The 55947-nt window shown below is 42.4% G+C and overlaps 3 protein-coding genes across 5 annotated transcripts; all 3 read right to left on the reverse strand.

Annotated features, from left to right (window-relative positions):
• Positions 1-6788: 6788 nt before the first annotated feature.
• Positions 6789-8416, reverse strand: LOC118284859 (neuropeptide FF receptor 2-like). Its single transcript, XM_035607993.2, has 3 exons — positions 8089-8416; positions 7871-7970; positions 6789-7776 (listed from the first exon to the last, which is right to left on the reverse strand). The coding sequence occupies exons 1-3, from the start codon at positions 8414-8416 to the stop codon at positions 6882-6884; spliced, it is 1323 nt and encodes a 440-aa protein (XP_035463886.2). The 3' UTR covers positions 6789-6881.
• Positions 8417-15945: 7529 nt separating this feature from the next.
• Positions 15946-47316, reverse strand: LOC118284858 (electrogenic sodium bicarbonate cotransporter 1-like). Of its 3 annotated transcripts, none has more exons than XM_035607991.2 (27): positions 46962-47316; positions 42151-42224; positions 40899-41075; positions 35677-35809; positions 33374-33534; positions 33096-33275; positions 32773-32868; positions 32047-32123; positions 30915-31072; positions 30681-30768; positions 28940-29094; positions 27900-28016; positions 27378-27552; positions 25838-25971; positions 24658-24920; positions 24200-24252; positions 23865-24050; positions 23062-23175; positions 22341-22502; positions 21698-21876; positions 20733-20805; positions 19991-20059; positions 19262-19435; positions 19001-19165; positions 18726-18819; positions 18303-18376; positions 15946-18165 (listed from the first exon to the last, which is right to left on the reverse strand). In XM_035607991.2, the coding sequence occupies exons 1-26, from the start codon at positions 46979-46981 to the stop codon at positions 18333-18335; spliced, it is 3321 nt and encodes a 1106-aa protein (XP_035463884.1). In that variant the 5' UTR covers positions 46982-47316; the 3' UTR covers positions 15946-18165; positions 18303-18332. The 3 variants fall into 3 exon arrangements, with proteins under 3 accessions (XP_035463884.1, XP_035463883.1, XP_035463885.1); XM_035607990.2 differs by having other exon boundaries at positions 18299-18376; XM_035607992.2 differs by lacking the exon at positions 32773-32868 and having other exon boundaries at positions 18299-18376; positions 46962-47315.
• A 599-nt stretch (positions 47317-47915) lies between these two features.
• On the reverse strand, positions 47916-52718 carry dck (deoxycytidine kinase). The gene is made up of 7 exons (XM_035607994.2): positions 52430-52718; positions 52032-52147; positions 50671-50864; positions 49931-50078; positions 49638-49753; positions 49296-49395; positions 47916-48188 (listed from the first exon to the last, which is right to left on the reverse strand). Exons 1-7 carry the CDS (start codon positions 52542-52544, stop codon positions 48162-48164), a joined length of 816 nt encoding a protein of 271 aa, XP_035463887.2. The 5' UTR covers positions 52545-52718; the 3' UTR covers positions 47916-48161.
• Between the last annotated feature and the right edge of the window lie 3229 nt (positions 52719-55947).

A 55947-nucleotide genomic window follows, 5' to 3' on the forward strand; every position in this document is an offset into this window, starting at 1 on the left:
CAGCAATCTTTGAGCTCAAGCCATGAACTAAATGTTTATCTGAATAGCATAACAGAAAAGACCAATGGCAGCAGAAAAATGCTAACTGTATAAAGTTCTTTATTCATACAGCATATGTTGAAAACTAAATTGGGGACAAACCATCACATTTAACCCTAAGGGTTTTCTGTTATTTCCAAGTTCGGGGGATCCTTAAAGTACTTCTGTTGTGAACAGTGTAATCGGGGCACTTTTGTCTCTCTGAAGTTCACTGATGCAGGCAAGCTTACGTCATATGGACACAAAAACAGCCAGTGCAGTGTTATAGTCATCTGCCTGTTGACTTGATAAACATGGATGAATGGCAGCTGAGATTTCACAGATGATATTTTGCAACAAACTGATTATTGTGATGCTATCTGACAGGTGACTCATAAGTCTTGAGGTCAGAGCATCCTTGAGTTTACAACATGTGAAGTTTTACCTGCTTACAACAATCTAACTTGGTTCGACACATATTGGATATTGGATAAAATTGACGATCTGTTAGCTGTTGCTCTTGTGCCGTGCCATCCCATGGTTGGCATTTTTTTGGTTTTGTTAGACTTTGTAGTTTGCAGGACCCAAATTACAGACAATGGCCCGGGCAGAGATTTTGATCAAAAAAGAATCTCAGAAAACATGGAGAGGACACAAACAGGAATAGACAGAACTTATCAGAACTGAGCAGACGAACTGACAAAGACAACTGGAGCACAGAGACTAAATACAAAAGGGAAGGGATAATTAGGCACAGGGGAAACATATTAGGGTGAGGCAGACAATCACAAAGAGGTATGAATTATGGGTATAATAAGTACAGAGAGGTTTGTGTTAGCTGGCATTTTTACAGAGAGGTCAACGCTGTTTTGTGGGGTGTTTTTCAATGGCGCGGTTTGTGCATGTCGAAAGGCACGAGGCTAATCTGTGATTTGTGGCACTAAAATAATAAAATAACAGCAGAGCTGCACATCACAGCAAACTTAGGCAAATAAGTTAATTTCTACCTTGAAACAAGTCCATTCAAAGTGTTTACCTTAAAGTATTAAAGTGTAAAAGTATTACAATTAATTAAAATATATTAGTGGATTGTCCACCGGCCAGCGTTGTTGTTGTACATCATCCTGGCAGTCGGAAAAATACTTCTTAAATAATTAAGGTAACAAAACATAGACTTACAGTTATGAAGGAACAATAAAAATCCAGCTCTCTGAAACTCAAATCCAAATCTCAAAATCACGCCGCGGAAACTAGTCCAAAAATCCGGCAAAGTGGACAGGGAACAACAGCGAACAGAGCACAGACAGTGCTGAGCTGAAACATGAGTGAACAGATGAACCAAGGGAAACACAAAGACTCGAAACAGAGAGAGCAGAGACGATTGAACACAGGTGAGACACATTAGGGACAGGTGCAGACCAATCACAGGGAAGAAGAAGAACATGTCAAGTGACCAAATTAGACACAGGAGAACAGGAAGTGAATGCAAAATAAAACAGGAAATACTCAAGATGATCAAACCACAAGGAATGACAAGAAAGTAACTTCACATAAACAGAGACACGCACAAGGAAGGGCAATCGAAGAAATCATATGTTCATATGTTGGGCATTTTGTTAAAGCTGTGTTTAAAAGTCATTTTAAACTTGAGTAGACTTGATCTCAGTAAATGTGTTGTTCTTAGAATCAATGTACTCCTTAATTAAAGCTTTATATCTGTCCTTTTTAAAGGAAAAGGGCAACTAGCTTCCATAAAAAACAATGCATTTCTTAACACATGTATACAAATACAAAACCAATTCAAACAGGATTGTTGTGGAACTCAAAATGTTAACCGTACCAGTATCTGTCTACGCACATAATAATAATTAGTAACATTAACTGTAAAATAAGAACAAAAGTATATCAGTAAGCGATTCCTTGACTCTCATATTGACGTAAATTTCTACTAGTCTATATACTACAACGCCATAACAGTATTCCTGAAATCAGGGCTGGACTGGGACCAAAAATCGACCGGCATTTTTGGTGCAGGTGGGCCACCAGAATCGGTCAGACACCACCCACCAGTACACCATCCTTGTGGTCCCCTTAAATACGCCCATCTACTGTAGTATACCCCCAAACTACTACAAAGCTGAGTAGTAAGTGCCGTGGACAAGTGTAGCACTGTGCTCACTCACTTGTGACTGAGGTGGCTGTGGGGAACAAAATCTCCATACTCTAGTAATGGTACAAGTAATTGAAAAAGAAAATGCTCTGCTAGAAGTCAAAGGTTCATTTAAAATGATCTAATAAAATATAAGTATACAAATGTGTTTATATTCTTGAAGAGTAAGACTTCTAGATGGATATTGTGCTCTTCAAATTGTTAGTTTTTCACCATAACTCAAAATACAAGCCTCTTGTGCCATAATTATTTTTACAAACAATGCAAATGTAAATGGACCTCATTTAGTTTTACAAACTGATATTCCTTTTATCAAGCGCTCGGAATGATTGTACATTCAGGTCCAGAATTGTTGGAATTCCCTGACAAAGATGTGCAAAAAAGCTGAACAATTTAGACTAAACCATACTGGTAATGAGCAAATGTTTTTCATTCAATGAATGCATGGAGCTGTTCCAACTTATTTCATTCGATACTTACTCTAAATATTGATGAAGAGTATCGTATAAGGTTCACTCATGTTTTTATTTCATGTTTATGTTCAGGAGTAGTAATAGATCTTTGCATGTGATTGAGCAATTTAATCAATGGTGTGCTTGTTTGTTTTGGGAGTTTGACATACAGTTCATGTGTCTACAGCTCAATGGGCAGAATCTCCAAACAATCTGAACTTAATGTAAGTGAAGAGCTACTCACAGATAGGAATAATAATAATCCACACCATATCTTAATAGTTAGCACCTTACCTGGCTGAAAATAAACAGGACATTCTTTCTTTTTGTATTTATTAAATTTGATTATATTGGCTCCAAAAGAGCGTCGTCCCACCGGGACAATGCCAGATTACCAGTCCAGCAAAGCCTGAAATTCAGTTATGGCTTTTGGATTTGGTGTGCCACCCTGAGAATTTCAGTGGCCCGATCTGAACACCCCTGCGAAAAAATTTCTGGGTGCGTCATTGAGTTGAGGCCCTACAACTCGGCCGCAACCATAGCTCAGAGTGGTGGTTGCGAAGGCAACAACAAGTAGCCAAACAAACAATAGATCTAGATCTAGAATAGTTTTAGAGTCGTTGTTTTCCTCAGTGATAATTTGTATCTGAAATTTGTTATATCCTCGTTCAAATCCCATATCAATCAGCAGAAAGCTCATGAGAATATTACTCACGGGCACAACTTAATATTCCCAATCAAATATAACGTGTCTATCATCTTGTCCAGTTGAAGTGTATTTTCTGTAGTTCCCCAGGTAGAATAAGATAATGAAAACTATATCTAATCAATTTACAGTATTGAGATATGCTCCTCAACACTTAATGAAGTGCCGAGTGTCAGAAGTAAAACATCCTCACAGATGTTAGAGATTAACAATGTCCTTTGCGTGGGGTGGATAAAAGGCACAGGCTCTCACCTTAAATAGCTTGGGGAAACAAAGTGGCACCTGTGTGTTCTTGATGAAAATCCCACGTTAAATGGCACGTAGACCTAATGGAAGACCACAGATAGAGATATTGCTGAAGGTAGATGCACTAATGGCTTTTGGAGATTAGTGGGTCCAGGAGGTAACTTTAATCTGTTCACAAAACAAGAAAATCCATTTTCTTTTTACCCACAGGACGCTGATTTAATAGATATTTAGTGTCGTCCACATTTATTATGGCCTTCACTAATCCAGTTGATCACATTTGATCTCCTTGCTCTGTCAACATCAATGTTTGATTTTATATTTCATTTGCTAGACAAGTTGGGTCATTTTGAATTTCTTATCATTCATCACATTTTACATTTTGTAAATGACAGGTCTGAAAGTACCTAATTTTCTCAATACATTTAAGGTCGGATACACAATAATAACTGTGTTATTAACTGGCATCTTAATATTCATCAAAGTCATTGTTATGCATTCATTTAAAGACTCTCAACACTACCCAATCTATAACTCTTCTGGTGTTGGCTGTGCTACTTGCAGCACGCTTCTGCACTTGGTTGTGTTGTGTGTATTTGCAGTGTTTGTCTATGACAAAACATCATTCAGGTTGGAGGACGACTCGAAGCTGAATGCCCCACTCTGCCACAGAGCTTTATTGTTCAAAAACACAATGATGAGCCCCGCTTGTGTCCTGTGTGATAATGTTCTTCACTGTGATGTTAATGGTCACTGTATTTTGAGTCAGTCTTTTGCTGCTAAAAAATAGTCCCTGAGAAATTTTCTATTTCCTCCTGTCTGAAAAATATTTGCTGAAAAAAACAGTGTCCAGCTTTGTTTTCTGAAATCACCGAACTGACATTATTTTTCAGAGCGATAGTGGACAGAGACAGGAAACATAGGTAGAGAGGAGGGGAATGACATGCAGCAAATTGTCCAGCCAGTCGGGAGGTACGCACCTTAAACCTTCAGCTAACAAGTCACCCTATTGAAAAAGAAAGGATAAAACAAAATAGGCCTACACACCTATCTGTCGATATCAGAATAATAATGTAAATGAGATTGTCACAAAATTCTGTCATGGAGCAATTCGTGTTTATTTTCCAGTAGCACACTGTCTGAAAATCCCTATTTCTATTTCACAAACAAGCAGCAAAATCACACTGACAAATACAAGTAGTAGTCTGTATTAAGCAGCAAAAAATGGTTGTTTGGAAAATATCTATATATATATATCACATGTTACAAACATCTATCTGTGCACAAATACAAATCTTAAAAGCTACAATGTGACCCTATTCATACACCCTGATAATTTCATCATCTTTGGAATGTTCTTCTTATATGAACACACAGATCTTGTGGTGATTGATTAACAAGTCTATTCAGTGCAGATTAATCTCAAACACCGCCAACATCATCAAAATCAAAATACATCACGTATGCACTGTACACTGCATACACTGAGGCTGGTTATTTTCTGTTTTTCACTGTGGGATCATTAGGAGTGCTTTCAAAACTGTTGCACGTGTAGAGCTCCACAATACGTTGTCCTGTTTAGGGAATGAGTTTCTTGGAGAAACACGGTGAGGCTAGCTAACACACCTTAATCAAAGGAGGCATGCACAAGTACCACTGTATTGTACAAAAATGAGACTACCAATTAAATGACTTGCACCTTCATTGTGACACTTCAGAACATGATACTAAACAACCAACAGCAAACTTGTTGAATGCCTATCCTTCCTCTTAAAATCACCAATCGTCGACCAGCAGAATTGCATGAAAACAAAAGTTGGGAATGTGTATCGCATTAGTGTATGTGCATGTGCATCCTCGTACACCAGGATACAAAACACTGCAGCTTCACAAATATTGACCACAAAAAAATTATGTGATGAATAATAATACCAATACAAGATAATAATCATACTAAATTAAAACATAGTAACAAACGTCTCAAGCATTTCAAAACAATTTAGTTACAATCATAATATATCTATCCAATAGAGGCATTTTTTTATTAATGTTATCCTGCTTCTGTATCAGCAACAACACTGTTCAATAACACAACAAATATTTAGGTAATTGTTGCAATGTACATGTGGAAACAGGGCACAAAACATATGGTTTCAAGAAAATAAAATAAAAATTTAAAATTGCTGTATACTCATTGCAAGGCTATTACCTTTGTGCAACTGCTGTAGCTTGTATAATGTATGTTTATTTTTTAGACCTGCAGATTGTCTAACAGTGATTTAAACACCTCATGTAATAGTTAATGGTCCTAGTCATGTTCGTATTGTTCTGGAAAAATAAACAACTTGCGTTGGTTCGTTAGTTGTGTTTGATTCAGTCTTCAGTCTCTGGTGGTTTTCTCCCATGGTTTCATACTGATCACACCCTTTTCATATACATTACCACATTACGGACATGTGCTCATGTATTATCTTGTCATGGAAAGCCTCTCTAACCTCTCATCTTCTCTGCCTTCTGAAGCGGAAATCCCAAAACCCACCGCTAATAATACAACTTTCTTCACTTTTGACATTGTTTTAAGTGTTCAAATCTCCAAGCGCCTTGCAAAGAGCAGATAACTGGAGGGCACATAGACGCTTTCCAAATCCGCCTGTGATCTTTTTCCAATGCCACACTGCACATCGCAGCCATCAGCGCAGCGCCAAATGCCTTGAAGCACTACAACATGCACTTTGACTGGAGGACGCTGACACAATTCTCATTACACCGCCTTGCACTTCACTCTTGAAAGGCGTCCTATTCTCATCTGGATGTCTTCAACTGTCACCCTCACTGAAACATCGAAATCTTGCAACAGCAAGAGTAATATTCAGTGCCCCTGTGAAGCAAAGTCTGATCAAACTTTTCCACTGTGGCATTCATTGAATCTCACAGGTTTTACATCACCTGCAAAGGGAATTTGTAATGGAGTTAACACAGTTTTTACCTTTTGCACCAACATTTTATGAGCAGTTTTCTCAAGTTTCTGTCTTATCTTTTTGTATCTTTTACATCAGTCTTTTCAAACTGACTGAACAATGTCTGACCTATGCTTGAACGGAGATTGATGGCATTTGTGGCTGGGATGGTGAAGAGTCACAGAAGTTGCAGAGGTTGAAAGTACATTCACTTGGAATAAATATACATATTTCTGAGGTCTCTTTTCCTTTGTCCTTCAAATACGATAATGATTCTCCGAAAGCATCAAAAACCACTTAAAGTGTCCATGTGCTTTGCACTCTCAGTCCGTCTAAATATGGGACACCTTTTCCAGATCTTCCACTATCAGGTCCTGTTCTTGGATATCATTTCTTCCTGCTAAACACCCCTCTTCCTGATACGAGCACCTCCCATTCCCCACCACCACCGATCCAACTCTTGAGCCGGATCTGCTGAGTATGGCAGGCTGGACCGGGAGCACAGCGTTCCCTCGGATCCGATTGGAGTAGGTCTTCTGGTGCTCAATGTCAGCAGAGCAAAGCTGGAATTTGAAAGCCGCCTGAAAGCCTCTGCGAAAGTTCTCATTGAAGAACCCATAGATGATGGGGTTGACGCTGCTGTTGAAGAAGGCCAACCAGTGAGCTAAGGGATACACATAGATATTAATGACGCGATACTGGTGCTCTGTCAGGCTGGCATAGTCACTCAGCATCATGAGTGTCCACAAAGGCAACCAGGACAGGACAAAGAGCAGAGCCACAACCAGCAGCATCATTATCACCTTCTTCTTTTTCCTTGAAATTGTGTGACGACTTTCCATGCTCAGTTTGTTGGTTCCACTCCCTTCTCCAGACACAATCCCCCCGACCCTCATTGGAGGAATAGTGGTCTTGAAGAGGGTGAAGCCGATGCGGGCATACATGACGACTATAAGGCTGAGAGGGGCAAGGTAGATGTTAGCAAAGAGGACGGTGGTGTAGATTTTCCGCATCTCCTGATTGGGCCAATTTTCCCGGCACCAGTAGAAGGGGCGGCTATCATTGTTGCGGCGGAGGACAATCCGCACCCTCTGCTCCTTTGTAACCTGGAGCATTACCCCTGAGGGACACATGATGGACACCGCCAGGACCCATATGATGACGATAATTAACTTTGAGGTGGCGATGGTCAGCTTCTGCTTAAAGGGGTAGACAATGCAGCGGAACCTGAGACAAAGGGGATTGAAGGATATGCATGAAGGAAAAGAAGTCTAGTGGGATAAAAAACACAACCAATAACCAATGGAATTACAACCCTCACCTGTCAACAGCTATTGCCACTAGGGTGAACACAGATGCTGACACAGATATCCCTTGAACCATCCCACTCAGCTTACACACCACACTACCAAAGGGCCATCCTGCAGAAAAGAGCGATACAGTTAAAATTGTTGAGTGTTAAAACATAGAGACAAACAGAGTGCACAAACAATTTGATTGTTACAATTAATCCTACATTTAAAAATTTCATTAACAAACCTGTTATGATGTTGTCCACCAGAGTGGTTGGCATGCAAAAGATGCCAACTAGCAGGTCACTGATGGCAAGGTTGAGGATAAACAGGTTGGTGACCGTGCGCATGTTCTTACTGCGTAGCACAATGAAACACACCACCCCGTTGCCCACCATGCACACCGCAAAGATGAGAAGGTAGGAGATGGTGAAGACTGCAGCCACAGAAGGCTTGTGGAGGTAGAAATCAACATAGGTGATGTTCTGGTGGGTCAAAGCGTTTTCCTGCAATCCTGGGGAATTGGAAGGGTTCAGGCTCTGCCAGGTAGTGTTAAGTACTGGATTCTGGGTCATGGTGGTATCTGGTTGATAGACATAGATATACAGGCATTACTCTAACACTCAGATATCATATTCTGTGCTCGGCACATTGGTGCATGTGTTCTGGAATAAAAATCTCCCCTTAACAAATCAACCAATTATAAAACACGCCCCCCCACCCCACCCCACACCCCTGTGGAGTGCAATCCTGCAGACCAGGAGAAGAATCAGTTGGTAATTGCATAAAACAATTGAACCTCTCCAGAAATCAATAGTTCAATTGTTGTGTCTTTTCATTATTGTAATTGGGTAGATTCAGTGAAGGGCATGCTCTCTCACAGCTTGTAAAAAAAACACCATGCTGACCGAAATGACCAATCTGTTCTAAGAGCGAGCTTGATAGTCTGCAAAATTGGTAACAGCAATCATGTGAAACTGGCGTTCTGGGACCGAATGAGGTATTGAATCCAAACTCTTTTTGACGATTATGTGCTTGATCATCTTTTTGACCAAATTTCTTTCTAAAATATTTTTATTTCTTTAAGGTTATAGGCTCCTGTCTTCTGCAGGATTAATAGTTCGAATTTCCTCAACTGGCAGCTATACCTGTGTTACTATTATTTGCTATGGGCTGTCAAATGTAAAAGAAAAAACTACTGTCACTGTGGCAGTTTGACTTTGAGACGCTTGTGTTTATTCGTCTTCAAAAGTATAATACAAGTAAAGGAGAATATTTCTCCACAGCTGCACTGACAGTTATTGTTTTTCACTCACTCACTCACACAATCACATTCAGCACATACTGCTCATTCAATTATAGCATGCTGAATAACAATTAATCTCAGAATAAACCTGGATATCAAGGGGAGATCAGGTTTTGTTTGACTTTCAATCAGCAGGGATTTGGATCAAATGATAGATTGTTTTCCTTGAAACAATACAACTCAAAATGATCATTCCTGCTGGGTGTCTTGTTCATATCCGCCTTTATAGTGCATCAGTGATAATTTCTACTGTCAAAAGTAAATCACAGAGTGCTGCGTTTGTGTTTAATTAATTCAGCCGGGTGGTGGGGAAGGAAAGTCACATTTTCTTCCAGAGGTGTAACTTATTTTTTTTATATAAGTGAAAAAATCAAAAAATTTCACACATCATTTTAAAATAGAAACCATTTCTCTTACCTCACAGGAATCTGGATTGGACTCCTCTCTTTTTCTGCTTCCAGGTGCTAATTATCTGTTTCGTAGAAATTCCCCTCGTTCAGAGCAAAAAGCAGCCCGCTCTCATCCCCTGTGCATCCGTGCAAAGTGTCTACCAGGCAGAGACTGCCGTAGCTGTTCTAGATGACAGAGAGGAGATGAGAGTCACCCATGAGAGATGTGCTGGGCAGTGCAGGTGCTGGCAGTAATACGGGTCTGGAGGCGTTGTGTGAATTGACTATATATATATATATATATATATATATATATATATATATATATATATATATATATACACACACATATATTGCTGTTACACCATGCACCATGCATTTACTCTGTGCAGGCTGGGCATATGAAACGACTTTGTGTTGAGGGATTTAATTGCTCGTCTTTGATCAACCAATCAGTTATCAAGGATCAGTCCTCCTCCGAGGTGCTGACTCCCCCACTCATCAAGTCCTGTGTAAATCATATCTCACCTTTTACCTTCTCACCCCTCTCACACTTTTGCTAAGTGAATGAAATGTGAAGTTGCACGGCCTCTGTAACTGAATGGGATTTCATTACCGTGCAGTGCATTCATTCAGTTTATTACACATGTTGGCTAAAAATACTTATATTAGTGCAGGCTGCATTGCAAATTTAAGGGGGAGAAATTTGCAAACGCCAAACACAATATTGAAGCTGAATTTGTGATTAACGGTATGTTTGGGAGAAAATTGTCTCAGACAGTTAAAACAGAGATGATGGGTTGAGAAGCAGAGGTGAGATTTGATAACAGATCAATGTGGGATCGATGCAGGAGCAAGAGGTGAGAGGAAAGATGAAGTGAGGACTGATTGTGCAGGGACCTGACTAATATGCAGCAGGTTGAGGTGGAGGGTAAACGCTTTGTAAGTGAATAGTTGACATTTGACTTGAGGGGATATGAAGGGAGAAAGCAACAAGCAACTATTTTTGTATGTGGTTGTCACAGAAAACCTTTCTTTTCTGTCAGAGTTTGCCGGAGTCGGAGTTGCTGTAAAATGTAAACTGCTAGATTAACACATAAAAAAATCCCTTTAGCATAAAAACTGTCAAAAATGTTACCTTAAGGAGAAAAGGAGAGGAATGTAACATAGAGTCAGCTAGAGTTTATGTGAACTTTGGCATTTTGAAATATATTTGTACTAATTTGTTGATGGCAGAGACTTCTGTGTGACGATTGTTTGAGGCTATGCCTGTTGTTTTTTTTTTTAAGTTATGGACATGTGGAGGATCAATCTTTGAATTTTTCAGCCCATTGTGTGTGCAACTTACTGGGCTCAGCAATTATCAGCAATTATCATTGATTAGACTAATTAGAAGAGTTAGAAGAGCTATCATGGTGATGTTTACCATGTTCACCATCTTGGTTTAGCATGTAAAAACACTCATGCTGCTTGCTGTGGTGAGTCAGGTCTATCGTTCCAGTATAATCTCGGAACTCGGAATTGCGGCCTCCAAGTCGGAAATTGCAACTGGCACAAGGTCGGAAAAAAATCTCTCCCCCCCCGGACCTCTGGGCTCCGAGTTCCGAGGTATAATGGTAAGCAGCATAACATGTCAGCATAACATGTTGGCATGTTAGCATACTATCATAGCATAACATGTTGGCAAATAGTATATCTATGGTTGGCATGTTGGCATACTAACATGATAGCATAATATGTTGGAATGCTAGCATACTATGATAGCATAACATGTTGGCATGTAAGCATACTAACATGATGGCATAATATGTTGGAATGCTAGCATACTATGATAGCATAACATGTTGGCAAATAGTATATCTATGGTTGGCATGTTGGCATACTAACATGATAGCATAATATGTTGGAATGCTAGCATACTATGATAGCATAACATGTTGGCATGTTAGCATACTAACATGATGGCTGATGGCATGATAGCATACTAACCCAGGTCCAGGCTAAAAACCAGGGGGGACAGAGCCTTTGCAGTAGCGGCCCCCAGACTCTGGAACTGCCTCCCCCTGCACATCCGTGCAGCCCAGTCTCTGAATATTTATAAGTCCCATTTAAAGACCCACCTTTTTTCACTAGCCTTCGATTAGTGTCTCCTTTTTTTAAGTGCCAGTGCATTGTGTTCCCTGGTTACCTTTTAAATTTTCTTTTTTCTTTTCTGCTGTACTTTACCTATTGTATTATTCTTTGTTTATTGCACTTAAGCACTTTCTTGTGAAGCACTTTGGTGCGGCTCAGCCGTCTGTGAATGCGCTATAGAAATAAAATTGACTTGACTTGACTTGACTTGTGGCACAAATATAACAATGTGCCATGTTGGGGGAGCTTGAAGGCAAACTTGAGCGAGCACAGAGTGTTGGGGTTGAGAGGAAGAGAGAGACACTGTGAGTGAGCGAACTGCGGTCTGAGTGCACAGAGCCAGAGTTTGTGTGAGTGTAGATGAATGAAACTGCGTGAGAGGGGTTATTATTGCACGTTAATATGGATAATGGTAAAAAACAAAAAAACACAGCATAGATTTTTATTAGCTCAAAGGAAATTATTTTTTGTTTGCATATCATTTCTCTTAATATATTTTCCTGTGCTCCATTTCTCAACTTGCTCGCGAGGGAAAGAGACACAAAAATAACACCATATCAAAGGACATACACTGATCAATATGACACCGGAAACACTGCCAGCCTGGTCAGATTAGTGGTGGAACTTCCATATAACAAATGTTAAAAACTAAAAACCAATTGAGCCTAGCATTCACGATCCAGCACATCTGCTCTCACTGCCTCCCATGAAGGCTGGCGGGAGGTTTATAAGAGTGCTGTTCCTACCTCGGGCTTAGCACGGATGCGCGTGGAGGGGCAGGAAGGTCCCAGAACAGAGTCATGCCAACAAATGTAATGACTGTATGTGTATGAATTATTGAAATGAATTAAGTTTGGATATGCTGGTCCTGACTGAATATTGTTAATGTCTGATTTGGAGATGTGAGAAAAACAATTGACTCCTGTCACGGATGAAGATAGGTGTTCTGCTCTGTAGCTTCTTCCGCTCCCAGCTTTAACACCCTTGATAACCTGTCAGTGAACCCTGTTCGCTCTTGACACCCACTGTACCTCCCTCCCATCCATGACGTGGTCTCCGAGGGTCATAACAATGTCCTGTGGTGTCTGTCCAGACTCTGCTCACTGTGTAATTTCTCAGTCCAGAGGAGCCATTAATGTGCTTTCCTTCTGGGTCTTCGTCTGACAGTCATTGACTGTCATTATCTTCCCCAAATAGATTGTCTTCCACGATGCCAACTGAGACAATTATATATTTGTTATTAGCAGCGTCACAGTTTGATTGAATCACTATTTATGATTTCATTTGAGTACATTGCAGTGGTGTGTGTCTGCTAATTGTATATTCAGTGCAAGGAACATCATGCTAAAAGAAAAGTGTGGTGGGACAGAAGTTTGCAGGCGCAAGAATTTGGTCCACAGATTAGGTTCCCTTCGGTGACCTTTCTTTGTCACACCTTGTGATCTGACGACAACATAAATGCTATGTAATTATACTATCATTGCCATGTGTCAAAGAAAACACAAGCTTTGCCAAATGTATACATGCATGTGCAATCTAAATAAAGGAAAGAATACAGTGTTGAAATTGTGGCACAGTTAGCTTGCAGGGAAAGCTGATAAGACAATTTAATAATGAGGTAAACGGAGCAGAAAATTGCGCTGCAACCCATTTTCCTTTTGAATCACGAAGCCTGTTATTATTATTCTATTTAAACTCTGAGCCAAATCATTAACCAGGATTTTCATAGTGATTATTACTCTTGGGTTTTTCCCTCCTTTGATGAGACTATTTCTCGGGAGAAATAATGTAAGGTCATTATTTTGTAACACTTTTTTCTGGTGCGTAAACCCAACAGTGATTGTTACTAAGACAATTTAAGAGTTTAACTGTAACTGTAACAGTTAGATGCACACACATGAGCTGAAGAGTTAAAGATTGATCCATAACTTAAAAAAACAACAACACTCGTCACACAGAGGTCTCTGCCATCAACTGCCATCAGCCGCTTTCAGTGTTACATTTGCAGTTGTAAATTCTGTATTCAAGAGGTATTTCCTTGAGTAATTGCGTTTAATTTATTTCATTTCACCTCTATTCAACATTAAAAATTAAACATATTGTAGCTCACTTTTTTAAACTCCGTCATCACTTTGACAGCTATAGTTACAAGTTATTTCATGTTGAAGTTGTTTTTTTTTTAAACCCACATGATTGACTTAATTATTATACTTACAATAAGATTATTGTGTAGCGCTCTAAAAGGACATATTCTTAATAATGACTCTCTTTGATTCTTTAAGTATATTTAAAAAGATTAAATGCAAGATTAAAATGAAAGAAAATACTGACTGCCATGTTTCCACCACTGTTTATTACAATTGTTTATTTATAGGCAATAGCTGAATTATTGTAAGTCATGGCCTTGTCACCTGCAGGAGCCATTAGTTTCATTGCTTACCTCATTCCATTAGGGGTACTGCTCCCTCTTGTGCACCAGTTTCAAAGTATAATGCAGCGTATATGTTTTGGTCTACAGAGACAAACAGTAGCACTATTAAGAACATAACCAGAGCTGTATGTTTTAGAAATGTAGCAGTAAAGCCCCCGCAGACACAGAGACAGACAGTCCACACAGACAGAACCAAGCTGGACGTCTGGTGCAGACTAATGATGTTCCTGCTGTGGGGCAACAGTGACCGTGTCAGAGTAGTTAATTGGGTCATACAGCACGTTCAAATGCATCCCCTTACGAAATATATTCTGTTTGCTTATAGTTTATGCCTTTTTCATTTTAGCAGGCTTTGACATTAACTTTGGAAATCTAATCAACTTAGCATAAACCCTTGGTATTGTTGCTGTTGTTCACCTCAGAAATATACATATACATGTACCCACTCTTTTATACAGTATATGGTGCTCGTATTTGATCTATAGGCAAGAGCAATTGATTTTCTAAGAAATTGGATTACACAGGGTGACTGATTGGAGTGGTGAGTGGTACTATAATCTTTAAATCCGTGTAGACATGCAGAAGTCCTGGCACATTAACATTTAATTTGTTCAACTTAGGCTGCCGCTGTGATTTCCTGAAAGAGAGATTTTCCTCAACCTTTCATAGTGGATAACTCAAACATACATACAAAGCCTCTGTCTCGTAATATTTTGGCAGTATTATTTGTTGTTGTCGTGGTGGGTAGCATTATTTTCATGGTATTTTTTCTCCTCGTCTTCACAAAGGTATAAGTTATTGCAAAACTCTTACTATGGTCATTTGTTTTTATATTGTGGACAATCCAACATATGAAAAAAGGACTTTCAGTATAACACAATTCACGTACAGGAGTGCCACAAAGAACTGCCTGAAAAAAAACATGACAAAAAAGTTGAATCAATATCTCTCAGAGTCAAAGCTCGAGTTTCAAAGACTCAGACCTATTGTATTGGATTGCATCACTTTGCAAAGTTTTTCCAATTTTTTCTGTCTTTTCAAATCACTCCTAAAAGTGATTTTTTCTTTTTTTCTTCATTTTTTAAGAGTTACTACTGCCCCTGTGAGCCTATGTATAATGCAGTGTGAGATGTAAAGGATCAGCCATAACATTTAGAATGTGATATTTCTAATATGTTGAGGGTATTACACTCAGATACAGCAGTTTTTCAATTCCTTCCCGAGCTTTCATCGACACATTACTCATACTCAGACACCACCTGTAATATCCAATATCATTACCCTTAGTGGATGTGAAGTTAAAAAAAACGTCAATTATTACACATATTTTTCATCTTGGCAATAACAAGAACACGGTGACTCAGCCATGAGCCAATTAGTGTCATTACAGGCGACTCCAAAGTCCTGTGATCACAGCAACTATGTGGTTTTCCTTTTTCATCTCTGCCGGGAGACGGAGCACCTGCAGCAGGATGTGAGGACGGTGCCTGCAGTCCAACTAATAAATCAACTCAAAAACAACTATGCACTCCACGTGTTTGAATCAACCGAACCAGATGGTTTGTATCCTGATCATGTATCATTTATTAATACATTTTCATCAAGTCTGCAGCAGTTAATTATTATTGTTGTGCCTATGAGCACCGGCAGATGTGATAAAAACACTTTGTGGCCTGATAAATGATGCATGTTTGCATGAAATGTATATTCAGAAGGGTAGACCTGCTTTACTGCTGATCACCAAGTCACTAACACTGATAACACTTCATACAATATTATTTCAAACACTTTCAAAAAGCATTCAAACTCTTATCAAAATGTTAGAAAAAAACACAGAACTCTGCATTTAAGAATCATCTGGATTGTTTTATTGCTCTCATTCAAAACACTGCTCCATAAAAAATTGAATCCCTCTGACCTTGTTTCCATCTGAGTAGACAATTCTGTTATCGAGCATTTAAGACGCTTGTATAAAACTGTTTTTCAGAGTAAGAGTATTTTTAAAAAAAAGTATTGCATTGTTTGTGGAATCAGAACCAGCAGGTCTAAAAATCAGTTTTACGCAGATCACAGATCAGTGTGGAAGACGATGTGGTTTTTAATTTTTGGTTCAAAGTGACTTAACCAGTCTTGTGCTTCACATACTGATGTGATTTGGAAAACATTACTTAAAGCCTTAAAGACTCATTTGCATTAAAAAATGATTTTCTTCTAAGATAAATGTTTCAAATGATTGAGATGTTACGTTCAAGTGCAAGAATATCTTAAATCTACTGAATTAGTTACAGTGTACACTTCAATCAGCAAGAAGAGCATGATAAAGACATTTACACAATATTGCAAGATTAAAGACGGATGCGTTTCACTGCTCGTCAAACTGTCCCTAAATAGAATTTAGATTATGATGCAATAAAGATCATCTCAGCTGTTTTATAGTGAAGCACTTTTACACTATAGAGCAGTAGTTCTTCACAGTGATTGTTGATTTTCATTAAAAATATAACAATAACATAAAAAAAAATAAGATACAAATTTACTCAAAGATTGAACTTTTATCACATTCACAGATTTTAAATATAATCACGTGTGTGTGTGTGTGTGTGTGTGTGTGTGTGTGTGTGTGTGTGTGTACACACATTGACTTCATGCATTCAGATGGATTAGACAGGGACGGCCATCACTTCACTGCCCCCATAACATCAGTACACCAACCGTTGAATGATGATGTTTCATTATCATAATGCCATTTTATATTCTCTGCATCTATAGTTGAAACAAAAGGTTTCAAATGTTTCGGTGGAAAAACCTAAGAAGTAACTTTGTTGGAATTAACCGTTAAAATACTAAAACCATACATAATTATTCAATGTTGCAAAAAGAAAGTCAGAGAACAAAAAAAAGGAATTCTATGTAAAGATTCAAAGATCCTATGCAGTGACAGCTGGAGAAAAAAATCAGAGTTGGATCACAAAAAATTGCATGACAGAGATGTTTGTAATATATAATGCCTGGCACCTACAGAAAACAAGAGGTAGAACTACATACAGATGTAATATATCTACAGCATTATCTCCCTACAACAGGAAAATAATAGCCGAGTGAATATTTACCACAAAGAATTTGCTCAGATGGGGATGTTAAAAAGTAAAGCAATACTTGAGATTAATACAACCGAGAGTTTAAATATAATAAATATATATATATATATATATATAAAAAGGGGCGGTTGGAAAACAAAAATAGAATTTGCAGCATGTACTGTACTGAAAACAAACATTGTATTCTTATATTACCTTCGAAATGTGTTGTTGCGTTTGAATATGCAGCCTTAGACGGATGCTTGATAAATAATTTATGCATATTATATGCCCCATATATACAAAACTGAATGTCTGCTCACAGATGACCTTTCGTAGACTTTTGCTCACTACAAGAAAAGGAGGATTTCTTGTGTGTATCAACAGTACTCGCCATTAATTGCAACACCTCCACTATGTTTTAAAAAATTCCAGTAGTTATGACGCAAAACATACAAGAAACATTAGAAGAGGCTGGTGATGTTTCATGTTCTTTGGGGGGAAAAAATATACATAAAGTGAAGAAAAGGAAAAGTGTATGAAGCCATCTGTATTCTGCAAATCTACTGTATTCTGCACCTCTTTGATGATTATACATATTGTGCTGGATGCTTGATAAATTATAGCATACACATTAATAAGATATTGATGTCCCATAAAAACTGCTTACAAAAAGGACTTTGAGTAGCCCCTTTTGTTTTCTGCAGGGAATCACATGGCTGAAGAACAATCACGTCGCTCTGGTGTCAGCCCTCATTAAAATTCAGTACCACCAAAGAGTTTAAATTTGAATTTCAAATGCCTCCATCCTGTCCGAATTCGGTACAACTTGTACTAAAGAGGAGGTTGTGCTGGTTCTGCTTGGTTCTTTGGGTGATTGAGTCACAGATCAGTTTCAGAGCCCCTCTTCCAGAGGAAACCATTATCCTCAGAGCCCCGGCCAATTCGAATCTGAGGCAAACCCAGTTCGTATGAACCTCTTTCGAGACTGGAAGGAAGAGAAGATGTAGTTTAACATAAACGTGACGTATCATGACCTCAATCACAATCACAAAGTACGAATCACTAGTGCACCGCCTTGCAGAGAAAACGTGATGATGAGGATGCCAGCTGGTACTCACTTACTCGGCCACTGTGGGAGACTCCAAGTAGTGTTCAGCACGGCGAATGTGGGTTAAGGAGAGTCTGCGATTGAGCTCCTGGGGGAGGGGGGGGGGGGGGGGGGGGTGTAGGAAAAACAACATTTTGAAGACATATTTCACATACACCAGAAGGAAATAAAAGAAAATCTAAAAGGAAGTCAAGCACCAACAGAGTTACATATAGGGTTGGAATTTTTGAGAACCAACCAACTCGTTAACAGTTCAAGCTGGGTGGTCAGAGCAGCGTCACGTCGGAAAGGCATATTGGTCCGTGGTAAGATTTTGAATTAAGTTAAGTGCATGCAGGAAAGTGTAGTGCGACAGAGGAAACTGCGAGCATGAAGCCTTTAGAAGCAAAGTTTGAGCCTCGGCGCTATAGAAGAAGCAAACTCTGGCTTGTACTCACTATCCAGAGATTTATCCCCCAACATGGGCTCCTTTTCCATCATATCCATAGAGATTTTTATACTGGGGATATTTTCATGGTATGGGTAGTCAGACTGTGGGAGCAGGGAGGGAGGAACATTAACACTTGTGGTTTTTTAATCAAACATGAGGATCTACAGGAGACTGTTACAATCACATAACAACACTGGACGCATGAGAATGCGTCATGTATTCAAAATGCATCTACATGTATGCATATTGAAAATATTTAGGCTAAAACTATGGTTTACTTACAAATTCAGTTTCACTGTCGATGCTCCCCTTCTTCTTGTTTTTCTTCTTCTTCTCATCCTCTTTTTTCTTCTTGTCTTTCTCTGGAATGACGTCGTCCAGGTAGCTGAGGTCGTGCTGGGAGAACACGTAGTCCATGGCCTTGCGCACTGCAACCAAGGCCAAGATCTGTGAACCGGAGGGGGGATAAGTTTGGTTAGCTTTCACGCCCAGATATCCGCGGGTTCGTGCTCGGCTCCATCAGAGACCGTGGCCGTCTCTCACCATGACAGGGAAGACGATGGCCGCCACGGTGGACTTGAGGATCCAGAGCAGGGCCAAACAAAGGCCCTGGATGAAGGTGAAGAGGTGGATGCGTCGCTGGGGGACGTGGCGCAGGTAGATCAGGTCCGGCTGGTGCTTGGCGGGCATCAGCACCAGCAGCAGGCGGTCCATGAACTGATGCAGACAAACGGTTACGAGGCCGGAAGCGGTGCAGATGGACTTTGAACAATATTTGTGTGGTTCTCGCAAATTGCTGCAGACATGTCATTACCATGAGTTCGTTACTCCTCGCCGTTGATGGTAATAATTAAGAGGGAGATTTGTATAAAGAGTCTGTATTTAACTTTGAGGCTTGGACAACAACATGTTAGACATCTTTTTTTCCCTCTTCAGTAACAAGGGATTACAAATTCGGTAATTACTGTTTGACTGGTAGACTGACATTCCTGAAGGATTTGGAGTGCTGCTCCACCTGGGCTAAGCTAACATTAACTGGCGATGATCAGTACATACTATTTAACTGCAGCCTTGCTGCTTCTTATTTCTACATGTTGAATACAAAAAGATGTGACGCACAAAGGTGTAACGAATTACCTTTTGTGTTGAGTAACTGGTATTGTAATTATTTTTTCTTGATTAGTAAAATGTCATGAGTAGTCGACTGTAGTTTTTTCCAATAACTAGCTTGACACTGGTTAAGCAGGTACTGAAGACGTCAGACAGGCTCACCTGGACACCGTTGAGCGACGCCACTCCCATATAGAGGAACACGCCATAGAGCACAGGCATGGGGATGAACTGAAGGTCACAGAGCATGGTTGAAAACAAGAACAGCGGCATTAATATCATGTGCATGAACTCAAAAACACTCGTGTTCATGTTTGTGTTCAGCATCCCTGATTGGTTTGAAGAAAAAGACAAGCACGAGCAGCTTCTCTGAGAATGAACTTTCACATCAGTGAGACCAGTGATCTGATTCCTACAGGCCCAGCTCTGCTGACCACTTGCTTAGTATTAGATGAGGAGTCCAACATTAGAACATGAAAAATAAGATCAACTACAATCTGGCAAGCTTGTGTAGACGTTTGCCGTCAAAATAAATCTGCTTTATTTGCACCAGACAATAAGATAAGCAAGAGAGTGTGGGACCAGGAGCGCAGTATTCATAATGACCACATGGGGGCGTCCCAGGTCCACCAATCTTCACTCAGCGAGTTCACATGTTTTTTATTTGGCCGCTTAATGAGGGAATGGAAACTCCAGAAGAACACACTCAGCTGCAATCACAGCTTAAGCGTTGATGAACGTGCTCATTTCACATCGCATTACTTCTACTGTGGGAGCCCCTAATCGGAGGAATTAAAAGATTTCAAATTATCTTAAATTTAAGAGGGGCGACAGGAGTTTGTCCTAAAAGGAGAGGACAGTAATCCATATTTCCAGAGAAGAATTAAGAAAGCCGGAGCACTACCTTGAGGATAGGGGCCATGAAGACGGAGAGTCCTGTGAGCAGGAACACAAAGATCCCGGTGACTCTTTGCTCCCTGGATTAGAGGAGGAAAAGCACAAGTTGCATCAATAACTCACACAAGCGTCAAAGACAATAGATCTGAATCTAGACTGAAAAACAGTTCATACCATGTTTCCTTAACAACAGTTTAGAACACAGACATAATTCACAAGAGATAATATTCATCTTCAACACACAGAACACACTAAAACTGGTACAATGAATGACAGCCTTCTCTTTGAGGCGTTCAAAAGTGTGAACTTCACTTTTTTATTTGAAAAGTTATGCTTAAGAATTCTGCATATCCCAATTGATATGCACCCAATTGGTATCATCATCATCATCACCTATACAAGTCTATGTGGCCTTGATCCTTGAAATCGCCATAAACCCTTAGAATCGCCATGGTAACCACGCTACCTTTCCCGCTGACCTCCACCTCGACCATGTTTACTTTTTGCTTTTCAGTGAAACAATTCTTTCTTTAATATTTATATATATAGAATTTTTCCCCCCTTTCTTCTTTTTCAAAGATAGTTTTCCCTTTTTTGTGTTCTTCTGTTTCCTCAACTTCTTATTGATACGTAAGGTTGCTTATTTCCTCCATCTTCGCTCATGTGCAGGTCTTAATCTAAAAACTATTTGCTGCACTTGTACTTTTGTATGCAGGTCAACTTTTAATGTGAATTTAACCCAACATTGTGGCCCACGGTCCTAAAAACGATGTTAGCCGTTAGTCTTCCTTCCAGACACTCGCTTAGAGATGGATTTACACGTGGGAATCCAAGATGGCTGCAACTGAGTCGCAAGCCAACAGGGGGAAACAGAGAGGGGAGCAGAAAGGTCCATTCTGGCCCAACGAGTAAGACTCTTTTTGATTCTTACATGGCGTCGACACTGTGGCCGAGCAGCTGCGCTTAACTCACCTGACACCAAGGAATTTAGGCTGCTCTCCGGGGGCTGACGTCTGGGTCTCCATTTTCAGAGAGTCGATGTGGGCGATGGAGATGACGGTGGCCGCCACGTACCACGGCAGGCCCATGAAGGAGCAGACGATCATCAGGACGGCCACCCAGAAAAGGTCCAAGTGATACCCTGCCCCTTTCTGAGGGGACACACGAGGACAGACGGCAGAGAAGAATAATGCGCTTTCATCAGATACAGTACCATAATGTACCATAGTCTTTCCCCCATTTCCTTAGAATTTCAGGGCATTTCAAAGTTTCAATGACTTAATGACTATGGCCTTTACATTCTGCAGTTACACATTTATCACAAAATCTACACAAACATGCTGTATAATACTGCGTTCAAATGAGACTATTCCAAGACAAAATGTCACTATGCATGAAAGCACATTATTTTCCACCAGGAATTATCACGATTTATTCCGAGCATTGCGAGGAACATATGTAGATGAGTGAACAGGATGATATAGTTTACAAAGTATATTTTAACTGTTAAATTAAAAAAATATTTTTTTTGGAGGATTAGACTTTTTTTTATAGAAGCAGATGGGACAGTATTGGGTTAGCAAATGTTTGTTTGAAACTCTGGCGTTGCACCAACCTTGAGTTTATGCTCTTTCCTGTTGACGATCACGGCGGTGATCTGCTGATCCATAAATATCAGAATGGTGACCAGGAGCGCGGGGAGTGCGGCTGCCAGGTACACCCACCAGGGGTTCCCTCCAAAAGGGGGAATAAACCAGCCCCTGTGTGGATTTGTGGGCTACACAAAAATAATAAAAACAAGGCATATCATTTCTGCGTGTACACAATTAAGATCTTTTAAAAAATTGATAACTAAACAGTGTATGAAACGACTGGTGCCTCATTACATTACAGAAATCGGTGAATTCAGACTCTGCGGTTGAACAAAGCTGGCTTTGTGCTTGTACCACAACACCGTCTGTGTTCTCACATCGCCTATAACCTAGTTGTCATTCGATGCAGGTGCCCGAGCCGCTACCCCATCATTCCCTTTCTCTGTGTCAAGGCGGTAGGGGGTTAACGCCAGCTGAGGAACATTTGAGCTTAGCAACCTCCAAGAATGACTTTGTCTTAGTTTCAGGTAATATGTATCACTTACTGGGCAAACTACAGAGAAGGCATTATACTGGGATTTCAGAGATTCACAGAGGCTTTCTAGCAGGAACATGCATAATTATCTGGTGTAAGAAGAGGAAACTGCACCTTGGCAACCATCGTCATTGGACTAAAAACAGCTCAAGGAAAACAAGCTCAGTGGAATAATGACATTTTTTCTTTATTGGAAGTGAAGTATGTACCTTGAATTCACTTGGCACTATGAGCTTGGGAGTGTCCACCCCAACAAAGGCATCCACGCCGCAGAAGAGAAGAATGGTCAAGATGATCGCAAAGTCACTGATGAGCTTCCTCACCTGGAAGGAGAAAACGTTTACAGCAGGTGGTGGGTTTTTTCAGCCTGTGGCAGAAGGAACTGCTGGCTGTACTGACATTTTTCTTCACGTGTCAAAGGTCCTACACCCTGCTGAACGACATGTTTTTGTTTTTAAACAAACACTGGCCGATATTCCCTCGCTGACTGTGCACATTACTGCAAGGTAGTGCTATTATAGCTCTTATTTCTAGTATGTAAACAAAGCCGTGAGGCAGATGGTGACTTACAATTGTGACAGGTTGCAAACTAGACCAAAGACCAATAAAGAACCCCCCAAAAAACCTGACATTTTAATAACTTGGCTGATGATTTAGCCTGACCTTCATCAATCATAGTCAAAGTTTTTAATTTGTCTGTAAAACATTCCCATCATCAGCTGTAGTACTTCATCTAAACTAAGAGGGTGAACATTGCAAACATTATTATAATTGGGCGCTGTGACTGATTTCAATAGAATGTGAATTCACTGTAATTTGCATCTCTCAGCTGGAGCCTCCGGCCTTAAACACTCTTGGCAGAGTGAAATCTGACCTTCCCACATCAACTCTCCCGGGCACCTGAGCTTGTCGACTAAACCGAGAATGTGTTCGCTGAACACCACTGACATCTGTAGTGTCCCCGGCAGTGCGGCCAGACTCTGTACATCCAGCGATAAGCGCCGCCACTCACTGTGGTGGGGAAGAAGCGGCTCGTCTTGAACTTCTTCAGGCCCATGGAGCAGGTGTAGGTCCCAAAGAACAAGATGAAGGACATGAGGGTGATGTCAGGCACATAGCCGCAGGCCTCTCCGGCCAGCTGCCCTCCATACTTCGCACACTGCTGCCTGTCCAGGGACGCCCAGGTGGAGTTCACTGACTGGAGACACAAGGACAAAGGAGTTCCCTTTACCAACAAGAAACAATATCTGGAGAAATAATATCTGCTCCGTCCGTGTACTAAGCATGAGTTTTCCACAACTTTGAAGTCGCGGGGATGAACGTCACAATAACAAGGACACCACATACCAGATCTGTACCGTTTGTCAAGGCAGAGACATCAAGGACTTCTGATGAGTTGCCTGGAAAACAGATACAATATCTAATCACCAAAATGCGAATACTTCTAGCCGTTACTTGAAATGTCACAATTGACATTTTCAGTCTGTGTTACATCTCTCTCCCAAACGGTTAGGTCAAGTGATTTGCGACATTGAAACTGATAGGGCTGCTGAGAAAGTAAACACTGGTATCTAGTGGCCGATACATTCGAGTATCATTTGTTATCTCCACTGTAAACACAGGGAAAATAAGTTGAAATCTTTGTTTGACATACAAAAGCAAAATCGCTGCCAAATGGGACAAAACCAAATACGACAGTTCCAACTTTCACCATCTGGTATCACTGGTCATACTGGGATTATGATACAGTCAACAGTGAGCTTTTAGAGGGGTTCTAGATGTCCGAGCGGTGGAAGACTACGCACCAGGCACGCATTGGCAGTCGTAGAGGGTGACGAGGTTGTGATCGTACTCGGCGTTGATGGGGTTGTGGTGGGCCAGCTTTATCATCTTTTTGAAAGCGTCGTAGATGAAGATGAAGCTGATGAGCGCAGAGAAGCCCTCCTCGGTGAAGCGCGTGAAGTACTGCACGAGGAAGCTGGCGTCTGTGGCGACCAGCACCAGACAGAATATGGCCGACCACAGGCCAATCCACAGCCGGAATTCGAGGTAGTCAAACCCGTTCTCTCTGAGGAGAAGAGTCAAACAGAGTGAACAAAGGCTTACCTACACTGAGCAATTCAAATCTCTAAAAGAAACCACTGTCACTCTTGTGTAACCTGAATTCTTGGACGTTTACACTTAAAGTTTGTTTTTTCAATAGGCTGGCCCTTCAAAATAAAATACAGCTTTTGAAGCCGTCACTTTCAGCCAGAGGTGTGAGCAGGCTTTTGGCATATATGGAACATATCCACCTGCGGTAGACACGTACTAGTACGTAGTGAATTATTAATAATGGAACATGATCAGCGTGGCGTTCGGTAATGCTAGAAGACTCTCTCTGGGAGAGGAGAGGAGTACAGCGGGAGGAGGAGTGAGAAGGGTCGGGGCCAGTTGGGTACTGTAAGATTTAAGTAGTACTATTAGCAGTGATATGTATTACAATTCAACTGGATACATTTTCCTTTTCTCATAGACGGTACTATTACAAGACTTAATGGCTTTTGTTAAAATGCACTTTGGTTTAGTTCTAGAATCGGCTGCGTGTGGCGCGGGTGTTGTCCTACAGTCAATCAGAACAGGAAGCAAAACTGGAAATGAACAATCAGCCGACAACTGTACCCTGGACAAACTGTTCCTGCCTAGAGATTTACAGAATGCAGAAAGTTATCACAAGATATATATCAAATAAACAAACTTTAAAGCAAAGTTGCCAGCTGTAAAGGTGAATCCATTTGTAGGCAGGCTTTTGCTTTGTGTACTTGGGGCAAAGGAATAGATCTCTAAAAAAAACCTAAAAAAAACCTGCATCTGTCCTCTGGGGAAAAACGTATTTCTATAAATATCCCCCAGGGCCACTGTGACTGTTTTTCGATCTTTGATTCACCCTGACAAAAAAAAAATCACGGGTTGTTATTTGACCGGGTTTGATAGGTAACTACTCACTTGCTGAAGTTGAAGAGGAGCCTTTCGAATACGAGCACCGGGCCTGTGCTGCTAAGAATAGTCAGGGGCTGACCGGCCAGCAGACAGAACACGGCTCCCGTCAGCGCCGTACCCAGGAAACTTTCCAACACTCCCTGCAACACACAGGAGAAAATAACAACACACAGTTTAAACAGAGCTCACTGAGCCCAAAACTGCGGAGATAATATGTGCACGTTCAAATGGTGAGCATGAAGGAAATTGTTCAACAGGCAGATTCCTTCATCAGCATTAAGCATCTCGTCTTCCTTTTTTCTGCACACGTCTCCTCAACCCCTCAGGGATCATTCTGCCTGCTCAGCTGGAAGCTCTGTTTCTCCTGTACACATCACACTGCTGCACTTCTGGCTCATCAGGTAAGGCCTGTTTAATTTTGCAGGCATTATCAGTTTTGCATACTCCTGTGTACTTTACAAGCTACGTCCATACAGGAGACGGACGAGCGTTCGACACCTAGGCTCTGCACCTCATGGACCTGCTGTGAGAATGAGGTTAGGCGAGGACAGGGGATTCCCTCTGTTGTGACCATATTGATGCAGTCACACAGGGTGGGGGAGGAGGGTGGGGGTCACCAGGAATGCAGAGTAATGACGAGGCTACGGTGGCTAAGTAATCTGGATCTGTGGTTATTTACAGCCTGGGCAAATCCCCGAGGCTGTTGCTCCGCGAGGATGCAGCTCTGTGGCCGGAGAGAGGCTAGAGCAAGTACCTTAGTCACTGGTCAACTGTTAACACTCAGCAATGACGGGCACACAGGATGCGGGGGGGCGGCGTGCGCCCATCATACCACCGCTGTGCAACTATGCCACGTGCTGCCTTGTCAACAGCAGGTCCAACAGATGGATGCGGTATGAGCCTTTGAGCTCCAAATTAGCATGGCTTATCAGCTGAAGTGAACCCTGTGCATGGGTTTGTCACTTAACAGGGAGCTGTGAAGGGACGGTTAAAAAAAAATATGAAGAGTAATAATCAAACAACTAAAAACAGATTCAAGGGATTAAAGGGGCCGTAAGCGATCTGAATCCAATACACTTTAGCGTTCCCCGCATGCCCTGGCTCTGTAAAAATGGTGCAGACCGCACCACACAACACTGTGTGTGCAGTTTGTAAACATCACTCCGTTCGTCACTCTCACCTTAAGACAAGTGCTAGCCAATAACACTACAACTCAGGGGTTTTGGCCTAGTGGTTAGCGGATCGATCGTGGCCCGCTCAGTGCTGTAAAATCATCAATGGTCCGCACCATTTGTGTTTCGAAATGAAGAAATCTAGATATATCCAGATACATATAATGTGCAAGAATGAGTGCCACCTGAAACCCAAGCTAAATCACTCTGGGTTTAATGCCAACAGTCTTAACACTCCCTGGAATTTAACCTGGTTTACGGTGAACAGGAAACTGTTGAGTTTTCCCCTGTGAATGTGCAACACAAGATCTCCACAGAAACTGGCCCCACTCGTAATAACATACCAGGCCAAGGAATGGGCGGAGGGGTTATACCTGCATGTTGTCTGTAGCATCTCCGAGCAAGCCTCCAAATGTGATCGCATTGGTGACTGTGCCCAGATAGATGAACAGGATGGCAGACAGAGACTGGATGTTTAGTGCGTCGTAGAAGTCACTGGCAAAAAATGGCAGCTTCCGCTTGATATCCAGAACAAGACCTCCGCAAAACCTTAAAGGACAGGTCCAGTCAAGTCAGCAGGTGCAACGGGGGTTACTTCAGTTATACAAATGACTCATGAGGTGTGGAGAAAAAAACTTTTGGCAAAGTTTCCAAAGAAAGAAATACTTGATCCAAATAAAATGTTAAACAACAGTGAATCGCTTTCATTGTTCTTCATTTATGCATGGATCATTTCCTCAATGGAAACTTTCTGAAAAACCAAAGAAATGATTTTTAACTGTGTATATTGCAAACAATCACGTGCTCACAGTAGAGTTTTATTTTTAATAAATGTACAGGTTTCTTCTTTAAATTCTTCAAATTATTTAAAGTCGGGAAAGTGAGATCATAATTACTTTCTGGTGCGCTGAAGCTCCTCTCCGACCTGGTGACCTCCTCCCCCTCCATGTCCCGCATCGTGGGCAGCGTCGCCGTTCATCTGAGGAGCCTCTAATCCAGCGTACATGTTCTTCCTTTAAAAAAAAAAAAAATATAACAAACTATCAATACAGTCAGATAAACTAGGACGAAATATGTCAGCAGGAAATTCTGTCTTGTTTTGTCCATTTACAACATAAAAAAGAAGAAACATTACGTCTTGTTAAACAACTGATAACAAAACATTTTGTATTTTACAGAAACATAAGTCACACTTAAGGCTACAGTATATTTATAAATGACAACTGAGAACAACAATTTGTCTACTCAGGAAAGGTTGTCCTTTTTCAAATAATGCCTTACCAGCATAGCTGCTCAATTTTAGTGTGATGTGATGAGTATTGTCCTGTACTTAGTGACACACGTGCAGTATTAAATGCATTTATTTTTTTGTATTCCAATACTTCAGATATTAACAAGATTAATGAGAAATTATGAAGCTTTTGAGAATTAAATCAGCGATGAGAGAGCACACTCCTTCTACACACACATACATTTTGCTGCTACAGGTATGACCACTATGACGGCTTATGTTTGCTTATGATGACTCATTTTAGGTAAATATTGATTAGGATTGCTTTAACAGTTGTTAATGAGACTTTGTCAACTTGGTGACTTGTCGACTCGTGCTACTGTTAAAGCTTAAAGTTAGTGGGTATAAAATGATCACCCCTGTATGTCCACTCCGTTATGATGTCATCAATAAAGACGTGGCTAAAACATAAAAAAACTACAGAGAGGGGGATCTTTACACATCAGCTTCTCTTCTTTCATCTTCTGCCTTTGGATTGTTTATAGTTTATTTTCCAAACTCTGTAAAGCGGTTTTGGATTCTAATATTATTATTATTATTAGTGCTGCATGATGCATGTTCATGTAACACATCGGATTGATTTGTAATAGATTTAAGTGCGGTGACTTCATTCATTTGGATTAGGTTGTGTGGATTAGAGCAAACCTCTTGTCTGAGGAGGGCAGGGACTTGGGCGGCTCTATCCTGATGTCAGGGTCCCACTCGCCAGGGGGCAGGACGATGACCTCATCTAGGAACTCCTCGATACCGGCCAGCAAGTCCTGCCGGTTCTTCGCTTTGTAGGCAATGTCATGGAATACCTGCCGACAAACAAACATAACGGGCCAATTAGTAATCACCGAATCAATAATGCAGCATGTTCTTAATTATTCATCCAGGGCTTTGGAGAGAAAAAACAAAAGGACTAAATGTGCAACTGCACTGGCTCACAGGAGCACACTGCACACTCACTCACAGAAAAGCAAATCACGATGACTTACCTCACCACTAGAATACTGACAGCAACCAAGAATTTACTCAACTCTGTCACAATGCACAGAACATAACTCATGTGTCATCATCTCCATGTGTCCCAGGACACAGGTAGAGTACTACCCTCTACGGCTCAGGGCCGATTACTCAAAAACACAAACATTTGATAAACCCGTGACACAACTGTCACAGGGGAGCTGAGGGGGTAAAGTTTAACTCAAGGAAATCCTGGAAACCACTTCCTATCCTGCCATGTTGACATACGTGATATACTGGGAAAAGTCGAGGCCTGTGTGGGTACTGGCAGGCCAGGTGATACCAGGATTAAGAAAATGATGCTCTGCCTGTTGACACTCATGACAACATGGAGAGGTTTAGTCAGGAGAAGTGAAGAACATACTGGAAGTTGTACAAGCAGAGAGATTGAATAAAAACATTGTTGCCAACACCACGTGTCTACAACACACAGCTCAACAGAGGTGTTCACTACCAACAACCTGTTCAGGCAAACTGCTGCAATGATTAATACAGCAATATCCATAGGGCTGAGATTTGACAAGAGGAAAAGTTGTGTGGGTGGTGGGGGTGGACAGCCCAGTGCAGCTGGAACTTATAAGATAAATGAGGATTCAGTTTTGGGACTTTAGCTGTGGAGAAATTGAATCCAATCTCATGCGATCTTACAATAATATTATTTTCTTAAATGTATTTTTTCCCAAATAGGCTGTGAAAGAAATGTTTGCAAAAGTCAAGGCACAGATTCGTCACTTGTGAAGTTGCAGAGGCCATTGTGTTCATGTTACTATCAATCTACACATTTGTAAATATTTTTTTTGTGACTTCAAATTCAGAACACAGGTGTGAGTGTTTTCTGTGAGTGAAATCTTTTTTCTACAAGTTCTCACATTGTATTCTACAAGTTCACAAATCCAGTCTACAAGCACTTGCATTTTGCAACATATTTACCTTCATAGTACTCTGGTTAAGGACCAAAAGACATTTCCATCAGCCTATACTGATTATCAAATGTTAGCATGCTAGCATGCAACAATAAGATGATTAAACATGGTAAAAGGATTTCAGTGTCGGCACTAAAACATGAGCAACATCGGTTTTGTAAGTCTGTTAGCATTCTCACTTTAGCATTTAGCTCCTGGAAAATCCTGAAGATTAGCCATGTCAAGATGCCCATTATCCTCAGTCCATTATCCCAGGCTTAATAAGTCCAAGCAGAGCCAAAATATGTGTTAAGGTGATAATCAGTTAAAGTGTTGGTCCTCTCGATATACCCACACAGCACTTAGTGGTTAAGTGTTCCCTTATGCAAGTACAGACCCATTCAAACCAGGCCCCTCTCTGTGCGTTACATTTTGGAAAAGTGACAAAATATGAAATGATCATAGAAATAAGATACCTCATCTGACATCAGGGTGGCAATGGCTCTTCCAATCTCATGATAAGACTTTGCTTTACCTTTGGGGCCCAGCAGCACAAAGAGGAATCTAAGAGCAAGGAAAGAAGACGCGGGGGGACATTTACAAAGTCAGAATCTGACCGTATTGTGCAATGTAGTTTGTTACAGCATCAGTAAAGCAGGTGACTTCAACCTGGTGGCACTTGTAACAGCTAATCCTGCCGTGTGCCCTACCTTGTGGGCACAGGGACCTCAGTGAGAGCCCCCAGCATGACCGCCTGCTGCAGACGAACAAACGCCACAAAGGGAGCTTCCAGGAAGTCCACCTCGCCGACCAGCACATTGGACGCCTCAGCATCACGGGGCAATTTTTTCATGAACTTATTCTTCAGCTGTTGGGACACAGAGAGCAGAGCGGAGGGGGAGAACGTACACACGTTTAAATGAAAAAGGTCGGGCAGCATTTGTAACACTGACGATGCTTATAATGTGTCACGGATTTAAGGAGCAGGACATGCATACTGAAACTCCTACTTCCTTACTGTCACATGTGATTAATGATAGATTGACATTTCAAATATCTGTGATTAAAATGTGGCTCTACCAATGCAGGGACTGACATGGTAACTCTACAAGCACATAACAGGTATTGCACTTCCTTTCCTACAATTATTTGCTGAACAACAGCTCGACTTTATACCACCGTATAAACATACTTTATTACAGGGTATGAAACTGTATACAGTCTGTCTACACTGTGCTCATTTTGGATTCAGTTAAAGACACATTCGTTTTGTATGACGGGGAAAAAAAAACTAACTTGTAATGAAATGACTAACTAACACAGGCCTTGGTGTAAAGTCAAAGGTCAGACCATTCTAACACATTTGCTGTTTCATTAACCGATGCTGGAGTGTAATGCCAGTTGTTACAGTTTAACTGATTCAGCCATTGTGTGTGTGTGTGTGTGTGTGTGTGTGTGTGTGTGTGTGTGTGTGTGTGTGTGTGTGTGTGTGTGTGTGTGTGTGTGTGTGTGTGTGTGTGTGTGTGTGTGTGTGTGTGTGTGTGTGTGTGTGTGTGGTGCATCTGTAGATCACACAGCCGATGTATTCCACCATGAGTCACAGAGAGAAACTGCGTGAGTCGACGACAGAAACCCGCATGACAAAGACGGGAGACAGTGAGCTTTTGTTGCACAGAGCAGGGGGAGAGAGTCAGGGGTCTTATCTATCAGTATGTGAGGCTCACAAGTTCATGCAAACACACGCACGCCCGCACACACACGCACGCACGCACGCACACACGAGACAAATCATCAATGCTAATCATCTCTATCCACCAATATGGAGAGATGCAAAAACATTACCTGATCCTTCTCTGGTTTGTCAGAGAAGTCACTCAGGCTGTTGGAGGTGAGGTTTCGATGGGCAGTGGTTGGGCTACCTGCAGATAGATAAGACACAGTTGGGATCAGACAGGCAGTGCGAGACAGCAGAGCTTCAAATGAGACATTGCCGGCCAAAGAAGAAGAGGTGTCCAAGAAAAGGAAGGCATCAGGAAAGCACACGAAGACAGCCAGAAACATCAGGACTGAGCTAAATGTGGCGAGGCTTAAGCTTTAGGACTAATGCCAGATGGTCAATTCATTCAGGCACTGCGGGGAGAGGAGAGCTGGGACACATGGCTGTCCTCGGTCCACTGCTTATACGTGTCAGCAGGAACATACTTGGGCTACTATTGGCAAATGAGTGAGGATGTAAACTTTGGAACTCCACTTGATGGGGGTCAATCTGGGGCCTACTCACCCACAGTTACTGACAATGTAAGAGAACAGAGTCTTCAACTAAATCAAGTAAATATTTAGTGAAGCACATTGGGCTTTCTTGAGTTAGGCGACACCATCGTTGTGTGTCTCTACACTGAACGCACATCAAGCTTTTTAAGATGACGGTCTGAAGGAGAGCCCAACTGAATTCCATTTTTTGGGGGCTGTACCCAAATATGTTCATTCACATGCATGCAGCTCTTGCAGCGCATTGGGACTGTGTTCCAAATATACTGCTTTCAGTGGGAGTGCCGCGACCTCACTTACAGAGGTATCCCATGCTGGAACTCCTCATGACGTCACACGGTTCCTCTGGGTCTTGTGGGGTTAAAGAAGGCACAGGGTGATCAGGGGGGTTGCGTGCTATTTACACCCCAGATGCAGGAAGTCAGAGGCAGCACCAGACCCAGAGAGAAGGAAAGAGAGAATAAAGGAAAAGGAAAACCAAGTTGAGAAGGTGGAGAAGAGAGGAAAAAAGGAAAAGAGCTTACGTTAGGAAAGAAACCTTCCAACAGAAGTTAGTGGTTTATATAGGAAATAAGAAGACAACGACGATCAAGAGGAGTGGGTTAAAAAAGATGTGTCATTACCATTCTCCTGGTTTGAAAACAGTCTACTTGCACTGGACACACTCTTGCCGATGTCTGCGAGAGAGCGCAGGTTGGACTTTTTGGTCTGGTGGCGGTGTTTCCGCAGCAGCGTGTACATGACCTTCTCCTTCAAGTCTGCCTTCAACTGACCCGTCTCAATCTGGCTGTCGGTGACCATCTCTGTTGGAGGGACAGATTGAAGACAGAGACTGAGCTTTCCCCAACTTCTTCAAAACATGCAACACTAAGGAGTTCTCGGTATATTCAACGCCGCTTACCGACAACCTGTGGCAGTGTGGAGGCCTCCAGGTCCAGCATGATTGTGCCCTTCTCGATACACGTTTTGAGCTCCATCAAGCTGTGCAGGGACAGCGTGGCCACATGAGGCTTACTCCAGCGCTCGCCTCCCTTCTCAACCTTCTCCTCGAACTTGATCCATCTGGACAGCGGAGGAAAAGTGTTTAGAGTACTTGACTTTAACAGCCATGTTTGGACCGTGCCAATAAATGTGGCATTTCAGACAAAGCCCATATGTTTATAAAAGGGTTTTTTTCCTCCCCTTTCATGCAGGTTCCTGAGAGGTCAGTGCAGAATATAAATAAGCGTGCAGAACAGTGGCTTTAAAGGTTTATGAACAAATACGGGCCGTGAGCAAAAGGAGCCGAGATGGGCTCTCTTTTCTTTACCAAAACAACCCGGTCGTGTTTTGAATTGGACACAGTTGACCAGGCAAGAATAGGGGACGCAGGACGCAGCGTAGAAATAAAAAACATAAATCTAAAGACTGGGGGGGGGGGGGGGGGGGGCTTAATCTGGAAGTTAGGATTCAGGACACGGATTCTTTTTAGTAATAATGCCTCACATGGCACCACAACAAAGAGCCATTCTCCGGAGGCCTGCGGATGGAGTTTCCTCTGAGGATTGAGTATCACTCTGGCTATGCTCGACATGTCCGTGATCAGCAATCTCACTGGGCAATCGAGGCACCGTCGACCTCAAGGAGTTCATTTACATTCCTTTGAATGTAACTCACTCTTTCACCGTCCAAAAACAGGACACGGAATTAAAAGTGCCGGTTATCAAAAAGAAATGCTGCATATTTTCTGCTATTGAGACAAATTTACACAATACTTGCATCCGTGTCAAAAGATATATCTGGACCTCTCCTGCACAACATATCACTATAAACTTGATTGACAATTTTAGCTTCAGCATCAAACGCATTGGACTATCATAAGCAACTCCACTCCACTCATTTTGCAGGGCACTCCACTGTTTCAGACTCTTGGTGGAAAGAATGATTAAAGAATTAAAAATGAACGCAGCTGAACCATAGGTATTGGTGTTCAGCACAATTCTCCTTAAAGGGATAGCTCAGTGATTTTGAAGTGGGGTTGTTTGAGTTACTTATGCATAGTTAATATGTTTCCTTATGGAGATGGTGATCAGCGATGTCATTAAACAGAGTTTGGAGGGGAAGTGGAAGTAGCATAAGTCACAGTCCCGCTGTTGCAGAGGGGACCACCGCGAAACGTGTTCTTCGCCACATTTTTAAATGCTTACCTAAAAAAAACTCACTGGCGCAGTAATACATGGCCGAGGTACGCTTGAAAAAAAGAGTGCAAACTTAAACGGCCGTTAAATGACATCGCTGATCACCATCTCCATAAGGTGACATTAACTATGCATAAGTAACTCACGCCACCCCACTTCAAAATCACTGAACTAACCCTTTAACACCGTGCGCCTACACTGCCCCCAATGCAACTCAACAGACGACACTTCAGTTGAACATTTGTGCGTGTTACGAGTTTATGACTAGCCCGCAGTTGGAGGCTACGTTAGTCTCAAGTGCAGATGAGGAGAGGCCTACAGGCCGACTCTACCTCTACACACTCGGGCTTAGTCCCTTTCACACTTGTAGACTTAACCCAGGATGACTCACGTGATATCACTTGAGGTCATTTATCAGCCTTCCCACAGCTCTGTGTGGAGCTTTGTGCAACCCCACCCCATAAACAGAATGCACTAGTACAGGCAAAAAATACTTTGGTGTGAAAACTGGTTGTCCCCTTAGGGTTGTAACCCTAAACCTAATTTAACATGGTGATATTAAAACATTACTATATATAAAAACTAATGTGAAACAGTTACAATGCCTGACCGTTTCAACGGCAATACTAAAACCATCTCAATTCGATTACAGCTTCTGTTAGAAAAGCAAAGACTGTGCCACATGGGGACAGGACTCTGAAAAAAGCATTTTGAATGTGCTCTAGAGCGTAACAGTAGGTCTCGCTCTGGCCATGTGGGAGTTTCTGCCTTTTCCTGCTCCCACAGAGCAGGTACTACAGATCTCAGTCAGATAAGAATAGACTGGGAGTTGACTTTAGTACCATTTCCCTACACATACAAAACGCGATTATTCATAAAGGGATTGTGTTCCGCTCACTGCACCGGGACTGTGAAGCAGGAAATTTTTGTACACTGCCCATGGCTCTTAATAAAAATAAGAGGTGGGGGGGGGTTATTAAAGGTTTACATGTCGGGCTGTGACAGACACAGGAGTCCAGTGGCTTACCTGGCCGTCTCCTTCCACTCCATCTCATGCCCGTCCACAGACAGCAGCTCGTCCAGCTCGGTGAAGAGCTGAGGTGGTGGGGGGCCATCGTCCTCCTCACCCAGGATAAACCTGATCCTCTCGGCTGGAGAAACTGTGAGGAGAAAAGAGGCATTTTAAGATGCTGTCCGACTTAATATGATCCAAATTTCATACAACAGACTAGGTCTTGTTGCTGTACTGGACGTGATAAAACATGATTAGGTGAGATCTCCTGAATAACAATGTTAAATAACTGTTCGTGAAGTCATGTCATCGTGTAAACACTCGGTCATAATCAATCAAAATGAAAAAGGTGCACACGAGGCGTTTTCACACTGCAACGTTGTCAGAGGATTTTGCTTTAACGAGTACTGGAACGTACAACACTCATCTTCCCTGCAAGGAATTACCTGGAAGTCAGATACCTACACTGAATATTTCAGTGTCCTAGTAGTAACAATTTGTTTTTTAATCTCAAGAGATGAGGAATCCACAATAATTAAGTATTCAGCCTCCAAATGCTTTAATGGCAGACAGGTTGCACCAACTGTGACTTTAGCCTCCAAATTAAAAAGGTGTCGCTGTGTTTGGGTAAAACAGTGATGTAAATGGAAATGCAGGCCTCTTTACATGTTTGTTTTGGCCATACTGATCTACAAAGAAGGTAAAATCCGCCTCAATACACAGTATGACAGACAACGATTACTCAGTTTGAACCCACGACAAGAGAGCTGGTATTTCAGAGGGAAGGACTTTTACAACACCGGGAGGAAACTTTTCTCAAGAATATTAAGTTTTACTTCATTCTGTGGAGCGTGTGCAAAGATGCGCCAATGAACAAGAATTCATTGAACCAAATATTCATCTTTATCTTCTTTTTCAGAACTTATGGACAAAGAGGAAGCTACAACCCCAGAATAGGGAATTTTTGGAGCCTATATAGTGGGTTATCCATTGAGAATAATGACTCACGCTTGTCAGCAGTTCTAGGGAATGACAAAGTTGGAGCGCTCAAGACACAAGAGGCTATTTATGCCGCATTCTCTTGATATACTGTACCAGCCGGGATTCCACAGGCCAATACCCCAACAGCGTAACAGTGTCTGTAACCTTTTAATCCCGACAGAGAGCACCCAAGCTTAACTTAGAATGCTTGTTTTTAAAATAGTACAGTTGGAACGGGTTCTACTGCAGCGAGGAAATCCAACAACTGCTAAGCTACACAAGGGTCAAGATCAAGGTCTGTGAAACACTTGAAACAGCATTAGGATACGGAAGACTGGGGGTCGGCCCATTTGCATTATGGTGCAGTGCAAACTGTGACGTTCTCCACCAGTGGCTTACACAAGACCTTTTAGTGTTCCCCATATTCTGCCCTTTTGGCGCGACGCTCAGTGACGCCACACGGTGTACACAACACAGCTCGCCTCTTAAGCCTCGCAACGAGTGTTATCAATGAAAACCAGGCCTTTGTTGTAATTACACATAACTTTAAGTGGGCAGCTCCACGGTGTTTTGCCAGAATCAACAGGATTACGGAGATTTAGGTGTGTGTGGGGGTGGGGGGGGTGGGGGTGGGGGGCTCCGTGTGCTGTCGGCTGAATCGTGTGTTTTGAGTCGGGACTTTTGACGTCTGGTTCATGTCAGCCGTGCCCATACATCAGACTCTCTGGCCATCACCTTCTACAGTAACTTTACAGTAAGCAGTGCTACAGGACACTGCACCCCCCCCCCCCCCCCAAACAACATGTTCACACATGCTGCCGTTAGGGAAATCTAGACATAATGTCCGACCTACTGACACATCCCAATCTAGATCCATTAATACACTTCCAATTATTCATAATGAGCTGGTGGTGGATGCAATAAGGGATTCCACAGAGGACAGTAGAGGAGTTAAAAAGAAAAAGGCGACATGCCCTCATACTACAGAGAGGGGCAAAATGTTAATACTGTACGTCTGATCTCAACTGCTCAACGGGAGAAAAATGTTTGTCCCAACTGTGGCTCCAGTTCACCATACTGTACAGCGGCTCTGTCCTCCCTTTCAACCTCCCAAGACTGTTTACAGTTCTGATCTTCTACGGCGATACAGTAGGATGAGAAAAACGGCGGCTGTGTGTGTGTGTGTGTGTGTGTGTGTGTTAGTGTGTGAGAACCATGGGTCAGTTTGAAACGTGCTGCTGTGTTTAGTTTGGTTCCACTTCTGCCCCACTGCCTGTTAATGTACAGTCTGATATGGATTCTATGGATGAACAACCAGCAACGCTGTTTACATTTGAAAAAAAATGTTGCCATGTTTTGACCATACACACGTGAAATGCTACAGGGTAAAAGTGAGGCCAAGAATCTAGAGCCACAAAGACTTTGGATTGCAATTCATAAAGCGATACAACACGTTACAGTTCAAATAGCTGTTAGACCATTTACATTTGTCCATTGGTTGCTCAATGGACCCTGTAAGAGATGTGAATTTGTATTCAAGGGTCAACCCACACGGATGTCTGTGGAGATTCCCATTGGCCCAGGTCACAGTGATCCACAAGGGTGTTGCAGGACTCGAGCTGTGATCAGACAGACCCCACGACATCCCACGACAGATTAACGTGAGCGAGACTCTTTTGTCATATCAAGGCACCTTTGGATGACTAAGCGCACGGGCGGGTTTACACCTGAGCATGTGGCGTAACGCGGCGGATTACGGCGTCAGAGGAGCTACAGCAGCAGTGTGACGGGATTAGCGAAGTGCTCGTCTGCTGCGCGGAAACCCGTGAACCGACGGCTCGATGCGACGCCGAGTCCTCAGCCGTACCAATCTAAATCCAGTTTGTACACACAGAAAAAGCAGAACCATGCGTAACAGGCCCCGACTAAATGTTGCACAAACGGGTAACACCAGGTTGCTGTGAGTAAAAAAAGGAAGGCTAAAAAAATAAAATGAAAAATTCCACTCTTGCAATTTCCTTCCCTTTTCCTGTTCCACCAGTTTATATTATCCAGGCATGTTGCTCAAAACCTCGCTCCAAGCTCATCCACCGCAAGATAATCTCCACTGTTTGTCCTGTCGCTCGAGAAGCCAAAGTCTTCTTTCTGTGTCATTTCACCCTCAACTCATTTACTGCGTGTGTGTAGGCACAACTACATATTTGACCAGAGCTTTAAATGAACTTGTGATGAGCCACATCAAAGATCAGTGGAATAACCAGTTCAGTGGCGCCTTCTAATTCTCGATTTGCATGAGTTAACCTTGATGCCATAGCAGCCTGAAGGTGAGGTAGGTGGTGCGGACGTTACAGGCCCTAATGCGTCGGGAGGTAAATCCCGCTCTTTTCTCGTCTCCAGCCCATTTTGATACCATAATGGCTATTCCACCAGAGGAAGGGTAGACTGCAAATAACCTCTCATTGTGCTCATTTCCAGGCGCTGCCATTTTTACGGTAAACTCTATGATAATTGTATGTCTTGTACAAAGCTTTTAACCAGACTGCAATGTTTGGTGTCATCCAGAAAAAGAAGAGGAAAAACGTCCAAGAGGTTTGTGTGGTGGTGCGGAGCCTTCATCAAGGCTTCAGAGTTACAGCATGGAGATCCCCACACCATTAAATGGCTCATACACTGAACACTGATGCTACAGCACCTTTCAAGGCCGTCTTTTTTTTATGCTTCCCCTTCCTTTTACCACATTTCTTATTAAAAACATCTCTTCTTGTACATTCAGGCGACATATGGCTTCAAACTGACCTATATCGAAAGACTCTTTTGGAATCATAATTCCTCCTTCTGGAGAAAATGATCATGGGATTAATGGTTTTTACCATGCCTCTTTCCTAAGCTTGAGTACGAGGAAAGACATCTGGTGTGCTTTCCCTACAGCAGGAAGAAGACTGACAACAATCTTGATGGGCGGTTTGCATCCCTATCCACTTTGTGGACTGACATTTATTCAGTGCTGTTGGGAGATCCTGCTGTGTCGCTTCAGTTAACTCCACTTCAATGCTATATTTCACTATTTAAATTGCTCTTGCGGCACCGAGGTTGTATTGGGCCCCACTCTGTTGTTGAATTCTGTTAAGGCCTCAGAGGCACAGTTCTTAACTCGCTGTCTTCATATCTGACTGGAAGATCGTTCTCTGTTTTCTGTTGGTGACTTTAAATCAGATAGTCAACATCCCGTATGGAGTCCCTCAAGGGTCAATTCTTGGTCCTCTACTATTCAATTTGTATATGCACCCACTTGGGTCCATCATTCAGCAACACAACATTTCATATCACTCCTATGCTAGGATGTTTTTTAAATCTATGAATGGTTTAACTCCTTCATACACTGTTGACATGCTCACTGAATACACAAGACAGAACCCCTTAGATCATCAAATAAAGGTCTCCTGCTTTTCCTAGAACATATTCTAAATCAGCTCATGGTGCTTTCAGTCATCATGGTCCTACTCTCTGGAACTCTCTACCAAAGGAACTAAGGTTGGCTACAACAGTGTCTTCAGTGTCAGCAAACTAAAAACATGTTATTTTCAAAAGCCTTCAGCGAGCTATAAAATTTGTAATACCTGTTTTTTTGCTATGCTTCATTTTTTTTTCTCTCATATCTTTTTATTGTTTGTTTTTGTCATGTATGATCTTTTTCTTGCCTGCTGTCTGAAATGTGCTATATAAATAAACTTGACTTGACTTGCACTTCAGCAACATCCCCATCTTGACGTTTTCTGTTTGTGTTGCCTCTTCTTCACCACTTCTTTCTTACCATCTTAACTGCTTTTTAGCCCCCGACGATCCTTTCCCACAAATCCCACTAAGGACTGTGTTAATCATCAAGGTGACAGATAATACCCCTCTTGTATTTACTTTACACACTGTAAGCCAAATCCAGTGTCATTTTCAGATTAGTGTTCAACATGGTCCCATTCCCCCACTCCATTAATCCTGTCGAGTGCAGGGTTTTGCCTTTTTCCTTTGGTTTGTTGGCCGTCGCCCCGCCCAGGCCCCCCCGCTCTCAATCACTACCTCCTTCGCCACAGGAGCCCCGATATCCTGTCGGCTGTGATTTGCAGCGGTGCTGCTGGACTTCGACCAACTGACTGAACAGTCACCGTAAGCGAGATTTATCCATTAATAGTATGGCTCACATTCATTTTACTCTGCACGGCAGAAGCGTTTACTGAATTTCATCTCGTTTGAACAGGACTTACTGAGAGGCTTGAGGATGTTTGTGGTGGAGTCGTCTGCATTCTCCCCATCGGACTTGTAGCCCTCCACACTCTGTTCCACTCGTTCCCGCTTGTCCTTGTGGCTGGACTTGCGCCGGTGTCGTCTCCTCCGGTGGTAGCTCTTGGGAACATGCACTCCAATGTACACAGTGTGGTGACCTGGGCAATACAGGGAAAATGCAGGTCAGATTGAATTATGCCGAGCACTGGTGAGCTGCATCACCACTGGAAGAGCACGAACAAAGGCGGACCGGTCGATCTGGTGCGATGAAACCATTTAGTGACTCTTGGTGGGGTTGTTGCTTAGTTCTCCAAATGAGGAATAGATACAGTACGTTGTCAGTCACCCTGCAACATTAAACGAATGCCAACTACTTCCTTCACTGCAGATCACTCAGGAAATTACTAAATTTCTCCAGGAAGTAATTAGGGGGAAACAGAAAACTCTCCCTCCTGGGATAGACTGACCATGTGAGTATTGAAGTGACTGTGTGTTTTCCCATTTAACCATGCATTCCATACTCGTCTTCTGGGCCGTGTTGGGAGATTTACTTTTACAATTCATTTCAATACACATCACATGCCTTCAAATGTAATTTGTAAAAGGTACTTCATTAGATTTTATTTCCTTCACGGCACTCACCACTCAAAGTTTTGCTTGGTGTTTTGTCTAAAATTCTTATTAAGTGAATACAGTTAATCCTATTTTTTTTTTTTACCAAATGCGTCAATCGGTTGCATGTGTTCCATTGCTTCAACACTGCTTGTGGGTTTTAATAACATTTTTCACTCGTCACTGTGGTCAGCTCTGCTTCCGTGCAGAAATTCAAATACACCTGAGGTGCACACAAGGACGTACATTTCCATGCAAAGATTCTTGCAGCTGCTGTGGAATACACACAAACAGCTTCACATAATGCCCAAAAACTCTGATGTGGTTATCTTTGTGTTCAGCCTCAAGTGTTCGTTTGTGAAATATGTGAACTTCGCACTAACTCCACGTGGGCGTCTCCAGATGAATTATTTTGTGGCTTTCGGACTGGACAGGATTAAAACACTTGAAGAAACCCCTTCCTGCACGGAAACGTGAAGCTAAATGGATATTATGCCTTTTGTATCACATAATGTTGTGTTGATACTACAGGGGGGGTGACACTTGCAAGTGCAGTATTAAGTCTGGACACACGCGGATGAGTCAACGCTCACAACATGTCGGCCAGCAGGATAACGTTACCTTCTACTTCCTCTTCATCGCAGACATGTTTGACAAAGGATGCTCCTCGGTCCAACACTGCTTCATCCTCCACTCTACAAGAAAAAAGGAGAAAGAAAATTTAAGATGGATCCCCACAAGGAATGTGCTTGCAACTATACCAGTCTGACAGAATATTCTGCCACAACGTCATTCAATTCAATTTGTACAGCCCCAAATCGCAACATACGTTATCTCACTCGAGGTCGCGACCTCACAATATTACAGATAAACCCAACAGTCCCAACAATCAGCACTCAGTCTCTATCGTCGACATCGTTCCACCAAAAAAAAAATCCACAATTTGTAAAAACACATCAAATCAAACCATGAAAAGATAAGAGAATTTCCAAATGAATTTTAATCATAACCTTTCATTTAAATATTATCTTACGTAAAATTCACTTTCTCAGTGTTCAGGCACATAAATGTGTTTTTCTGTGGAGCCCACAACCTGTGAAAAAAGACCACCCTGTCTTTTTTTGTGAGCTGGCTAAACCCTGCAGCCTGACTCTGAACAACTGGTGCAGATCTCTCTCCCACGCTGATGTCACAGTTGGACTCTTTCGGGGTAACCCCACCTGCAATCTGAGAGTCTCCAATTTTCTGGTGAAGGGGCGTCACATTTCCTACAAATTTTGAAATCACAACAGACCGGCGTTTATTGGGAGGAGGGGCTAAAAGAAGAGCTGCAGGAATAAGCAGTAGGAGGACACTGATGCCTTTTCTGTATGTAATCCTTATCAAGTGGTGACCAAGATTAAAAGCATAAACCCTAATATGAGCATAATATGCCACCTTTAAAATCCCACTTTTATAGCCAGTGGTGTCATATTTGGGTTACCATGAAACACAACCCAGATAAGAACTCCTATTCAGCGACTTGTTTTTATGACAAACAACTCCCCTCGTACCACGATGTGCAATTACATAGCAAGGTCTAACCTAACAAGTTTTAAAGTGCATTAGCGTTCCCGAAGCTGTTACGACCTCCCGCATAAGGTGTCACCTTCTCCTCTACCTACAAACCTCTTCTTCCTCAGCGGGTGCATGAATAAATTACCCAGCACCTTTAAAAAAACAGTTCAATATCAGACCGGTTCTTCTGGTTCTAGTCCACATGCAGGGCCTTATTGTTTCGTTCAAGGTCCCAGCAACCAACATGACCTGGAGGTTCTTTGATCATGAAGCCTCAACCTCCCTGGAAAGTTGGAGGTAATGTCCTGTCCAGCAGAGTGTGGACTAATCCAGGCCATGGAAAGTGTGGTTTCTTTAAGGCCCCAACATACAATCTATCCAGCACATTTGTCAAGAGCAGTTACAAAAAGGAAATACACACCTACTTCTCATACACTTTTAGTTTTGTCCTACAGTATTTCCGGTGAGCCTTCCACATAAGAACAGAGTTACCTCTCAGCCAATTCATTCCTCCAGACTGTTCTAGGATATACGCGTGTCAGTATCAAATTTGGAACTCATTTGGGAGGGCGTTCGCAATTTCGCTGTATTCACTGTGATGTAATGACAATAAAAGCTTCTCATCTTATCTCTTCAACTAATTGGACCGGCCGCTTTATGAGAATAGCTTTGTTGAACCATTAGGGTGCAAAACTCAAGAATGTTAAAAATTGTTAATAGACATCTGAAGAGTTCCCATTTTGCTACTGTACAATCCCCGAGTGAGGACGACGCGGCTCCCCAAATGAGGGGATGGGAGCAGCGTACACAAACCACTAAATAAACAAAGTCAGGAAGGATACAACTTGTTCCTCTGCGAGCTCATCTGAATTTCCCCAGCGGACACACTGGTATCTGGCCTTGAGAGAGATAGGAGGCAGCCTATAATGCTGATAGCAGACGCAATGTTGAGCCGCCAGCTAGGAGATCAAGTGAGTGATGAGGGGGGGTGGCTGGGCCCAGCGCCAAAAGTTACAAGCGCTAGTTATACTGTGATTGGCCTCCGTAGCCTCCTTTTGTTGCCCATTGTTGCTCACAAAACGAGAGGTCAAGTTCCCACATGGCGCCGTGTGGAGGGGGGGGGGGGGCGTCGGCGCAATCGTTTAACTCCAGATTTCTACGTGTTCTGTTCTGCTTGTATCTTTTTTTCTTCCCCCCACCAGGACAGAGCGTACAGAAAATAACCAGCGGCTTCGGGGAGCTGCTTTTGTCCCGCAAAAAAAAAATTAAGAGACGCAGACAAAACTATGAAAACAAATAGCTGGAGCCGTTTTAATCCATTCGTGCTCACATGTTTATGCATGTAGTGTTCTGGGGGGGGGGGTCTTATATTTGTGTAGCGTTTACCTCTGCAACAGGTACAGCGTGGTGTACGTGTGCACGTGCGTGCGTGTGTGTGCGTGCGTGGACAGGTCATGTAACAGTGAGAAGGTCGTCAAACGGCTGAAGAGCAAAGAAAGCTCATGTTGCAGGTTAACCGCTGGCTGTGGCACCGTGTTAATCACACCACGCATTAAACTGGTGCGTGAGATAGGAATAAGCAGAAAAATTAAGTGTTTGGATCGATAGACGCAGGATAAGAAATGTTAATTCCATCTTCAGCATTCTCCTACACAGTCAGAGTGACTTACTCATTCATTTAAAGTCAGGTGGCTGAAAGCAAGACATGAACTGAACGTATGATAAGATGCAGATCAGATCCGATGTCTCCTCATTCGCTTCATTGCAAATTCTTAGAAATCGCCTTGATCTTTTTCATTTCCTGCTGTGACTTCCACTGACTGATTAACTAAACGAAAAAAAGATGGAAAATCAAAAGCTGGGTGAGGGTCAGAGCAACCAGCTGCGAACTTCTCGCCGCCCGAGAGTTTCTTGGTGAACTCATGAGTGGATAAACCTGTCGGTGCGTGAGGAGCCAGGATCAGCTGCTCGGGGATCAGGGATCATCGCCATCTCTTTACAGAGTGACGCACCCAATCCCACCAGCCAGCTTCACCGTGTGGGTGGTTGGTTGGTTGGCTGGATGGATGGATGGGTGCCCCCCTCAGCGAAACTTGGGGGGATTTATGAATATTAAAGTGAGACTCTAGTCAAAAACCAAAGTATCAAACACTCAACCCCTGGGGGCTAGAAAATGCCTGCAAAACATTTTTTAGTCACCCCTGATGGAAAGGGAACAGAGGACGTGGCAGATAAACAATAAATCTCAACTTGGAAAAAGCCAACGTTCTTAAAACGCCACTGAAAACTCTCCAACTATGCTCATTGAACAAGCCACCTTTGTTTTTTTAGACACCTTTCAATTGTGCAGGAGTTTAGGGACCTTGGAAACAATTTAAGAGTGAGTATATTCATATTACTATATTGTAATGCTATTTTAAAAGCTGCAACCAACAATAATTGTCATGATGGACAACCATATTTTCCCAGCTCACCATTTGTTCCATGAAACAGGAAACAGTGCAATAGCGCTTCTGAGAATAAATTATCTTCAACTGCTTTTTCTGGTCTAAGAAAACACATCAAGCTGGAAATCCCTCAACACGGCAGGGGCAGGTTTGGCATCACTTGCAACATGACTTAACCGACGGACTAGAGAGAGCAATGGAACCAGTTTACACGACCAACTGGAGAAAATGAGTTTGAAAAAAGCATGTCAGAGAGAGGAAAGAAAAGGACACGTGCCATGTCATTGTGCATCCTCTATGCAATTACGCAATTAACCTGCTGGGTCAGGTACACTTCGACTTCTGGAATTCCCTCTGACGCCTCTCGACGGCACAGGGAAGTGGATGGACGTCTTGATGCGCAGTGCACAAAAGAGCACCTGAGATTTCCAGTCAGCGGCAGCAATACGCGGAAGAGTCATCCAAGCAAAACACAATGTGTGACACAAAAAAGAGGAGGACGTTTCCCCCATTGCGACACAGATTTCACAACCTCCACAACAAGGGAGAGTCAACTTGTGTTTCCACGGTGTTCTGCTGCGCGGTGCAGGGAGGGCACTTGAAGCCACTGCAGGGTTACTCTGGGTTACACTCGCCGGCGAACTGACTGACTGCGCCCTTCTCGGTGAATGATCTGGGTGGATTTAGTCTTCGATCAACTGTAAATCTCCGACTGACTCACGCCGGCTGCAGGTGAGGCTCACCCAAGCACCCGGTGGTGCTCCTGGCTGCGCAGCACACATAATGGATTCTGGCGCATACGTGGATTTCCGCGTTTCACCCCTGGCCGTCATGGCTTTGCGTCATTGCGCAACGTGGACGCACACGTTGCGCCCACGCTCGATGTGGACTTTTTTGGGGGTGTCTGCCCACATGGCCTGCGAGGCGCGCGCGCACACACACACACACAGTTTTATCCATGAAGTTGCAGCGGAGACATGATCTCCACCGCCGCGCCTGCGCTCCCCTGTGTCTCTCTAATTGATCGGGACAGGTTCGTGGAAAGTGGATTACCTCCGGCCGTTCATAGCCACAGTGGCTCGTCCAACTGAGAGTGCAACTCGGATGAATGGAAACGGCTCCTGACGTGATCAGTGGCATTATAAATAGTCTGGTGCCATACATTAAGTCAAACTCATTCAGTGTCCAACTGAAAACCTATGAGCCACCAGATTTTACGCACAAACAGTCCCGCGGTGACGCTTGGAGAACACTTTGGATGCGTCCAACTTCAGGTCACTGGCTGACTGAAACTCACCTGGTGCCTGGATCTCACATGTTCACCTGGCCAGGAAGTGGCTCTGAGGTGAGGGAGTGCAGGGTAAAAGTTCCCAACACCACCTGCCCGCTGGGTGAAACAAGCAAAGAGGCGAGTGCCGTGAAACTTACTTGCTCTTGTCGGAGCTCATGTTGACGCGCCCCGCTTCTGAGGGGGGGTGATCGGCCCGGGCTCCGGCGGTCGTCGCTCTCGGTTCAACTGAAACTTCTGCAGTCGGCGTGTGGAGATCCCCGCCCGGCCGAGCCGTCCCGCGTCGAGTTGAATGAAAGGAACGAAGGAGACGCACGGTCACTGGAGCTACCTTCGCCTTGGATTGATCGAGTGCAACACGCGAGACAACCTCCTCATGTCGCGGCGGACTCGTTCAGGTCGAGCCCAGAGAACAGCTCAGACAAACGGCTCGTCTGGTGTTTCGCGTGGAGAGCGTCTGAGCGCAGCGTGTCCCTCTCCATATTTAAAGTGCCATCCCTCCTCCTGCGTGACGACACCGGGAGGGAGGGAGGGAGGGAGTGGGGGGGGTCCAAACTTTTTACCTATCGACCCTCTTCTTGTTCACTCCACATCTGAAATAGGCCAGGTATAAATGCACATAATACAACCATGTGGACAAAATATTACAGCTTGGAAGCGCTTTGTGTTTGGGAATTTAATTCCATATTCAAAAAGTCGTCTCATCCCTCCTGTATCATCTTTACTTTCACATGTGAGATTAGTTTGAGTGTTCTGTGGCCAAAATCTCAAATATTACTTATCACTGTTGTGCACCAAAGGTCTCGGCCCAGGTGTGCATTCTGATCTCCTCTCAGTAATTATAAAGGCATTAAAAGTGAAAATTAAAGCACCTATTTCAGGAACCGTTCTTCAAATCCCATTGGAACTACCTGGTAAAGCTCAGCAGACAAGAATAGCTGACTGAGGTGGCGGTGTGGGGACAGGCGACATCTTCTGGAGAGTTTAAAGGGGGGGGGGGGGGGGGGGGGGGGGGTTATGACTTTAATGAAGTTTGAACTAAAATCAATAATTCTAAGTTTTATAGGAGCTACACATCACTCAGAATTTGTAAAAAAAAAAAAAAAAAAAAAATTCCAAGTTTATTGTCATGAGTTAAAACAAAACATACAATCTCATATGCACACACCAAAATTGATAAATATATACCTAAGAAAATGTTCATAAAAATATTTTTCTATGCAACAGGCCAGATCATTTTCATGATTGTATTGTCTGTGTTGGGGCATTTCATGTTTTTTTTAAATGGTAATTCTCCATCCACTGTTTCTTCCTAGAGGCACAGTTTATATGTTCCATCTTTACAATGTGCTCAAGAACTCTTTCACCTGAAAAAGAGGAAGAACGGGAGAGCTGTTAGCATCTTCAGTGAAAACAGTGAGCTTTTGACTTCCTTTGTTACGTTTCAGAGTTCATCCTGGGTGACAGACTCAAAAACAAGTCTGTTTAATTTGTGCAAAGCTGTGTGTGTGTGTGTGTGTGTGTGTGTGTGTGTGTGTGTGTGTGTGTGTGTGTGTGTGTGTGTGTGTGTGTGTGTGTGTGTGTGTGTGTGTGTGTGTGTGTGTGTGTGTGTGTGTGTGTGTGCACCTGGGTCCTTGTGTTGCTAATGACATTTGAATGGGAGCGAATTCTTAAAAGGCACCTGTGTTTACCACAAACATTAAACTGCTACATCAGCAGCTTTTCAGGCTTCATTTCCAGAAGTGAAACCCTTGTGCATGTGTGTGTCTCCTGGTATCAGCGAGATCACGTGCATCCGACCCAGAAATACAAGATAATTACTTGACTTGAGTCTTTTTATTCCGAAACAGCACAGTATACAAATTCTAAACTTCACTGGTATAAGCACATATCAGCAAAATTGACCGTATACTTTTGTCCTCAGTATAAAAAGTGAACACACTCTTTATTGAGGTAAAATGTCACAGAATAAAATCTTAAAATATTTTGTCTATTGTCGAGTGAGAAAAGTACTGATACCCCTTTGTTCTTCAAAAAAGTTATGTTTGTATTTGTATTTTTACACTGCATTTTAAGAAAACAATATTTTAAAGGCTCAATAACAATCAAACATTACAGGGAATGTGTTCTAATGGATTCATTATATTCTATACACCATTGATAATTTCAGATGCATTATCATGTCCACATAATTTCAATGTTGCAGCATTTTAACCACTTTACAGTTGGTTAGTTTAATGTAAAGCAATACATTACATGTTATGTATAATCTTATGGGTTTTTTTTTTAGATAAACTAATGTGTAAACTAGCAACTAAAGTGGCATTAAATGAAAATATTTATGGTTGGAAGTTAAATCTATGTGACTATGTAAAGTTCTGCTCAACATCCTGTTGGAATATGTGACAGGAGAAAAATCCTAAAGAATCATATGACTATTTCAAATTAAAAAAAAAAGCTTCGACGTCACTCACCTTCTCAATCATGTCCGCGCTCTTGATATTATGTCCCTTAAATTCTTCATTCACATCTATGGTTAAGACCGGCACATCACTTAGATAGTCAAACTCCATACTGTGGGCCAGAGAGGAGGAGCAACATGCGGTTAATGAGTCTTAGCTGTTTGTGTGATCACATGGATTAAAAACAGTTTCAGTCTATAAGTGCCATCAGAATATTGCATGAATGAGGTGATTTCCTAATAACCACGATCAGTCCGATAACGAAGCAAAAAAAATCTCTTCCTTCATAACACAAACACATCTGTAGTTTTCAGACATGCAAACGTAAAGGTCCATGTGCATGTGTTTGCTCACGTCATGGTCTTGTGCTGCAGCCAGCTCTCGTGCTTAAAGTGGAGTTTCTCCAGATACTCCAGAGGGATGTCTTGCTCTTCTTCTCTGCCTCTCAGGTGCAGTCTCTCTAAACATTTCTACACACACAAAAAAAAGGAAAAAATCATTTGCATCTTTATTCAACCCCTCATTATCATTTCTCCCTGAGCTCAAGAGAGGACACAGCCGTTTTCCATGACAACAGCATTATAAGTAAATGTGATGTGATACCAATGCAGTGAAAGCAGCTGGTGAGAACGACAGGAGTACTGTACCTCAGGTGAAGCTCTCAGGTAGATGATACCATCCAGCTCAATGTGTTTGCCAAACTGGCTGTGCAGCCAGCCGTGCCAGTCCTGGTACACGGACCACTCCGTCTCGTTCAGGCACTCACTCTCATAGAGGTTTGCAGCAAAGATGTACCTGGGTCACCAACAGTGGACAAGGACGTTTTTTTAACATCTTTTTTTTCTTCTTTTTTTAATGGACCATATCAGATATTCTGTATTTTAGGACGAATTTCGTACAAATTACATATACTTTGCATTAATGTTGATCATCAAACAAATGTATTCAATTTAAACATTGAGTGAGTTCCTGTGTTACAACGTTGTAAATTAACTCTCAGATGGCACAGAGTAGATCTACACAGACTTTACTAAAATGATGTTGCATTGCGCATTAATTGTGTTATTGAAGAATAAATACAAACCGTTTCAAATATATAATTAAAATGGTGAAAATAATGCCTAATACAATCTTTCTGGAGCGTCTGGTAACATCCGTATCTGGTTAGTTTTGTCAAAAAATTTAAACAAAAAAAAATCAGGAGAAATGCAAACAAAAAATGTCAGCCATTATAAATGCCTTGAACAATTACCATACTGTGATTTCTCACTAATACTTACAGAACTAATGAACAATTTTCAGACACTGTATTCACTATGCTCACAGCAATAAGTAAATTTAATAAATAATTTTCCTTAGATTCAGATATTAGTTGTGTCACAGATACCTGTCACTGTAGATGGAGCGCTCAAAGAACTGCACAGGATTCTCGGCTTCCTGCAGCTTCCCGTTGGCTGAGCGGATCTGGGCCCGCACCCTGCTGATACAGGCGTAGCTCTGGAAAGTGTACGCCCACCTCTCTGGTTTGTCATACATCAACTGCAACACGTTGCCGCCGCTCCTCTGAGATGTGGTCAGCTCCTAGAGTGTCAAAATTCAAAATGTGAGTTGATGAAATTATGTAAAACCTCCTATACGTGCAATCCACTGTCATGTAGTTTACAGATCTCACACACAAACTATTGTTAATGAATGAGGTATCTGTTCTTTGTCATAGTTATAATTAGTCAGACATTTTAATGTATTCAATGCATGTCAATGTATTAATATATAATGCCAAACATTTGTGAAGCTCCATACATGCCCTCTTCTGGTATACAAGACCAAAAGTTAAAGCTAGCTTTTCCAAAACCCTTTTAAATCAACATTTGGTCAAGATGAGTAAAAATTACAATTCATCTGGATATTCAGTCAGCTAGGTAAAAACCCCAACACACACTGCTCAACAAGCAGCAGAGGGCAAAAACTACTGTAACTGTATGATACAGAGGAATTTAACGTAAAAACAAAACAAAAATATGTTTTTCTTTTTAGTAATTATTGGCTAAAACATGGTCCAAGATTCAAAATCATTACTATCACAAAAGCAAGCACTCATTGTGAATATAGAACATACAGCAACATATCTTTTCATTTATTTTTGAAATTCTTTTCGGTGTTTAGGTATCCTTCATCATCGTGGGACAGGCTATTCTATGGCTGAATGATGCAATTCAACATTGATCAGCTGAAATAAATCGAGCAGGCACCTGTTTGACCTGCTTATCGCCTGTCCCACAGTGGCCCTGGTGCTGTATAGACAGGCGTGTTGAGCCACTGAGAAGGAGGCAGTGAGGGTGAGGCTGCAGGCTGGCAGCTGTGCGAGAGGTTGGAGATGTTTGCTACAATGATGGCATGTTCACCTGTCCACAGTGGGACCATCTGTCCCCCTGGGTGTGTGTGCGTGCGTGTGTGTGTGGTGGTGTAACGGTGCCCAGCGCACACATGAGGACAGATGGCAGCTGCACTCTAAATACAGACGAAGACACCCCCAGACATCTCAACCTGTGTACTGTCTGCTGAGGGGCCGGAGGATCATGAGATTCATCAAAGATTTGTGTTGTAACTGAAGCTAACTTCATAAAAACTAAACACACCGGCAACAAGTTCAGGAGTTATATTCTCTGATGTAAAGCAACCCAGCACTTTCTCCGAGGGTTCTGATTGGGTGGCAGCATCATCATTTTGCATTGGATGGACACTCAATACCTCAAAGTCACCGCTGGTTGTTTGGACATTGCACCACCTGGCGATCGGCTCCGGTACTACCTCCCAGTCCGCGCTCTCCTGCTCCAAAAGGCGCACAAAGGAGGATTTGCCCGCAGCTAAAAAAACACAACAACACGCACAACAACGTGCACACAGTTCAGCCACATATAAGTAGCAACATGAATTACGTGGGTTTATTAGGCGGGTGGTTTACAAATGGAAGCCAAGGGAGTTCGGCAATCGGCGGCAAAAGTTACGGTCAGGAGAAGGATCGATAAAGAAGCAGTCGCTGTCTGAAACCAGCCGCTGTCACACACACACACACACACACACACACACCTCAGAGGGTAGACGTTTAAAGCTAAATGTGAGATTTCGCCTCTGTAACGTGCACTCACCAATGTTTCCCTCCACTGAAATCCGCTTTATCCTTTTCACCGTCGACTCGTTCATCGACTCGTTCGTCGACTCGTTCATGGAGTCCGGGCAGCGTCTCTTCGGAGTCAAGGACATCTTCGGTGAATAATAACTGGGTCTTGTTACTGAGTGACAGAGAGGAGGATGCAGCAGCTACACCACAGGAGAAGGCTCCTTGTTGTTTAAGCGTTGGCGGCAACAAACGTCAGGAAGCGGCGGTTTGCGAACACGTCTCCGCCCAGGAAGCGTCAAATCCATGCCTGTTGTTGCGCGCTTCTTCTTCTTCTCCTTCCTTATTTCCGGCAGTCTAGATGCCCAAGGGCACACTGCTGCCATCTACAGGGCATAGTTATATGCACTTTTTATATCCATAAGATCAGTCCAGTTTCCTTGATGTATTATTCTGTGACTGCTTTTGCCGTTCCGGTTTGGTTTACTGTAGCTTTTCTTAGAAGTAGAAGTAGCGATTAAATATTATTTTTATAAAATCTCTATCGAATGTAAGGGGGCTGTATTCAGTATTTCAGTTCAATAAAAGTACATTAGTATTAACCACAGAAAAATATAATATCGAATTAAAATGTAATTTACAATGAATGGCTACTATTAGTGTCATTATATCATTTTGAAATGTTTCACTTGTTGACATGAAATAACAGGTAAACACAGGTGATACTAATCAACAAAATGGCTGCCATGACTCTTTTTTTTTTTTTACCCGGCGCACCTACATAAATCATACCTGGTGGTAAGAAAAACATATGTATATGGCTGTTTATACACTCCTGATTTGTAGCATGTTAGGAAAATCACAGACCAAAAGTGCTGTCAAGGTCACAGAATGTAGTCTGGACTTTTCAGGCAAGAACATCTCATGACGTCTTGTGTCTTAAATCGTATGGGGTCAATATTCATGTTTCAACTTTTCTCTCGGGTCAACTATAATATAACGACTTGGCATCAAAGGAAGAAGTCCCTGCTTGCCTCACCATCCCCAGACCAACAGCTTGAGGGAGAAAATGAATGGGAAAATTCAAATGTATTGTAAATATCTGTTTTGTTCTTTATTAATACTGTGCAATCTTTAGCTCACCATGTTTTGTGTATGACCTTACAGGACATTGACTATAAGTTGCTGGGTGATAAGCCCAATACTTGGGTCAGCCACATTTTGCAATGGGTTCCAAAAAAACAAGATTTTCCCTTTACTTCCTCATGTTTGTCTGTGAGGCTGCAGAGGTTCCTGACGAATATAAGGTATGTAGTAAAGTACACATTTCATACAATATATTATAATTGTCACTGTGCAATTTCTTTTTGGGATGGGTAACAGATGATGGTGTTGAGGCCATTTTTTGTTTGGGCCCAGAATCCCTGGCAATTCAGAAGCTCCCAGTGAACTACAACACTGCCCAGGAGATCATCGTGAAAAGGAAGAGAGGAGAAGGGCCATGATGAACACTTGACAGGCGGAGACAAAGTCACGAGACTTAACATATGGCAGGAGCAGAGAAAGGGTGGGAAAATTGAGACTTCTATGCTGGGGCCTTTCACCATCTTAAAATTGGAGGGGGAAAGCGCTGACCTAGTGGTCAGAAAGAAGAGTGAGGATGTGCACAAGGTAAACCTCGACCAGCCGTGCAGGTTCACAGAGCCAACAGCACACATCCCTCACAAATGACAGACTGGCGCTCCATCAAACATTTCTGTGTCTCCTGCACTGGGGAACGTGCTGACGTTTGTTTGTTATTGCAAGTGATTTTTCATTATTTTTCTCCGGTGCTACATGGACAGGAACACGGGAACACCTCTTGTCCTGGGAAGCTTGTGGAATGTGAGGTGAGCAAAGGTTTGGGCTGTGGAAATTGGCATTTTACCTGGTGGCTTTACGTTTGATTTCATTACAGATCATGAAACGCATACCTCAACATGGCACTGCGGCATTTCATCAGGGCAGGCAAAGGAAGAGAATACTTGATTGATTCCTACCAAATGACTGCAGTTTTGCAATGGAATTACAAAGGCCTGAGGAAGGTTCAATAAATGTGATCGCACTAACAATAAAAAATTCTATTTTCAATTAATGCATCTTGATTTGTCAGCTTATTTTGTTAAGTTTTCCTACATTGTTTATGTTGCTCAATACTAGATTCCTTGTGTAAAAAAATAAAATCTGTGGTAATAAACCTGATTTGGTGTTCTGTCATTGTACTATATTGAGTAACTGCAGATGAATGGATTGATATAAGGATGTGAGCCGTTTTCGATCAGCATCATTGGACAGCGACTGAAAGGCACCTTTGCTTTATTTACAACAAACTCTTGTTTAGACTTCCTCTGTAATCTATCCACTGTTAAGGATTACCGGTTGACACAATAAGCAGTTTTAAGGCTTTTAATAACTTTCACGAGTAACGTGCACTGATGCTGCAGGCAGGTGAGCAGCGGTGAGGCAGGCATAGACTGGCTGGCGTTGTAGCTGCGGCTTTGCTGAGGCAGGCTCCAGAAATGCAGCTGACTCCAAACCAACGAATCCGGGACAGAACTGAGTTAGCGACGGTTGAAATACACAAGAGCAAAAACACAAACTAGAAACAAGTTGGCCGTGAGTAAATGCCACAACTGGCAGAACGGTGTGGCGTCGAGCGAGTGTCCAGCCTTTTGTGCTTTTGCTCGATAATTTCAGATAGAGAAATGTTTGGAATGTTTGAGTCCCTGCATCCTCAAGTTGGCAGACATTAGTTTGAAGGAGGAGGTGGTGGATCACACATTTAATGGGCAGGGGATAACCAGGCCGCAGATTGCAATAATATGAAATGGTGGAAGGGGCTTTGGCTTATTACAACTGCAGCATATCGGGTAGGATGGAAGGCTGACATGTCAAGATTGTGCATCTTTCAAAATTTCAATCAAATGCCCATCCCTCACCCAAGTGTCCCTACTATAACGTACTGTACATTGGACACAGAAATCATAACGCCGATCTCTCGAAAGGTTGACAATTTGGATTATGAAAAGATTTCCATCTGGACTTGTCTTTCAGAATTAACCAACCATTAGTCTAAGATGACAACAGCGGAGACGGGATCAGTGATCAGGACAGACAACAACCACATAAGTCAGCAATAATCATTCAAATATTTTAAGCACAAGTGAGCAAAAGACTTGTTGATATTTTGAACATATTGTAGCTCATCTGTTAATGAATACCTCATATGCAGGCCACAAAAGTATATATATGTATAATAAGGGACAGCTATGTCCGACCTGGGGAGGAGAGCGCCGAGGCCACCATGGGCTCCAACATGGGCCTGGATACCAGGATCTACTGCGTCAGATTTGGCAAAGCGGGAACCAAATGCATGCAAAAGGCAGGTAGTGAGGACACGTGTGACAAGATGTCAGAAATTCGGGTCGGCAGACTGCAGCCTCTCGCACAGTTGAAGCAGAACCACGAGTCCATTCCTCAAACTCTGTGCCTTTTTCCTGACTGCGCCTG

This window comes from Scophthalmus maximus, chromosome 20 (genome assembly GCF_022379125.1).
Source record: "Scophthalmus maximus strain ysfricsl-2021 chromosome 20, ASM2237912v1, whole genome shotgun sequence".
NCBI lineage: Eukaryota > Metazoa > Chordata > Actinopteri > Pleuronectiformes > Scophthalmidae > Scophthalmus > Scophthalmus maximus.

What these genes read in the sequence shown, in the direction of transcription:
- dck (XM_035607994.2), bottom strand. Translation starts at nt 52,544, where the DNA reads ATGTCCTTGACTCCGAAGAGACGCTGCCCGGACTCCATGAACGAGTCG. An exon ending in ACCTGAGAGCTTCACCTGAG is followed by an intron (nt 49,754 to 49,930) that starts GTACAGTACTCC and finishes TTGTGTGTGTAG; the next exon opens with AAATGTTTAGAGAGACTGCA. An exon ending in GCGCGGACATGATTGAGAAG is followed by an intron (nt 48,189 to 49,295) that starts GTGAGTGACGTC and finishes CCTCTTTTTCAG; the next exon opens with GTGAAAGAGTTCTTGAGCAC.
- LOC118284859 (XM_035607993.2), bottom strand. Translation starts at nt 8,416, where the DNA reads ATGACCCAGAATCCAGTACTTAACACTACCTGGCAGAGCCTGAACCCT. An exon ending in GGTGGACAACATCATAACAG is followed by an intron (nt 7,971 to 8,088) that starts GTTTGTTAATGA and finishes TCTTTTCTGCAG; the next exon opens with GATGGCCCTTTGGTAGTGTG. An exon ending in GTGGCAATAGCTGTTGACAG is followed by an intron (nt 7,777 to 7,870) that starts GTGAGGGTTGTA and finishes CCTTTGTCTCAG; the next exon opens with GTTCCGCTGCATTGTCTACC.
- LOC118284858 (XM_035607991.2), bottom strand. Translation starts at nt 46,981, where the DNA reads ATGAGCTCCGACAAGAGCAA. An exon ending in GAGTGGAAGGAGACGGCCAG is followed by an intron (nt 33,535 to 35,676) that starts GTAAGCCACTGG and finishes TCCGCTGTCCAG; the next exon opens with ATGGATCAAGTTCGAGGAGA. An exon ending in CCTAAATTCCTTGGTGTCAG is followed by an intron (nt 20,806 to 21,697) that starts GTGAGTTAAGCG and finishes CCTCTAATCCAG; the next exon opens with GGAGCAAAGAGTCACCGGGA.